General features: G+C 37.6%; 2 protein-coding genes and 1 long non-coding RNA gene across 3 annotated transcripts; 2 read left to right on the plus strand and 1 right to left on the minus strand.

The window, feature by feature from the left end:
• Positions 1-4,153: 4,153 nt before the first annotated feature.
• Positions 4,154-13,770, minus strand: LOC110804201 (protein ROOT INITIATION DEFECTIVE 3). Its single transcript, XM_022009763.2, has 8 exons — positions 13,447-13,770; positions 13,238-13,351; positions 12,477-12,610; positions 12,213-12,360; positions 11,904-12,106; positions 8,597-8,727; positions 4,734-4,960; positions 4,154-4,648 (listed from the first exon to the last, which is right to left on the minus strand). Exons 1-8 carry the CDS (start codon positions 13,669-13,671, stop codon positions 4,472-4,474), a joined length of 1,359 nt encoding a protein of 452 aa, XP_021865455.1. The 5' UTR covers positions 13,672-13,770; the 3' UTR covers positions 4,154-4,471.
• An 810-nt stretch (positions 13,771-14,580) lies between these two features.
• LOC130467886 (uncharacterized) lies at positions 14,581-19,797 on the plus strand. The gene is made up of 5 exons (XR_008927869.1): positions 14,581-15,101; positions 16,397-16,768; positions 17,049-17,142; positions 17,231-17,290; positions 19,549-19,797. It is a non-coding gene; the product is annotated as an uncharacterized lncRNA (long non-coding RNA).
• Positions 19,798-65,248: 45,451 nt separating this feature from the next.
• LOC130467455 (uncharacterized) lies at positions 65,249-66,214 on the plus strand. The gene is made up of 2 exons (XM_056835965.1): positions 65,249-65,570; positions 65,661-66,214. Exons 1-2 carry the CDS (start codon positions 65,249-65,251, stop codon positions 66,212-66,214), a joined length of 876 nt encoding a protein of 291 aa, XP_056691943.1.
• The last annotated feature ends 5,875 nt before the right edge of the window (positions 66,215-72,089 follow it).

The raw sequence follows: 72,089 nt of genomic DNA on the forward strand, positions 1-72,089 counted from the left end.
CAAGAATAATAGTATCGTCATCATCCCATAGGGGAGACACGATTTAGGTGTCTACACTACCTCCAGGAGGGATATGGAGTCCCGGGAGCTATGGGTACTTTCACGCCCACTAGCTACTACAGGCATATTGATTTTCCAGGGTACGGAGAGAGTCCTAGCGGTCATGGTGGCTATGGTGGCCAGTTCGGTGATGATATGGACCAGAGTGGCCCGGACCACCAAGGATGAGTTGGTGATGGTTCCATACCCCTTTGAGGTAATGAGGACATATTCGACTGTTTTGGTGCCTTAGCATGAGTAAACTTTGACCAACTATTTGTGGATTTTGTTCTTGACTAGTTGATTTGGTTAGTAATCTATGTGTGTAGTTTCCTAGTATGTCATTGCCTTTGAGTATTGGTTTGCAACTTCTATTAGTGCTTTATGGCTCGTATACATGCACATAGAGGAGGACGAAGGCAATTTTTCTATTTAGGTGGCCTTCAGATGATTGTAGATACATTTATTCCCTTCTTGCTACCCATGTTGTTGCTCGTGCCCTTTTATTACGTTACTAGACACATAACAAGCCTATTTAAGCCTCATTAGTTACTAGTCCCAAGCTTGGCTTGGGGGAGATATTAGTGAGTGAGGTGAGGGAGTTGTAGTGTGCTTCATTCGTGCACAATTTGGGTTGAGAAAAAAAAATTAAGGGAGTTCTTCTTGTTTTTGTATGGTGAGTTCAATGAAAAAAATGAGCAATTAGATGAGAAGAATTATGTGTGTTCAGTTGTTTTACAAATGAAGGTTCCTAAAGGGGAGAAAAAGAAAGAAATTGAGAGCAAGAAAAAATTTATTACTTTCGAAGAATTCAAAGCATAGTTTCACTCAAGTGTTTCAATTCTATATTCTTATGAGTGAACAGTTGTATGGATGAAAAAAATGAAAAAAGTTTGGTGTGGTTTGTTTGATGCATATTCATGTGTTGAGTGGGAGAGTTTGTGATCATTTTTCATTTTTTGATCACGAGATATATTAGGATTTTGGCTCCCCAAAGCTAAAGCTTTACGCTCACATTTTACCCAAATTTACCATACCCTTAACTAAGCCTTAAATTACAAGCATTGAAGACCTTCCAACGTTTCTGCATAAAGTCATATTAATATGAAAATAGTTGTTTATGAATGCAAGTTATGACGTGACATATTTCGAGTCGACTATTAGGTTGAGTGCAAGTCTTTTTAAACACACGGGTGTTGTAAGTTTGGGAGGGAATTGATCACATAAATAGTTGGAAGGAGAGCTATCGGGTACATCTTTTACCCGCCACATAAATGAGTGAAGAGTGTGTAAGCACTAGTCTTGAATTTCATGTGCACTTGTGGTTTTCTCTACATGACGATTGTTAGGGAAGATTGATGGTCGAATGGATTTGATTAGTTGACATTAATGCATATTTGTTGGATTTTTCCTTGAATCGTATCCGTTGTTTTGAAATGTGTTTGGCGTGAAGTTTTGATTTATGTATTCATCGATGATGTCTTTGTGTAGGGACAATCAAAGATCTAACTTGGGGGAGTTTGATATATGCATACTTTATAGTGATTTTACCCCCGTCCCTTAGTACTTTTCCATCTTAAATGAGCTCTTAGGAGCCTTTTTTGGTACTAATATGCGTTGTGCAGTGTGCCTTGAGGTTCAGGTTGTTTGAAGAGAAATGGCTTTTTTAGGGTCGTTTCATGATTTTACGGACCACTACACGATCCCGAGCATGTTCGGGATGACCATTGTCAACTCTTAGGAGCCTACGATGCTTATATTTGAGCCATAAGAATTAGACTCAGTGATTGGAAGAAAGAATGGCGTCCCAAGGCTTATACTGAAGGTCTCCCAACGATCTACGGGCGAAGGGAGACCAATTGGGAAACAGGAAAAAGCATAACTCAAATCTACATGCGCCTAATCGGGCACCATTCGCCAGGTGCCCATTTGGCGCTGGGCTCGTCAGCTTCTACAGGGTGAAGAGCCGCCCGTCGGGCGAGAATTAATGTTTCGGCACACGCTCGATCGGACGCCCGTCACCAGGTGCCCATCGGTCGCTTGCGTGCCTTGCCTGCTGCTGCTATTATTTGTCAAGTTGTTCGCACGATCGGGCGGCCCTTTGCCCGATCGGGCGACGACAACCTGAGCGCGCTTTTTAGCTTTAATGATCTATTTTTATTTAGATTTTTGGGTAAGACTATAAATACTAGGCCCTAAGTTATTTGTAAACATCTGATTTTCAAGCACTCTTACTTCATTCTACTTAGTTTTATTATCTCAACCTTTTGTTAAACACCTTTTAATCATTCAATCCAAGTTTCAAGCTTACAGTTAATTCTTCGTTCATCAATTCGGTATCGATTCATTCCTTTTTTTTTGTTTTATTTCAATTATGCTTTCATTAAATATATGTGCTTTGTTTACTTCAAATATGTGTGAGTAGTTTTAATCTAGGGTTTTGGGAATCCATAAATTAATATGAAGGGATGATTGGTTATTGTTGATTGTTGGTGTTGTTGATTAGTTTCCTATTGATTGATTTCATTTGCAATTAGATTTGCTCAGGTTTAATTGTTATAGTCCAGAAATATTGAGTTAATAATCGAGAGATGCGGTTTGATGTTTAGGTTAGTTTCGATAGGTAGAATTAGTTCTAATAAATTGCGAGAGCCTGTTATTACTAGTTCTATGACTGATATCGATTCGAGAGAGCATGTTAGTCTCACTAATCGTTTCATTGATTGTTAATTGTTGTGTTTCATCCCGGATTATTGTTCATTGGTGAACCTATACCCTAGGCCCTTTATTATTTGATTTCTCCTTGTTTAATTAGTGTCGTAGTTTATTTACTCAACCCAACCATTATTCCTGTTACCAATAGTCTAGATCTTTATTTAGTAGTGGAAAGAACACTTTTCATGTGGATTCGATCCCGACTTCCCTTGCTATTTAGCTAGTGATTTTAGGTTTATTTTTTATTAGGGGATACGACATTAGCCTGTCAAGCTTCATTTGCAAAATCCGATGCCATAATCAAACTCCAAGGCACGTTTCCACTCAAAATCATATAAAGGCTAGCAAAAATGGGAGTTGGACCAAAAATTGAGAAAGCCCGAGCCCTGGTTTCGAAAACCGAGTAAAAAGCAATCCCAAGCACCTTTTTCGAACCCGTGACACACTTCCCTAAAAATGTCACTTTTTTGAAAATAATTTATCTTGTCTTGCCAACCAAGAAAAGACACAAAGCTCAAACAACCAATCAAAAGCATGCTTAACAACCTAGCTTAAACTTGTTGATTTTATGTCGGAAAGTGTGCAGAACTTGCCCTGGCGCCCAAGGGGTGTTGCGCTAGGCACAAGCCCTGAACCTTCTAAACTCTATAAATAACCCCCCCCCCCCCCCCCCCACGCGTTTTCCACTTCAAAGGGGAGAAGTAAGAAACAAAACAAAGCGGCGAAACCCTGCTCATTTCCTAACACAAAACTCTTCAAAATTCAATCTTCAAATCTCTTCAAAATTCAATCATCCAAACTCTTCAAAATTCAATCATACAAACACTTTAAAATACAAAATGTAACTATCAATTTAGGAGTCCAAGCTTGGAGGTTAACCAACACCCAATTCTAGTTAAATTTCCCAGGATATTTCCAAATCTTCACTTCTACCTTTCTTTGCATTTCAATTACTGTTCAATTCCAAGGATGTTCATATGAGTTAACTCACATGAACTAAGAAAATATGCAATCTTAAGAGTAATCTTTGATGGAATTAAACTTTTGAAATTCCATTCTAATGATCTTCCATACCCTTCTTTCAATTTCAAGTTTTTATTTTTTAACCATTTCCAAAAATATGATTAGTAATTGAAATTTCACTCTTGAAAATTCTCTTTACAATCCAAAATACAATTTCCTAAACCCATTTATTCGTGGGAAATGTTCCCCAATAATTCTTGGATATTCCCTAAATTTGTCTAGGTTCTTGACTCTCATCCATGGATAAGGTTAGGATTTATCATCAATTCATCACAGTTACAAACGACTAATTAAAATGATGCAAAAACATAAAAAACCACTGCTCGTACAAGTTGTACTTTAGGACGCAGAATAGTAATTATTGTGATTGCAACAATTATGTATTTTCTCTAAATTTGTGGTATACTGATCTATTTTATCATTGCAGATGTTGTATAGCTGATAATTAGTAATGTTTATCCCTGTCAAATATTTTTTGAAAGATGATCAAAAACGAACCAAATGAGAACTACGGAGCCTCATAGCATACAAAACTTGAAAACTGTTACGACACTAGCAAAACCTGAATCGAATTTGGTATTACTATGTTTTGCCCGAGTGTCATCCACAGGCTCATGTGCACGAAACTGATGCAAATTATCACACTTCTTTTTCCATAGCTGGATAACTTGCATCACCCTTTGCAATAATATCTTCAAGCAGAATTAATTTTAATATGCTTAGCTTGACTATCATCAACAAGTTCATCAACACAAAACTGATGCAAATGATCGTACATATTTTTCCATTGTTGGACCATCTGCTTTGCTGTCATGCACTCCAGCTTTAGTCGCTCAACTTCCATTTCTGCCGCAGTAGTTGAACCTTGTTGCTGAAGGCCGAAAATGGTAAAATTAACCACCACAAATCACATTACACAAAAATAAAATAAGACAGGGTAAAGACTGATCATTAACCTGAAACTCTTTGATTTGGTTGTTCATCACATGTTCAATGAGGCAAGAACCACCAGCTTGATTAGAAGAGCTGTCACAACCAATAAAAGCCTTTGTGCCCACAGGTTCGTCACTAGAGTTTGCATATTTTTCAAGTGGAGGAGGTAATGAGGTCCTCTTTCCAAGAGAAGCTTGGGACTTCAATTCTCTCTCTGGAGACCTAGTAATCAGAATGTTGGTCACTGGACCTGTAAAGCATAACAGCTCAGGATTGCAGGAACACTATTAGGGGGTGTTTGGTATGAATGTTGGAAAGGGAGTGGAATGGAAACAAATAAGAAGGGGAAAGGGTAAGGTTAAGTATTACTATTATGGGTTGTTTGGTATATCGTAGGAAAGGAATCGCTTATATACATTTTCCTTACTTGATGTTTGGTAAGTAATAAGGAAAGGAATAAATTTTGTAGTGTTATGTTCTACATCATACATGTACAATAGAAAAGAATAAATCAAAAGAAACTACTGATGCTGGTTATAAAATCATGTTGTTTGGCATAAAAATACTACTCTTGCTGCTGTTATAAAATATCAACATTTCAAGGTAAAGGAATAACATACTTGAACTACTACCCAACAAATTAGCTAAAGATATCAACATTTCAAGGTCAAACAATAATCCCAGCAACTAAAAAACCCCAAATAAACTCAGCAACTAAAAAACCCAAAAATAATCCCAGCAACTAAAAAACCCCAAAATAATCCCAACAACTAAAAACTCCAAAATAACCGATTGATTATGTGTTTGATAAATGTAAGCCGATTGTGGGAGTATTAACAGTTGTAGTAGTTGAATTTGAGATTTTTGATTAATCGCCAAAATGAAGAAGATGAAGACAAAGGTGCACTCATCTTTAAAGATTAGTGTCAAAATGAAGAAGATGAAGACAAAGGTGCTGCACTCATCTTTAAAGATTAATCGCCAAAATCCAAAAAGTATGATTAATTTATCAAATCATAGCTCACAGCCCTAATAAATCAAAAAATGAAACAATAATCAACGAAATTGCGAAGAATAGTCGATAAATGCTACCGTTGTGAATGAAATTGCGAAGAACCCGATGTTAATTGATCCGAAAATCGATGAAGATGAAGCGAATCACTTGTGAGATCGGATCGAAATTCAACAGAGAGAGGGGGAGAGAAGGAGAGGGAGAGAAATGGAGGCGGCAAACAATTGTTTGAGGGGGAATGGAAATGGTTACTGTAAGGTTTACAGCAGAAACAAAGTAAGGGGATTAATTACTCTCCGAAAACGGTAACTGTTACCAACATCCCATACCAAACAAGTTGTAACGTAAACCATTACTTGATTCCGTTTCCGGCTCTAACATTCTTCACACCAAACACCTCCTTAATTCCTTTTCTTTCCAATTATTTTGGCAGGTAACAGAGGGTGTTTAAGGAGCACAAACTCGACATGATTTGCAACCAACATATCCATCCACTGACTTACTCCCATAAAACCTACCAACAGATAACAGACTACAGCTTACAATCATACTGAAATGAATTTCAACACGTCTCTTTATTAATTTTAATGATTTATGTCGGTATAGTTTTCACTCACTATCATCCCATGGATATTAATTTAATGTCCCTTTACATCAGCCTCCTAGAACTATTATGGAAGAGCTGTACAATTGATAAGGCAAATGACGGAGTATTATAGGCAAGGAAGAAGGATTTGCAGATTATTTTCATCGACTTGGAGAAGGCTTATGACAAGGTGCTGCGAGACGAGCTCTGGTACTGGTACGAAATACTAAGAAAGGTATTCCTCGTAAGTATATAGACCTACTTAAGGACATGTATCGGGACATAAAAACGAATGTAAGGGCTTTTGGTGGAGTCCGTGGACGACGGAAGGATTTTACTATTACGATTGGCCTACATTGAGTTTCCCCTCTTTGCAACAGTATCCAGGACGAGATACCCATGGAATATGTAGTTGCAGTCGATATTTTGAAGTGGGCGAGATTAGAGTTGGGGTTAATGATAATTAGAGAAATGGAGGCAACAAATAGAATTTCGGGGGTCAGACTAAGTCGAATGGAGTACATGGAATGTCGTTTTAGCTTGAAGAGGGAGTCAAGTGAGGATGCAGTAGAATTGGGTAGTAAGGAGTTTCCCAAGAGTGAGTGTTTTAAGTACTTTGGGTTGGTCGATCAAGATCAAATCCAGCGGCTCCAGCAATTGAGGTATTCTGTGAGCCGTAGTGGTCTTAAGGGAAAAATCTACCAGAATACCACCATCAGACCAGCGTAATTATGAAGGGCATTAGGAAATATTAAATTAGGAAAATTGGAGTAGCAATGAGCTACTGATGAGTGTGTTGAGATGGTTATGTCAGAACACCTCAAAAGATAGACTTACAAATGAAGATATTAGGAAGAAAGTTGAGTTGTCGATATTGAGGATAAAATAAGAACAAATTGCGCTAGTTTGGGCATGTGAGACAGAAATTAAAACATGCGCCAGAAAGGAAAGTAGAAAGTTGGGATAAGGAGATCTTAAGAGGAGCCAAGGGAGATCGGAGATGACTCGAATTAAAGAAGTTAAGAAGGATACGAAGAAGTTGGGTTTACAGGAGCATGGACCATACAACATTTGATAGAAGGGTATGGAGGGAGAGGATTATGCTTCGATATTGTTCTTGTTGTTGTTGTATCATCCCAAACAAGTTTTAAAAAAAACGATGAGAAACAAGCTTATTATTATTTTTATATATGAACATCTAGCAGAAAGTGCAAAAACGGAAGACAAGCTTGTTAGCACATATCAAAATTAAATCTCAAGAAGGCCAGATTTTAAATAACGTAATGGAATGCATTGATATCAAATACCATATAAGTATATAATAATAGTCCAGTTAAACTAAAATGATTATTAAAGCCAACAACTAAATTTGCTACATTACAGATAACTTTTTTTCCTTTTATTAATAGAAACCTTACCGATAATTGGCCATACAAATATGGAGACTAAAGATCACCTTGCCATATCCCTTGGGTGGTCTTTCTTTGTTATAAACAATTTCTGGCGTAAAAAGGATTTTCGTGTAAACAGTTCTTTCCACTGGTCTTTCTCCGTTATAAACAATTTCTGGCGTAAAAAGGATTTTCGTGTAAACAATTCTTTCCACTGGTCTTTCTCTCAAAGCTCTCCCACCTTTCTTAATGGGCATTCCAAGTTAGATTCTCGACGCAAGTGTATCAATTTCATTCCCTAGCGAGTTAAGTGCTTACGAGATGAGAAGGGAAAAGAATATAATCTAATGAATATGGAGTACGCCGAAAAAACCTAATTCAGCTCTACGTAAGATTGCCAACGTACGTTTGAGCAACCGACAGGCAGAGTGGCATACCGGAAAAAAGAAAAGAAAGGCAGCCACTTCTTTCTTCCGACCACTTTCCCAGGAAAATCCCCATTCTTCTTCATGATGGCATTCACTTATCTTCTAACTTAAGCTAATACTTCACTTAAGAAAGAAGAAGGTTCTGGAAATAATATTAAACCATTCCTTAGGTGCACGCAGACTCCACAAAACTTAAAACTTCCTCCATACCTTTATTTTAAGTGATGTAGTTTTTTTTCCTGATTCAAAGTGTTACACTTATTTTATAGACTAATTCAGAGGGTACCCTCCCAAGATATAGTGAGGATTTGTATCCTGTAACTCAGTTGCCAAAGGTGAATCAATTCCCACTACCTTTTTCTGCTCCTAACCATGGTAAACAAGGATATGACAAGGGACATGACAAAATAAGTGCATCAAACCAAAAAGTTCTAGATATTTATGAATATATTATCAGGCAAGTCATTACCTTTACCGTGTGGAAATAGGCGAACAATATCACGAGTTCTAGTATCCCATACGCGAATTTGTCCATCCTCTGATCCAGAAACCAACGAGAATCCATCAGCACGGAATGCTAGAGAGGTAACAGCCCTACAGCTGACCACAAGTGAAGAACAAGAGAAAGCACACAAGTAAATAAACATCTAGGAGAGTGGTGCCCAAAAAGGACAACAATAGATAAGTAATATACTATATTAAAAGACCATTTGCTAAAACGAAGAGTTTAAGCAATATAAATTGATATGCCAAGTATTCACCATTTCAAATATGAAATGCAACTGTAGATTACAGAAATCCAAATTAGCTAGAAAATAAAGAAAAAAGCAAATGGGGAAATATTAGCATATCCCGCCTCCAGATATTAATTTAAGTATATTTATTTCTTAGAGTACTAATACTAGTAACAAAAAGAATTAACAAGTTGTGAAGTTATAAATTTTCTATAACAAGGTGAGCTTATGTGATATGAAAAGATATGATCCTGCGGCTCTTGCCTAATGTTATATGAAACACTCCCGCTTTTCTTATTTGTTCTTCCAACTTTGGCTTTGTGGTTAAAGTGAAAAATATTTAAGTTCTTTTTTTCGTTCATATGCATCGTAAAACATTGACATGCTGTAATATTGGTTTTAATGAATATTTCAAAATAGGGTTTTTCTACATTATACCCTTGTGTTTCAATGACATTTTACGTTGTACACAAGCCTTGTAAATTTTCCAACTGTACCGTTGTAGTTGTAAAATTCAATCAACGTTATCCCTATCGCTGACTCAATGTTAACAAGTTCCGTTACTTTTTTCAAAAAATCAAAATTATTTTACGTTAATACTGGGTTAACAACAAAGGTAAGCTTGATTATGATATATGAAAACCTTGGTTTGTTTATAAAGTAACGGAATTTGTTAACATTGGGTTAGCAAACAGGAGAGAGCACACAAGTAAAAGGGTACTCCCTCCGTCCCGGAATACTTGACCTGTTTTCCTTATCGGGCCGTCCCTTAATACTTGACCTGTTTCTAAAAATGGAAATATTCTAACAATATTATATTATTTCTCACTCCACCCCTATTAACCCACCTACCCCTACTCCATACAAAAAATAATTAAAAATTCAACCCCTACTCTCCCCCAACCCCACCTCTTAACCCACCTCCCACTAACTACATTAAAATAATACCCCACTATCAACTACTACATATTAAATTAAATAAGTCAATTCAAGTCCCTTAAACTTTGTGCCGGTCAAACCGGGTCGAGTATTCCGGGACGGAGGGAGTAACAAACAAGAATAAGGTTGGTTATATTTTACAATTACATGGGTAAAATATGGACGATTTCAAATGCATGGGTACAACGTAGATTTCAAATGAACACAGGGGTATAAGAAAAACCAAAACATTAACTTCTTATAAGGAGTAAATTTATCTAACACTTAACTAACAAGGAGGGGACAAGGAAATTTTGAGCCCACATGTGCCATATCCATACCTAAATACAAGTGAAACCATAGACCTATGCAGATTAGTAGACCTTGTAAAGACAGAAAAGGGATTTAGCATTGATGCTTTAAAATTTCTCGGAAGTGCAGGTCTTTCTCGAGGTTATACCATAGCATTTACTCTAATAAGAGGCGGATAAAATAATCAAATTTCAACACATTTGAGTTATATAGGCGCTTTATTTGTCCCCTTTGCACGTTTACAATGAAAAGGGGAAACCTTTCTTCACATGTGTATATGGTTGGAATTTCTTGGGAACCCAACACCCAACTAAATCCATCCCTTCTTCTCAGAGTCAGTAACTCAGTTATAAGTCTTATTTTGATTGGATTAGTTAGTGTTAGACCCAGAGTTTCCAAACACTTTCTCAAGTCTCTTCAGGCTGTTTATATAATTATTTAATGTCCAGTGTAAACCACAATTACTCGCAAGGGTGATAAAGTCAGTCTACATGTTTATACAATTAATCTACATGCATTGAATATTCCTCTTGATGTTTAAGTAAAAACACCACAAAGTGAAGGGAGCTGGAGTACTTTACAAAGAATGGGGTCAAAAGCCAGGGAATAGAGACTAAAGCAAGGTCCACTAGTTAGACAATAAGACTCCAAACAACAAACAAGCTCAACTTGTATCTACGCCTGTACGGAGTATTAGACAGAATTCTGTTTTTATTGTTCGAAATATAAGATATTATAATAAATACATAAACCTTCGGAAGATTGTTTCTCTAATGGAGAACTTATCCTCAAGTCTCAAGGTATTTGCACTGTTCATAGAGTACAAAATAACATTACAATAAAAATAGAAGATGACAAACACAAAGCCCATAAATTAGAAACAGTTAGCTAGCAAATGATACTTTGTATTCACCCCCGGTGAGCAAAGAATGCCCCACATTCTATGCTTGTCAACCACATTTGATGTTGTTAGGGTGAATTTATCCCTCATACTACCTCAACCTTCGGGACTACAGACCCTGCCACATTATCTTCTCCACTAACTTTTACCTACTTTTTCATTAAGACTCACACAAGATTCTCCCTGTTTTTACACATTATCCTCAGACTCGCCTAATCTCCTGAAATAATATTTTATGATTATATATCTATTTTTTTGTACATTTTCTAAATAATATTGAAATGATATTTTTTTACATACAATAAAGTAATTTATAATTCGGAAAAAATGAAAAAAAAAAAAAAAACTTAAACGTTAATTTATAAATTGGCATATTTTCCGTACAAATTAGAAACAATAATACAAGACAATAAATTAAAAGATCTAGAACATGAATACATAAAGAAGCAATAATTTAGTTAGCGGCTCCTCCAAAACGTGACCAAACGTGTTCCATCAAGTCATGTTGAACTTGATGACATTGAGTTCGATTACGAATTCGAAAGTGCAGCAAAAATAATATAGTCGTTGAAGTGCAGCTAAAATAAATAAAAATATAGTTAACTTTTTCTTTCTTTTAGGGGGCAAAAAAATAATTAAGTTTGATGATGTGACATGATTTGATTTGGTGGGAGAAAAAGTGGAGTCTTGAGTGAGTATGGAATTTTCAAACTCACCTCTAAACTTGGTGTAGTCTTTTATCACATTATCCCAAAAGTCTGGACTTGGGATAAACTCACCCTTAGTTATTAAACAAACTTCACATAGTGAAGCACCACTCTCAAGATTTGTACATACTACATACATGGTGAATACATCAGAATGACTTATTCAAAAAAAATAAAGAATGTGTATAATAATAGGTATCAGACCTTGAGTTAGCTATAAAGCCAATGATATGCTTCCCATAGTCAGTACTACTGCTCGTAGTTAAAGCATTAAGTGCAGCTATGTATATTTTGCCATCTCTACCGCCAGCATAAAAAGCATACTCTCCCACATCAATGGCAATTGCATCAATAACAGACGGGAATATAATGTTCCGCAGCAATCTTCCTGTTGCCAAGCTCCACACCTACAAATGGAAAGACTCCACTTTTTCTTAGATCATTACTTATCTTACTTCTTTCCATTTTCTTTTTTAACATGTTATCATTGATGTCGGACAAAATATATCTAACCTTACAAGTTTGATCTTCAGAAGCAGAAATAATGACAGCATTAGATCCACCATGACCTGATTTGACATCTGTAACACGTAGAGTATGCTCCCGAAAATTATGTACATGGTCATGCCTCGCTTCCTTTCTTCTAGCATCGTCAAACATCCTGAAACCCACAAGAAAATGGGTAGCACTACTATCATCCTCAAGAACAGATCAATCCAACCAGAACAGTCACATATAAATTCGAAAACTTAAACTACGAGCAATTTCAGACAGTACATGAAGAGCGACCAAACTTTAACACGTCCATCTTCTGCACCAGATATTAGCAGGGATTCATCATCGGATAATGTCAAACATGAAACTGCCCCATAATGCGCACGCCATTTCTTGAGCAATCTACCAGTAAAAACCTAATTCACATACACAGAGAAAACAACAAAACGAATGTTTAATAAGTTGGCCAATACAGCCTAACTAATAAAGTTGCACCATCTGATTTAATTGGTGTCAATTAATTAAGCTACCACAGTCCTCCAGATTCAAATGTTAAAAAGTAAAAAGCTATATGCAACCCTATGTGTTAATATGAAAGTTAGAAACATCAATAACGCCGATTAACACGTAATTTTGTCATGAATTCATAAAACAACAATATATTCGGGAAAATTAGCTCTTATGACTGCATATAGCAAAACCGTAATTAAAACATAACAGAAATCCTGACAAGTTCCACAAAATCTCTATTCCTCATAAAAAAGTACTTCAAAACTCGAAAACCCCATTATGAAAAAAATAGAAACATCAGAAATATCAATAACACTGATTGACATGTGATTTTGTCATGAATTCATAAAATAACACTATCTTCGGAAGTATTAGCTAGTTACAACTCTTATAACAAAACTGTATTTAAAAACATAAACAATCCTTACAAAATTTAACAAAAGCTGCATTTGTCATACAAAATTACTTCAAAACACGAAAACTCCCACCCAAAAAGTTAGAAACATCAGAAAAACTATGGATGAAAAACCTACCTCCCAAACAAAAATATCGCCTGAAACGCCGCCACCAATTAGGTATGTACCTTCGCGATTCGACACCAAGGGTTTAATTGGCTCTGCCGGAAAACTCCTCACTTCCGGCTGAGGCTGCACAGTTCAAACAATTCAATTAGCAATTTAATAACTCGAAGGTGTCACATTTGAAGTAAATCAATTGAATTAAGTAAGAAGAGAGGGAAAACCTTGTTCCATGACCAGTAATGAATGAGGCCGGAAGTGGAGGACTCCCGGAGCTGAGAGGAGGCTAGGAAACGGCCGCCAACGGAAACGAGGCCGTGAGGAGGGGACAAGCATGTTTTGTAAGACGACGGCGCCCCCTCCTTACGGTATTTCTCGGGGATAACATCTAAGTCAAAGCGACCTACGCCGCCGTCCATGGAGGACGACGCCAAAATGACCTCCTCCATTTTTGAGTGACGAAGAGGTTTTCGAAGAGGGTTTTAGGTTGGACCGGGTGTTTTTACCAAACGGTTCTCTTTACGGCTTCACCTTATTCATATAAAAGTCTCGACTCTCGAGTAGAGGTTAGCAAATAAAACCATTATACGTAGTAACAACTTATCTGAATGTTACGAATTACGATCCGAACGTTTAGTGCTCTAAAAGGCAATTTCGCGCTAGCTCGATGCAGTAGAACACTTGCGGTTGTACTTCAGGATTAACACGACACCAGGATCGTGTGCACTCACAAGTCTCGATTGGAGACCATAATATTTGCCCAGAAGATGAGAGAATTTGAGAGAGTATGAGATTTCAGTTTTGTAGAATTGTGTTTATGAAAAAACGGACCCTTATAGCAAGAATTAACTAAACCGATGGCGACCAAAAATAATATACGGGCTCACAAAACCCACCTCACGCATAGGGATGTCAGTGGGGCGGATTATATGGGAGACCCGCCCCACATCCTCCCCAAATAGGCGGGGATGGGGGAAGGTTTGGTGGGTGATGGGACGGGGGTGGGTAAAGTCGTATCCGCCATGGGTGATGGGGCGGGTGTGGATTTTATGTTGGACCCGCCCCATTCCCGTCCGCCCCGCCCCATTTCATATTCGTCAACCTGACCCGGGTATATGGATTTAGTTATTGGAAACCTAGTAGAATTCTAACTCCGTTATTTCCACCCTATAAATATGTGGTTCATGATCACAATTTATAATGCAATTCAATAAGTATTCACATACATTAAGTTCAAGAGAGAATTTAATAATTTGCCTAAAATTAATAATCACTAGTAGAAAAAACCCCTGTTGCAGCCCCCTTGTTGCAGCGTACATGTATAAATACGCTTCAACAACCAGTCGGTCAACGCGGGTCAAACCCTTTAAAGGGTTATCGCAGCGTACATTTTAGTTGTTCGCAGCAAATGTGTTTGTTGCAGCGTACAAAATAAAAGCCCGCAGCAACAACCCGACTTTGTTGCAGCGTACATGTTATTGCCCGCTGCAACAAGTCCGCGTTTCAAAAAAATTTACTTTCCTATGCAACAAACCGCGCTCAAACGAGCGGGCTCAAACGTACGTTGTTCTTTCTCTGCTCCAAGATTTTTCCCTTAAACAAATATCCAAACAAACCGTCGAACTCAGCCGTCGAACTCAGCCCTGCGTCGCCGTCGAACTCAGCCCTACGTCGCCGTCGAACCCAAGCGTTGCTCAGCCCTGCGTCGCTGTCTTCGCCGGTGTGTGGTGTTCTAGCCTCATCTCCCCCATCCCGTTCAATTCTCGCGCGGCCTGTCACTGAAAGGTTATATTCTTGGTCGGCCGGGGGTTCAGCATTTCCCCGTCGCGTCGTGGTTCCGGTGGTTGCTCGGCGTCGTGGTTCCGGTGGTTTTGCTATGGTGTGTTCAATTTTTATTTTCGTTTTTTATTTTCGTTTTCAGATTAGGGTTCAATTTTAGTTTTTGATTTTCGTTTTGATTATTGTTTTTGATTTTCGTTTTTGATTTTCGTTTTGATTTTCGTTTTGATTTTCGTTTTTGATTTTTGTTTTGATTTTCGTTTTGATTTTCGTTTTGATTTTCGTTTAAGGGAAAAAGCTCTGAGCTTCTTAGTGTAATCCTTTTCTCTATCCTTCAATTTAATTACCATTATGTTTTATTATTAGGTTTAATTTAGGGTATTCCTAATATGATCGATTTCTGCTTCTATTTTTATAAATTTGCTTCAATTCATCATGTTGAATCGCATGTTTGACGCTCTAATTAAGCTAAAATCCATCTTGCTAATAATTTATGGTCTGTAAATATGACTATATTGGTTATTTGGGGATTACCCTTGAACATTTGTTTGCAATAGATGTTAGATGACCCTTTTTCTTGTTTTTTTTTTTTGGGATTAACCTAGAATTTTGTTTGTTTTGTCATAAACTATGCTCATTATGCAACATTAATCTGGAGACAAATGGGTTTTGTGAATACCAATTAGCTCACATTAGCTTTCGTTGTGTTTTCAATTGCATTCCGTTACTCTGTAGATTAATTGGTGTCAAGCTTCAAGCTTATGAAGTGATTTTTTAGCAGAAAACCTAAGGAATGTCATTGTGTAATTTTACGGTGTTGGTTGGTTGATTTCTTGTGGGTTTTTTGTACTTGTTCTACAATTGATTTGACGTTTTTAGGTTCCAAAGGCTCAGGTTTTTGAGAGGTTTGAGCTTGGGAATGGATATTTGGAGAATAATTTATGAGAGATTAAGAAAACAACAATCACCCTTCTAGCACGGTTCTGTGGTGAATAATAGGGTGAAAGGAGGCAGGTGCCATGTGTTATTTTATTCTTCTAGCCTTTGTTTTCAGGAAATAAACCACCAGGAGTTCAGGTCTAATCTCAGGCCTTAAGGAACATTTTGATATGTCGGTGATCAATGTATTTTACTCCGTACTTGTTACCTTTTTGTAATGTTCTTCGTAGGATATCTGTGTTTTTCTGTAATGTTCTTCGTGATAGCAGTTGTTCTCATAGAGTGATAAATACTGATAAAGATGCGAGTGTCCAGTTTCTTGCTTTATTCAGCATATCAGCTTCCTCTCCAACTTTTTTTCTTGTTCATACAAAAAGGGATAGCAGAAGTGAAATTGTATATGCATGCTCATTTGGCTGGTTTCTTGAATCAACACATTGCTGTATGTTGATGCAGGTCCAAGACGAGCTTGTTTCTTCCATTAAAGATGCAGCGGAAGGACTTTTTCACCTAAAACGTGCCCGGCTGTTACGTGAAGTTGATTCAGCTGTGCAGGACTCTATATATTCCCATAAAGACGCTGCGGTCGAGCTTATAAATCCAGCAAAGTTGGGTGGTTCCCAACTTCCGTGCGAAGACTTAGAGGTAGAACCATTAGATTCTACTAATGTTGAGGCAGAAATATTGGGAGACCCAAGTTATTTTATTGGATCAAAATGTAGATTCCGCCACACCGATGGGCGTTGGTATAATGGTCAAATTGTTCAGTTGGATGGTTCTTCTTCCGCCAGAGTTTCTTTCCTCAATCCAACGTCAGAGAAGATGATGGTGAGTTCCTTGTAATCTAAAGCTGGCCCCTGTTGTTATACTCCCCACCACCACAACATTATAGTTACTCAATACTTTGTAGGTCTGTATTTGTTGTTTTGTACTTGCTTGTCTTATTATAGCTATATATAGGTAATGGCAGAGTATTTAAATAAGATGCCTTGTAGGAGGTGCTGTCATTCTTTGGCAAGATGGTTTTTATCTGTTTGTTCTTCCTCGAAGTGGAAGGAAACCCTATCTGTGGTTTGAAACTTAAAGTAGTATTATTGTTCTGCTTTAGCAAAATGTAGACCCCTGAGTTCAAGCTAGTGGGGATAGGGCAGAAGCAATGTCATTATCATTCGAGTGACAGATCGAAGGAGACTGATCATAAGGTTAGAAGTTGTTCACTCTTCTCTTTTCATGCTATTTGACATCTTGTAGCTTCATTTTTGTAACATCTTTAAAGATTTATTATTATAGACTCTACGAAGGCTTGCTCAGAACTGTGAGGCAGCAAGGAAAAGCCGGTTGAGGAAAAAAGTAAGACATCTAATTTTGTTTCTTGCATGTACTTTGGTGTTGGTTAATTATTTAATTTGTTTTCTCATTTAATTAATTAATGGAATTAGCTGAAGAAGGATTCCATGTGGGGAAAAAATAAGTCATAAAGCTAATATGAAAATCGGCTAAGTTTCTACTTGTTTTTATTTTTTGGTCTTTAACATGCTCTTGTATTATCTTTCTTTTTCTTTCCCTCCCTTTTTCTTTTTTGGAAATAGGCATAGGTTGTTCTTGGATTTGGGTGGAAATAGGCATATGATTAGTTGTAACTTTCCAAGACTCAATCCAATCTATTTATGTACATTTGAGACTTGTTTGGCTATATAGGTCATATTTAGGCTAAAATGACATTTTCGCTCCCAACTTTGAACTAATGAACCTAAGAACTCATTTCAAACTTACTACATGATTTATATGATTAGCTTTAACTTTCCAAGACTCAATCCAATCTATTTATGCACATTTGAGACTTGTTTGGCCATTATAGGTCATAATTAGGCTAAAATGACATTTTTCGCTCCCAACTTTGAACTAACGAACCTAATGACTCATTTTATTCTTATTACATGATTAATATGCATAATATTAACTTTATAAAACTCATTCTAATCTATGTATGCACATTTGAGACTTTGGTCGTTATAGGTCATAGTTAGGCTAAAATAAGTCATTTTCGCTCCCAATTCATAACTAGATAACCTAAGGATTCATTTCAAACTTATTACATGATTAATATGATTAGTTTTAAATTTCCAACACTCGTTCCAATCTATCTCTGCACATTCGAGACTTCTTTTTCCGTTATAGGTCATATATAGGCTAAAATGTCACTAACGAACCTAAGGACTCATTTTAAACTTACTAAATGTTTTATATGCTTAGTTTTGACTTTCTAGAACTCATTCCAATCCATTTACGCATATTTAAGGCTCATTGTGTCGTTATAGGTCATATTTAGGCTAAAGTGCCATTTTCGCTCCCAACTTTGAACTTAAGAACCTAATGACTCATTTTAAACTTATTATATGATTAATATGTTTAGTTTTAAGTTTCTAAGACTTATTCTAATCTGTTTATGCACATTTAATGCTTGTTTGATAGTTATAGGTCATATTTAGGCTAAAATGAGGCATTTTCGCTCATAACTTTAAAATAAAGAACATAAGCACTCATTTTTAACTTAATACATGTTTAATATGCATAATTATAACTTTATAAGACTCGTTCCAATCTATTTATGCACCTTTAAGGCTCATTAGGTCGTTGTAGGTCATATTTAGGCTAAAATGACATTTTCGCTCCCAACTATGAACCAAAGAACCTAAGGACTCATTTTAAACTTACTAAATGTTTTATATGCTTATTTTTAACTTTCTAGTACTCATTCCAATCCATTTATGCACATTTAAGGCTCATTGTGTCGTTATAGGTCATATTTAGGCTAAAATGACATTTTCGCTCCCAACTTTGAACTTAAGAACCTAATGACTCATTTTAAACTTATTATATGATAAATATGCTTAGTTTAAGTTTCTAAGACTTATTCTAATATGTTTATGCACATTTAATGCTTGTTTGATAGTTATAGGTCATATTTAGGCTAAAATGAGGCATTTTCGCTCCTAACTTTAAAATAAAGAACCTAAGCACGCATTTTAAACTTAATACATGTTTAATATGCATAATTTTAACTTTATAAGACTCGTTCCATTCCATTTATGCATATTTAAGGCTCATTGTGTCGTTTTAGGTCATATTTAGGCTAAAATGACATTTTCGCTCCCAACTTTGAACTTAAGAACCTAAGGACTCATTTTTAAATTATTATATGATTAATAAGCTTAGTTTTGAGTTTCTAGCACTTATTCTAATCTACTTATACCCATTTAATGCTTGTTTGATCGTTATAGGTCATATCTAGGCTAAAATAAGGCATTTTCGCTCCCAACTTTAAAATAAAGAACCTAAGGACTCATTTAAAACTTATTACATGTTTAATATGCATAATTTTAACGATCTAAGACTCGTTCCAATCTATTTATGCACCTATAGACTCATTGGGTCGTTATAGGTCATATTTAGGCTAAAATGACATTTTCGCTCCCAACTTTGAACTAAAGAACCTAAGGACTCATTTTAGACTATTAGGACATTGTCATTAGTTTCTTGAATGTTAAAATGTGATATTTAATTTGTATTTAATCTAATGTTTAATTTAAATTTCTGTTTTTGTAAAGGTCTACACTCCGAGGATTGCGCCTTATGCGAGGAATTTGATGTGGTTCGTGAGCAATGGGCTAAGTTTTTTACCAACAAGTATTTATTATTGGCTTTAGCGCGCTTGATCGAGTTGGTTTAGTTGTTATAGAATAAATTTTATATTAAAATGTATGTTTATGTTGAAATTGGAACATATATTTAAATGTAATATGTGCACTTTGGTTTTGGGATATATAGTATACAAAACTCCAGTTGTTGTTTTTATATTTGTTATACAGGTTGCGTTATTCTATTATTGTTTTGACAGGTTTCTATATTTAGTGCAAGGCACTCTAGGTATCCCTAAACAAAATTAGAATTTTCCCGCCAAAAGTGCTTTTTTGCAGCGTACATATATGTTGTACGCTGCAACAAGGGAAAAAAATTTCGCAAAAATTCAGACTTGTTGCAGCGTACAAATAAATGTACGCTGCAAAAAATTGAGTAATTCAGACTTGTTGCAGCGTACAAATAAATGTACGCTGCAAAAAGTTGGGTCTGTTGCAGCGGGCTTTTATATGTACGCTGCAACAAGTCCAAAATTTTGCCAATTTTTTGGCACTTGTTGCAGCGTACATCTAAAAGCCCGCTGCAACAAATCACTTTTTGCAGCGAACATGTACGCTGCAACAAGTTCAGACTTGTTGCAGGCCCCCCAGTTGCAGCATACGATGTACGCTGCAACAGGGGTCTAAAAGCCCGCTGCAATAAGGGTTTTTTCTACTAGTGAATAAGCTTTCCGAGTGCACATAAAACCTTAGATAATATTCTAGTTAATTGAATCTGAGGCGGATCCGAACGTGCTGTGGACTAACTATGGAGGGGCGACATTTGGAGTCCTAAACTTGTTCTTGTTCGGTTCGGGAGCATCTAGGGAAGGCACGCATCACATTGTATGTATCCTAATTATGCTAATTGACTATGTGACAATTAATTTTGATTCCTGCTTTATGGTTTTTCCGCATGAAATATATTGTTTATATTTGTCATAACCTAACAATGAACCCTAATGATAACATCATAGGATTTTGGATTTAGAAAGGCATAAGAGTAGAAAACATTATAGGTTTAAGTAGGGATCCGGAATTACCTAGTTAGGATTGGGTTGGATTTCCGATTAGTGCTCCCAATTGTTTAAATACTTGAAATTGTATAGTAATTTGTAGTTTAGAATTGGATTTTGTATTTTGATTTTGAGAGCAAATTTTGAAATTACGATGCTGTGTTTATGATTTTCTGCCCCAAATGCTTAGGAAATGAGGGCTTAAATAGAGAATTAGCCGGCTAAAATCCAAAAGCCATCTGCGCCGGCGCAGGGCCCTACGCCTGGCACAGGTGACGTGGATCAGAATCCGCCAAAGCAAGGACGATGATGTCGTCCTTTCCTTTGTCTCTTATGGATGTACCTTTGTACGAATTGTACGAAGTAGGCACGTCGTGAATTCTTAAGGATTAAGGCTTGATTTGCGTCTAAAAACAAGTCGTTTCGAATTTGAAATTGTGTTTGGACTCGGTTTTACGGGACGGGGGCCGACATGCTCGATTTTGTGGGTCGGCGCCCAAATTTGGATTGCTTAGTGTCATTTTGACTGGAAAAGGCCTTGTAAATCCAATGGATAGGTCCATTGGGTGAGATTATGTTGGGATTTTGAAATTGATTTTCGGAAATTGAATTTTGTATCGAGTTTCGTAATGGGAACGATCTCGGGAATTGGACTTTGGATTTTTGACTTTGGAATATATTTTAGCAATGGGACTTCCGCACGGAGTTGCACCAACCACCTAGAAAGGATAATAGTATCGTCATCATTTCATTAGGGGAGACACGATTTAGGTGTCTACAGGCCTGTTCTGGAAATTGCGCTGATTGGCATTGCATTTGAAGTTGCTTGATTTCGGATCTTGAGGAGCCTCTAGAGCGTTGACCTCATGGACCTTGTGTGTCGCCTCGGCCTTCTTGCCTTTCCACTTTTCATCTTGTGGAACCGGTGTCGAGGGTGCTTTCATGAGGTCATCTTCTATGTCGACCCCGATATCATATGTTCTCTTTAAACTCTCTAGGCCCAGATATTTCATATGAGTGTTGTGCTTTGGTAAGAGGCCGGCAATGAATATCTTGACTAGTTCTCTTTCGAACGGTCGAGTCACCATTTGGGAGGCCATCTCTCTCCATCGGTTGAGGTAATTGGTGAAGTCTTCTTGGTGCCCTTGCCTAAGCACCTCCAACTCTCAAGAGTCGTTTGCAGTTTTATATTTGGTTGGTATTGCTCCATGAATGCTTGACCTACCGCATCCCTAGTACTGGTTTGATGATCCTTGAGAGAATTGTACCATTTTTTACAGACCGGTTGCAAAGGCATAGGGAACACTATGGCGTATAAATCAGGGTCAACCCCCTTGATAGCCATGGTGGCTCTGAAATTCTTGAGATGGTACTTAGGATTGTTTGTTGATTTGAACTTTGGGATGTCATCATCAGAGAATTTATCGGGTAAATTGGCCTTCCCCTTAAGTTCATCCTCCACTGAGGTGTCGAAGTAATTCTCCCGGTTGGTTACTTTGTTGACCATGCTCTCAATTTTCTTGGTAAGATTGACCGGGGTTGAAGTTTGCTCCACTACACCCAAACAGTTACTCACATTTTCCAAATTGGTGTTGAGGTTGGCTACGAAATCCATGAGCTGGGTAATCTGATCAGCAGTTGCCATTGGTTCTTGAATTGTTGTTGGAAAGGGGTTTTTAGTTTGATTAGTTGAAGGCGGACTTGCTGCTTGTTCGATATCGGATATAAGAGAGGCTAGGATTGATGGAGCTCTCTTCAGTCTCTCTCCTTTACGACGAACCTGATATGTGTGTTTTATATAGAGTTTTACCCCCGTCCCTTAGTACTTTTATGCATCAAATGAGCTCTTAGGAGCCGTTTTTAGTACTAATCTGTGTTATTAAGTGTGCCTTAAGTTTCAGGATTGATTAGTGAGAAATTGGTCCTTTTAGACCCGTTTCATGATGATTTAGGCCACTATACGAGCCCGAGGAAGTTCGGGACAACTAGCGTCGACTTTCGGGAGCCTTAGATGCTTACGGTTGAGCCCCGGGAGTTAGACTCGGTGATATGGGTGAAGGATGATGACTTTTGCAAATCGCCCTTTGAGCTGAGGGCAAAGTGAGAAGATCGGGCGAAATAAAAGAGCCTGGAATTCGTCAACGCGCCCTCGATCGGGCGGGCTTCGCCCGGTCCGGATCGGGCGGTCATTCTGGAGCTGCTGTGAGCTTTTCGCGAACCGCCCGATCGGGCGGAGTTCGGCCCGATCGTTCCGACTATCGAGCATTTCACCCGATCGGGCGAAGCGCCGCCCGATCGGGCGACGCCAACCCCTGCTGCTTATGCACGTGTTTTCTTTTCGTTTTTTGGCTTGTATTTTGGGCAAACTATAAATACTATCCCTTTTATTTTTAGTAGACATCTTTCATTCTAGTATTAATCACTTAGTTTATTTTCCTAAGCTTAGTTATTCTCTCTAAATTTGTTCAAACACTTAGTTTTATTTCCAATCAAAAATTCAAGCTTTCTTATTCTATTGTTCTTCAATTAGGTATTGCTTCTTACTTTAATTTATTGTTTTGCTTTAATCATGTCTTCAATCATATTAATTGCTTTGTTTATTGGTAATATGAGTGAGTAGTTTAATTTCTAGGGTTTGGGGATCCATGAATAATTATGAAGGGATAACTGAACATTGTTGATTGTTGGTATTGTAATTGATTCCTATTGATTGGTTTATTCTACTATGCGATTAGATTTGCGCAGGTTTAATTGTGATAGTCTAGAAATATCAAGTTAAGATTCGAGAGATGCAATTTGATGTTTAGGCTTGTGTCAATAGGTGGAATTAGGATTAATACGTAGCGAGAGTCTGTTAATTCTAAGTCTATAATTAGTATCGATTCGAGAGAGCATGCTAGTCTAATTAATTGTTTTATTGATTATTGTCGATTGATTATCATCCTGGATTGCTATTTGTTGGTGAACATATGCCCTAGATCCTTTAATATCTGAATTCTTAATTGTTTAATTATCGCCGTAGTCTTAGTATACAAACCAACCAACTCTTGTTTCCCAATAGTCTAGATTAGTTGATTAGTAGTAGAAAGAACACTGTTTCCCTGTGGATTCGATCCTGACTTCCCTTGCTACCTAGCTAGTGGACTTAGGTTTATTTTTGATAAGGTGATACGACTTTAGCCTGTCAGAACCCACGAGACCCTTTGATTCCTTCACATGACACGACACGACTTTAGAACTTGGACTTCCCTACACATGATATGATATGCATGCGGATGAATAAGACCTAGACCGACTCTAGGTGCCACTCCGAAGATTTGAGGTATTGGATATTGTACTTGTATTGGGATTTGCAACCCATGGGAAATATTTCAAAAGAGTTTCAACCTATTGAATTATTGTGGTTTGCAACCCGTTGGAAATATTTGTATAGGAGCTTCATTCTTTTGTATTGAGTGAAGACTACCTAGGAGTTTTTGAAATGTTCAGGAGGGAGTTTCAACCCGATATTAGAACTTGGACTATTTTAGGGGATTTTCAACCCGATATTAGAACTTGAACTATATTAGTGTATTTTCAACCCGATATTAGAACTTGAACTATTTTAGGGGGATTTCAACCCGACAATATGACTTGGAATATTTTAGGGGGATTTCAACCCAACATTAGGACTTGGAATATTTTAGGGGGATTTCAGGAAATTGAATTTGGATTATTTTTAGGGGTTTTCAACCCATTGGAAATGTTCTTGGAATTTGTATGGGGCTTATAATATTTCTAGGGATTTTCAACCCATGAAGAATTGGATTTTGTACTATTTCTAGGGATTTTCAACCCGTTGGAAATGTCCTTGGATTTTGTATTATTTCAAGGGATTCTCGACCCATTGGAAATGTCCTTGGATTTTGTATTATTTCTAGGGATTTTCAACCCATTGGAAATTGAACTTGTAATTATTTCAAGGGATTTTCAACCCGTGAAGAGTTTTTTTTTTTGGATTTGTATTATTTCTAGGAATTTTCAACCCATTGGAATTATATTTGGAATTTGTATTCGAGAGTAAAGAAGGGCAAATATCTTTGTAATTCGAAATTATAGTTGAAATTTTGAGTTTGGTTTGACACTTGAATTTGGACTTCGAAAAGGGAAGCATAGAAGATGAGACCTTGAAGATTTGAACATGAAATTTGAAGGTTTAGGAATTTTTGAATTTTAAAATCCGGTATCATGCCGCCATGGGCTTAGGTCATTTGATTTTGGGATTGGAACGTGATTTTTGAATTTGGAATTTGAAATTTGAAAATTCGGCATTACACTATCATGGATGTAGACATTTGAACATTGGATTTTGAATATAGGACTTGGACTTGAAAGTTTGATTTGAAAATCCGGCATTATAAAGCCGTTGGATTGAAATTTGGATTTGGAAATTCGACTCGAAAATCCGGCATTATAACATCGTTGGATTGGAATGTTGAAGTTTGGAATTTTGACTCGAAAATCCGGCTTTATAACACCGTTGGATTGGAATTTTAAAATTGGCATTTGTGCGTGAGGCGTATTTAGGGATTTTGAATCATATGGAGTGGCACTCCTAGAAGACCCTAAATCGACGATTTTGGATGCATGAGGTTTGAATGATGCTCATAGGGGTTGGGTTTCCTAGTCGGAGGCTAATGGTTTTTGCAAAGCTAGAACTCGGGGTTAGCCATTCACGCGTGCAAAGACGCCCACACAATGCACATATAGCACGTTGTCACACTAACATGAATATGAATGCGACATGCAAAGTTCTCAACCTAAGGTCGGTCTAAGTTTTGTATGATGCAAGTGGTGACTTAGGAGGCAAAAGGGTCCTTGACTGGGAGGCGGGTCCGACAACAAGGCACCTCCACCCAAGGGGCGTGTATGTTGGCAGACGACCTCCATGAAAGATGTCAGGAACATCAAACAAATCTCAAGGTTCGGTGGGCTAGGAAGTGGTCAACCACTTTGGTCAGGAACCGTATGGAGAGTGACCACTCCTTTACCCCCGGGCCTAGCCCGAATGTAGATCACATTCATATGGGCGAAGGTAGAATTTCATTTTGCACAAATAGTATTTTCGAAAACATGCATGAGATGCCTAGAATCACAATTGTATTTGAATTTTGTATTTGAAAAGCCTACATTTCAGCATTCGTTCTCGAAGTTTAGGAGCGCTCTTTCGAAGTTCAGTACTTGAGCTAAACTCACATTCGAATTGTTGGGCAGAATGGGCAAACAACCACTAGAAGCCACTGCGCCTAGAGCAGACAGCAGTGCCAGCCGCTTGTGTAGCGCCCAACACCTCTACCTGCGCCCAGCGCTTGAGCGTAGCAGTGGCCGTTTGCTCGAAACTTGCTTAATGTCCGAATTTGAAGTTTAGGACTCCCCAGTGGAATCGCCAGATTGTAGGGGTTTTTTTTTTGTATCTCTTGTACCTCATTGCTCTTTGTAGTGGTATTTTTCGTATTTCGTATAGTTTATATACTTGAATTTTGTATGTAAGTTATGCGAGCTTGATGAGTCTTGTTTAAGACTCACCAAAGTCCCTAACTTGTTCAATTTTTCAAGTGTGTGATCAACTAGATTTGACTTGATCTTCTCAATCCCACCCCTAAAAGGGGAGCCAAATTCTAGGTTCACACAAGTGATGTAATTGAATTTTGAACTAAGAAAAATCAAAGCCCAAAATATATGAAAGTGCGCAAAATACCCCTACGACTTTCAAATATTGAACTTTGACAGAGTCTCCACCAAACAATATTAAGGGTCCCGTTTGGAAGGACCAGAGTTTACTCTTTTGGACAAGGCATTGAATCTTGAAACCGAACGGGTGAGATTCGGTTACGGGAATGAAGTGCTTATTTTGGTAGGCTTTAGAAACACATTCAAACACAAGACAAAGATCGTTTTGAGAAATCCTAATCATGGCACTAGGTTGGTTGAATCATGCGTTTTAGAACATTGTATTTGCTACTTGTACGTGGTCACTTTGCTTTAAAGTTGATTTAAATAACCTAAGGTCGGTTTGTCCAAAAATTATCTTTGTTAAGCGTGATGTAACCTTTTGTGTATTGTTGTTAGACCTGATCAAACAGCGGGCCGGGCCGGGTCGCAACAGTTTTTCAATCCCATTTCAGCGAGCCTGGCTGGGCCAGACAGCGGGCCAAAATAGTCTGCCCAAAGCCCACCTTAGTTGGGTTGTACGGGCTGTTCGGGCCTACTAGTTTTTAATATAGTTCAATTTTTTTTCCTGTGGTGCATACTAATTATGTAACTCCCTTGAATCATTATAAAACAATAAAGTAGATTTATACTCCAACATACTTAAATTTTAATTAAGAAAATCATAAAGTCATAAACAAACAAGAAATATAAACTTAGAAAGTTGTGTTGTTACATCTCGTCATCTCCCAATTAAGCCGAAAAGGGAGGAACACAAAGTACAAAACAAGTAAACAAACCAATACAAGTCTTGGCAAAGTTCAAGTCCATTAAGGAGATACAAAAATACAAATTAGAAATAAACCACATCATTAACCAACTATTTGGCAATCTTCATCATTAGATCCTTCTTCATCCTTAGAGTCATCTTCATCTTGTGGCGGCGAAAATATGTTTGATCGACCTTTAACACAATAAAATAGAATATTAAATTAACTAAAAATACAAGTATTCAAGTATATGTGTGAATGAAGTGAAAATGAGATATAAGGCTATGAGCTCACCTAAAGAGAAACCTTTAGCAGGAAGCCAATCCTCATAAGAGATTTAATTGTCATTGATGTAAGAGAAGCCCTCCAAGGATTAATCACTTACCCATACTAAAAGCGGACTCGGATGGAACGGAAGATATAGGAATAGCTAAAATATCACGAGCCAATGCCGCAAGTTGTGGATGTCGAGGTGCACCATTACTTTTCCACCACACCAACACATAAATTTTAGAATTGTGATCAACATTTTTTTCTTCCAAGTAAAGATCAAGTTGAGTTTTATCTGAGACATTTTATTGTTGACTACTCACCCAAGTGTCATAGTTTGCCATCCTATCACTACCCTTAGAAAGTGTAGCTTGAATTAATGTTACTTCATTAACCTCATCACTATCACCAAGACCCCCTCCATTCGCATCCCTATACTACTTAAGCAAATTGCACAAAGCGGTTCTTACCTCCTCCACTTTCCTTGTAGCATGTACTTCTCCATAAAGTGTAGTGTAACAATACTCAACAAACTTAAGCTTAAACCTCGGGTCCAAAACACAAGCACAAGACAACAACAAATGATATTCAGACCAATACTTGTCAAACTTTTTTTGCATTTCTCTTACCGTATCATCTAAAAATGAATGTGGCCCACTTACAGCTTCAAGTAACATGCATTGAATATCCCAAGCACCCTTAAAATAAATATTTGCAGTTGGAGTATTATAAGATGAGAAATCATTTGTGACATCATAAAAGACCTTCAATAACTCATGAATCACCGACACCTTTTTCCACTCATCATCATCAAGAAGATACATCTTTATTTCAATATCCTTTTCCACTTCATGATCAATGGCCGGACTAAAATAAAGAGACGCTCAAGCATCAAGTAAGTTGAGTTCCACCTAACACAACAATCACCTCTAATTCTTTTCTTAACATTCAAGTGATAAGTTTGTTGAGAAATTTCATAGAACTTCTTCTTCTTTAGAATAGAGTATCTAAATGCTTACCAATTTCTCTAATCTTATTCACAACATTATCAATGAGCTTAAGACCAACTTACACAACCAAGTTTATGATATGACAACAACAATGAATTTGAAAAAATCACCAGAAAACAAAAGCTCCTTTCCATTGCTCACAAGTTGTCTCTTAATTTGGCTACTCATTGTATTATTGTAGGTTGCATTATCCAATGTAAATGATCCTACCTTTCCATCAATTTTCCATTTAGCCAAACAAAGGGACACATCCTTTGCAATACTAACCCCATCCAAAGGAGGAGTCAATGCCCCAAATCTAATAATTCTCTTTTGCAACTTCCAATTACTATCAATCCAATGGGAAGTTATACAAATATACTCATCTTGTGTACTATCATTTCTCCAATTATCAGAAGTGAAACTAATCCTACCAGGTGCATTTTGCATGTCAAATTCAACTATTTTTCTCTCTTCATCATAATGCTTTAATGCATCCCTCCTAAGTGGATGCCTACTCAAGACTTTATAGGTGGGACAAGCAACAGCAAACATGTTTTTAAAACCAGGTTCTTCAACCACTGAAAAAGAATAAGCTCTAGCAACAACAAACATACAAATGGCTTTCCTAACAGCTTCTGGATCAATTTTATGATGTTTTAAGGTCATTGATTGTCCTTCAGATGTACATTCAGTCCCAATCAAAAAGCTTTTAATTGAAGCATTATGTTTCACAATACACTTATCAAGATGTCTTTTCAAATGAGAAGTACCATTTTTTGATTTTGCAGTAAAGATTTGCTCACAGTGCATACACTTGGCTTTTGTTTCATTCTTGTCACCAGATTCAAGTTTCTCAATCTCCTTCCATACCATTGATCTACGATCATGAACAACATCAACATCTTCTCCATCTTCATCTTGGTTTTCTAGTATAGCAACGTCATCATCGGGCAAGCTTGACAATGGACGCTTTTTACTTGCGGCAGACTTGATCATAATGTACAAAATGTAGCGTGTAAAAATTGTAACATAACAATTAATATAAAAATTAAATTTATAAACTAATTAAGAGAAATCCTATTGTAATATAATTCTAAAACGCATTATACTACTTTATAATTTGAATAATTGAATAATAGTACTAGCAGAGTTTTTCAACAGCAAGTCATCAACTTAACAATAACATAATAAAATAAATTGAGTTAATGATATTCTTTTTTTGATAGTAGAGTTAATGATATTACAATTCAGTATCAACTTGAAAATATACAAATAAAATCTAAAAATCAATAGACTATTAGTACATTACCGAATAATCGAATATATATTACAGATTATGAGATTATCATATTACAAAATTAAATCTACCAAAGATTAGTGATTTAGTGTATTAACCAACTTTGCAGTTTGCAATTACTCAAATAGGCGTTTACTCCATTTAGGAGGATGAACCCAAAGTTAGGTCAAAACATTTTTTTTTGTCAAATTCAACATATATATGGCGTTATATTAGAAATTTATAATCCAAGATATTAGATACTAGATAGTAGTACTAGGTTCTTGTACCTAATCTGGTTTTAATGGCGTTAGATTTGATTATTGAAATATAAAAATTTAAGAGAAAAATAATGTTCAATTAAAAGAACTCAACTACTCAAGACTGAAGAGAGAAGAGAAACGTGATTACCATCAAATTTCTCGGTCTGTAATGGCAGGAGTGCTACAGTGATAAGTGAAATTAGGAGAGAGAAAGTAAGTAAGGGAATACAGAGAAGAGGGAGGCGGAAATGAGCAGAGAGCTAGAAAAGCTGGAGCAGGGTTTTTTTATCTTTGGCTTGCGTTTTTTTAAAATCGCAGGCTCCATTTAAGTTCGGGCCAGCGGGTCGGGCCGCGGCTGAACACCTAACCCGTAACCCGGACCGAAATATATCGGGCCTGATTTTCTCTACCAAAACCCGGACTTCGGGCCTGTTTCTATGACCAAAACCCGGTGTTTTTAGGGCCGGGTCCATCATGATCAGGTCTAATTGTCGTATTTAGCATGCTAGGTAATGAAAGAAATAAACACGTAAAGCATCATCGCAAATAGGAATTATTGAAATGCGTAGAACATTGTTTAGGTGCAAAATCACATCACCTTAAAAAAGGTGAGTAAAGGGTGCAGAATTTAAATGGCAAGCGTAGGAATTAAAGGTGCGATATTGAAAGTGCGTTATTGAAATTGCGATATTGAAAGTACGCTATTGAAATTGCGTTATTGAAAGTGCGGTATTGAAATGACGATATTGAAATTGTATTATTGTATTTGAAATCCGAACGCCAAACAACAACTTAATAATAAGTGTGCCCGACATGGATTCAATTTGACTTGACCGATTACTTCACGGCGTTCTTGGATTCTTTTTTTTTTAAATGGCCCTTCTTACTTGAATATTTCCTTTTTCCAGGTACGCATCTTCTGGTCCGTACTGTTGTCATATTGCATTCCTATCCTCGGGTTCAGATCAGTGCAAGTTGAATAAAAAGGATCCTTTAGACGAGGTTCAACATGGCTAACAATAAAGTGGATTAATTGTTTCATGGTCAAGGAAAATGATATTTTTAAAGGTTGCAAGTTGCTTCTTGTGTTGGTGGATTATATCTTTCAGAAATCGTTAAGGTGGGCCGAGTGAGCCCCCAGTTGTTGGTCTTGTATGTGGATCTTTTCTTCCCAAAGTTAGTGGGCTATGTTAGGCCTAGGTGAGTGACTGATTGCGAACTCTTTTATGTAAAGTGCAAAATAAGTTTTGCCATCTGTTTCCTGTATCAAATAATTTTCCTTTTTGTTCGTTCATTGCTTTTAAAACAATTATGGTAAGACAATCAAGGATATAATTTAAAGATGATTTTTTTTATTGAACTTGGATAAAAGTACATGATAAGAAGGCTTGACAACAATTTTAGCCTCTTATCTACTGGGGAACGTATCCACTGGGGAAAGAGTTTTTTACTGACTCTTGGATTTTGAATTTCTTTGATTTTCCCGGAGCTTGAGTCCATTGTGGGTACGAGGCTTGATAAGGCTTTGCACTTTTGAACTTCCTGGAGCTTGGGTCCGCTGGGATTGTTGTATTGAAGATTGTACGGTAGCCCTTTTGAGATTTGAACTATTGAAGCTTGTATACCTTTTTAGAACTTAAACCTTTGAAGTTTGTGTAAGGTTATGACAAATATAAAACATATATTTCATGCGGAAAAACCATAAAGCCAGGAATCCAAATTAATTGCCACATAATAAATTAGACTAATTTAGTATACATACATGTGACGCGTGCCTTCCCTAGCTGCTCCCGAACCGAACAAGAACAAGTTTAGGACTCCAAGTGTCGTCCCTCCGTAGATAGTCCACAACACGTCCGGATCCGCCTTAGATTCAATTAACTAGAATATAGTCTAAGGTTTTATGTTATTCGAACTTAATTATTTGGCAAATTATTAAGCTTAGTTTAATCTTAAAACTATATGAATACTTATGAATATGTTCTTTAAATTGTGATTATGTATCACCTATTTATAGGGAGGACTTTATCGGACTTAGATATCCACTAGGATTCAATTTACTAATTCAATTAGAATTCAATTAAGATTAATCCTTTGTGTTTTAGTGTTTAATCAAACGACTAACTCTAGTGGATTTAGGAAAACAACTAACCGGACAAATCCTAAGCGTCTAAGGATTCGTAGCATGCACGAACACAATACACACACACGAGCAGCCCACGAGGGGCACTGTGCGCGCTCGCGGCTCGGCCCAGTAGGCAGTCACGCGGCCCACAACGTGGGCGCTGCTGCTGCTGGCCTTGCCTTGCTCGGCTGGGCCTGGCCTTGCCTTGCGCTTGGCTGGGCCTGCCTTGCTAGGCGGGCTGCTGATGTTGCTGCTCGCTTTGTGCGGGCTTCGCTAGGCGCGAGCCTAGCTTCGTGCTGGCCCTTGCGTCTAGCAAGCTCGTCCGATGTTTATTTTGTACGCCGCGTTTCCGATTCGTTTTTCGATTCCGGAATTCATTTCCGATTCGAACAATATTTAATATTTCCGATTCCGTAATTAATTTCCATTTCGAAAAAATATTTAATATTTCCGTTTCTGGAATTTATTTCCGATCCCGATAATATTTCCGATTCCGGCAATATTTCCGTTTCCGGCAATATCCATTTCCGATAATATTTTCCGATACGTACCATGTTTCCGTTTCCGGCAACATCTACGACTTGGATATATTTAAGTTTTCGATACGATCCATATTTCCGTTTCCGGCAATATCATCATTTCCGGAGTATTCATAATTTGCCTTATGACGATTTCAGCTCCCACTGGAACCGGGATTCGTCGATTCCGAATATCCATAAATGGAGTATTTAATTCACTTAAATACTTGATCCGTTCACGTACTATTTGTGTGACCCTACGGGTTCAGTCAAGAGTAAGCTGTGGATTAATATTATTAAATCCACTTTAACTGAAGTGGCCTCTAGCTAGGCATACAGTTCACTTGATCTCACTGAATTATTAACTTGCATAATTAATTAATACTGAACCGCATTTATTAGACTTAGTATTTAATGCATACTTGGACCAAGGGCATTATTTCCTAATTCCTTAGGCACAAGTTTGCATTGCCTAATTCCTTTGTCGCTTGATGCTTGCTCATGAATATAAGGTAAGAGTTGTCATCCTTATTATGTCCATGGGTATTTCTCGGTTTCAGAGTTCAACTGATCAAATAAACAGATAATCATAGCCTATGATTCATCTGAGCACGGCCATGCATTTTACAGTTTCTAGCTCTCCGAGTGGCCTTGTACAACTTTCAGCATCTCGTCCCGATTTATGGGAGGACAATCCCAATCTTGCGATCTTGAGGTTAGACTTCGTTTGATAGGTGATTCCCCGAGCGTTGCCCTTATGGCCTCCTTTTACGGTGGGACGGATGACAACAAAGTAACTAGTTCTCAAACAAGTAATCTCAAATCACTCAGGTATTGAGGATTAGTGTCTAATAATTTTAATGAAATTTACTTATGACAGATTTTCATCTCTTACAGTAAAGTTTCATAGGTATGTCCGATACTAGTCTTCTCAAAGTAAGTATCTACGCAAATGATTGCGACATTTCCATGTCCACATAGCTCAAGAAACAGAACTACTAGTCATCTTGCATTCTAGTCGTCTAGCGTTTTCTATGCGTCCAGCTTTATAGAAAACTCCGACCAGGGACCTTTTTCAACCTTTGACATTCAATTTCACTTGATAGACATTTCTTAGTCACAGGACTGGTCCTGACAGTCTATCTTGAATATATCGTCAAATTGAAGGGACTCATCATTTAATAAACCACAAATTAAATGGAAAATGAATTCTATTCATTTATATGAATGGTTAACCAATAACTTTTTACAAAGTATTAAACTCTAAAAATTTAAAACATTAAATAAGGACATCAAAGCCATTCTCCAACATGCTTGATTCCCATAGCTGCAGTGTGCGAGTTGTGCTTCGCTTGCGGTAGAGGTTTAGTTAATGGATCTGAGATGTTGTCGTCAGTTCCAATCTTGCTTATCTCGAATGCTTTTCTTTCAACGAACTCTCGTAGAAGGTGAAATCTACGAAGTACATGCTTGACTCTCTGGTGGTGTCTAGGCTCCTTTGCATGTGCAGTAGCTCCGTTATTATCACAATATAGAGCTATTAGTCCTTTAATGGAGGGGACTACACCAAGTTCACCTATGAACTTCCTTAGCCAAATAGCTTCCTTTGCTGCTTCATGAGCAGCAATGTACTCCGCTTCAGTTGTAGAATCCACAATGGTGCTTTGCTTAGCACTTTTCCTGCTTACTGCACCTCCGTTGAGGCAGAAGACAAACCTAGATTGTGATCTGAAATCATCCTTGTCGGTTTGGAAACTTGCGTCCGTATAGCCTTTAAAAATTAATTCATCATCTCCACCATAGACCAGGAAATCATCTTTGTGCCTTTTCAAGTACTTCAGAATATTCTTAGCAGCAGTCCAATGTGCCTCTCCTGGTTTTGACTGGTATCTTCTCGTGGCACTGAGTGCATACGCAACATTCGAACGTGTACATATCATAGCATACATTATTGAATCATTCGTCTATGCTCATCTAGTGTTTTTGGGCACTAAGTCTTGCTTAGAGTCATTCCATGAGACATGGGTAGGTAGCCTCGCTTGGAGTCTGCCATATTACCTTTCAAGCACCTTATTGATATAAGTTCTTTGACTAAGTCCAATCATCTTTTTAGATCTATCTCTGTAAATCTTGATGCCCAGTATGTACTGTGCTTCTCCTAGATCCTTCATCGAAAAACATTTCCCAAGCCAAATCCTGACAGAGTTCAACATAGGAATGTCATTTCCGATAAGTAATATCTCGTCGACATATAATACTAGAAAAGCAAATTTGCTCCCACTAACCTTCTTGTATACACAAGATTCGTCTGCGTTCTTGCGAAGCCAAAGTCACTAACTGCTTCATCAAAACGTATATTCCATCTCCTAGATGCTTTCTTCAATCCGTAAATGGATTTCTTAAGCTTGCATACCTTATTAGCATTCTTTGGATCCTCAAAACCCTCAGGCTGTGTCATAAACACAGTTTCTGTTAAAACGTCGTTTAAGAAAGCGGTTTTGACATCCATCTACGCGGGGTTACATTTCTAGATGGTTCTCGATTCTCACCAGATACTTCTAAAGATCTCTGAGTTTCAACCTGAATGTCATCTTGAGCATTCTCTAGAGTTTGTTGTTCGACTTGAATTTCTTCGAGGTCTACTTTTCTCCCACTTGTCATTTTGGAAATCTGATCTCTTTCCAAAAAGATACCATCTCGAGCAACAAACACCTTGTTCTCAGATGTAGTGTAGAAGTAATACCCCTTTGTTTCCTTTGGATAGCCCACAAGGATACATTTGTCAGATTTTGGTTGAAGCTTGTCTGAAATTAATCGTTTGACGTATACTTCACAGCCCCAAATCTTAAGAAAAGATACATTTGGAGGCTTTCCAAACCATAACTCATATGGAGTCTTTTCGACAGCTATAGACGGAGCTCTATTTATTGTGAGTGCAGCTGTGTTTAGAGCATGTCCCCAAAATTCTATTGGAAGTTCGGCCCGACCCATCATTGATCTAACCATGTCTAGCAAGGTTCTATTCCTTCGTTCTGACACACCGTTCCATTGAGGTGTTCCAAGAGGAGTCAATTCTGATAGAATTCCACATTCTTTCAGATGTTCATCAATTTCATAGCTCAGATATTCACCGCCACTATCAGACCGCAGTGTCTTAATCTTCTTGCCTAACTAATTCTCTACTTCACTATGAAATTCCTTGAATTTGTCAAAGGATTCAGACTTATGCTTCATTAGGTAGACATAACCATATCTACAGAAGTCATCAGTGAAAGTGATAAAGTAGCTGAAACCACCTCTAGCATTTGTACTCATTGGTCCACATACATCTGTATGGATTAAACCCAATAGTTCAGTTACTCTTTCTCCAACTTTAGAGAAAGGCTGCTTTGTCATTTTGCCAAGTAAACATGACTCGCACTTACCATAATCCTCTAAGTCAAATGGTTCTAGAATTCCTTCCTTTTGAAGTCTTTCTATGCGCTTCATGTTAATATGGCCTAATCGACAATGCCACAGATAGGTGAGATCTGAATCATTCTTTTTGGACTTTTTGGTATTTATGTTATAAACTTGTTTGTCGTGATCTAATAAATAAAGTCCATTGACTAATCTAGCAGATCCATAAAACATCTCTTTAAAATAAAACGAGCAACTATTGTATTTTATTAAAAATGAAAATCCCTTAGCATCTAAGCAAGAAACAGAAATGATGTTTTTAGTAAGACTTGGAACATGGAAACACTCTTCCAGTTCCAAAACTAGCCCAAAGGGCAACGACAAATACTAAATTCCTACAGCTAATGCAGCAATTCGTGCTCCATTTCCCACTCGTAGGTCGACTTCACCCTTGCTTAACCTTCTACTTCTTCTTAGTCCATGCGAATTGGAACATAAGTGTGAGCCACAACCTGTATCTAATACCCAAGAAGTTGAATTAGTAAGTATACAGTCTATAATGAAAATACTTGAAGATGGAACGACTGTTCCGTTCTTCTGATCTTCCTTAAGCTTTGGACATTCTCTCTTGTAATGGCCAATTCTATCATAATAAAGACAACTTGATGTGGACTTGTTCTGCTTTGTCTTCTTTCTGGGAACTAACTCAGCAATGCCCTTGGACTTTACACCTTTCTTGAAGGGTCTCCCTTTAGCCTTGAGTAAATCCTTGGCTTCACAGTCGAGTATTATCTCAGCCTTTTTGACCAGGTGAAGAAACTCTGCAACTGTTTCTTCTCTTGGTTCACTCAGGTATAGTTGCTTAAAGCAACCAAACCCACTGTGGAGTGAGTTGAGCAAGATAGAGACTGCCATCCTTTCGCTTATTGGTGTTCCTAATAGACTTAGGCGATCAAAATATGAAAGCATAAGGTCTACATGGAACCTTTGTGGAACACCAACCCTTTGTTTAGTGCGAAGGACCTGAACATGAGTTTCTTGGACTTCCATCCTAAAACATCTGTTATGAGAACTAACCTTCAGACCTGACATTGATTCGATCAACTCATGGACATTTAGGTCTCTGTCCTCCGTATTTCCACGACAGATATCCCTCAGATTCTTGATGAGCATAAAAGGTTCGTAAGCTACAAACCTCCTAGCCCATTCATCAAGGATGTTGTTCAGCATGAGACTCATAACCTTCTTGAGATCCGCATCCCAGGCGGCATGTCTTTCAGGGGTTATGTCTCTGGCATAGTAGCTTGGCATGGGATTGAACAGTACATACTCAAATCCATTGAGTCTTACTACTTCAACCAGCTTAGCTTCCCATTCAAGAAAATTTGTTAGGTTCAGCTTGATTATAAGCTCAGAACCCATGATGATGTTTTGATTGTTGTTTGCCATAGTTAAAACTACAATTGAAAAAGAATAAACAAATAAATAACCATTCACAGTTTCTTTTAATAAACTTAATTCTAGCATACATGCATAATTAATTATTTATTAAGCATTTTATTCAAGTTATGTGTTCCGGCAGGTGTGAATAAAATGATTCCAAGACCCTTAAATCATTGAAGAATTAAGCACGTTATGTATTTAGACTCAATTCTAAAATATTTTAGGTAAGCAAAGCCTTTGCTAATAGTCTAGAAACTACTCTTGGTTGATAGGTACGTCTAAGAACTTATTAGGTAAACCTATCTCATTTGCCACGACATAAAAGGACTCCTTACTTATATCGTTGAGTTTTACCAAAACTAACATGTACTCACAATTATTTGTGTACCTTACCCCTTTAGGATCAATAAGTAACACCTCGCTATGGCGGAAAACTATTACTAAGATTGATGTAAAGGTTATCCAAGTAAGTGTTATTTTGGCATGGCACCTTTTAACTCAATTTTTAAAGTTTGGAACTTATGTCTCTTACAATGTTGGTTAGATTTTAAGTGAACTAAAATTCTTAATCATACAACATAATTAAGCCACAATCTCATGCATAATTAAGACATATTTAAAGCAATAAACAACTTAAAACATGCATAAGATATAAATGTGATCTAGTATGGCCCGACTTCATCTTGAAGCTTCAACTTCAAACTCCATCTTGAAAATGGATTGGAAACTCCGTATCGAATTTCACCATGGGAGGCGCCATTTTCTTCAAATAGGATAAGCTATAATTGAAACTACTTACAACTATTTGATGGTACGCAGACCAAATTTAAATTAAAAACTTTGGTGCATTAGACCAATTTTACATTCAAATTAATGGTACGCAGACCATATTTTCTATCCTATTTGGGCCATACTAGTCACTTTCCATAACCTGCAAAACAGTACATTTACAATATAACATTCACCCATTCATTTATCAATGAATGGCCCACATAGCTAGTTAGTAGAACATATTATGCATCACATAAATATTTGCATCAATTAATCAAGACTTCCAATAATCTACAAATTATTCAATCCTTATTAATTCTAATCGAGTTGTTTTAACCTTAAAGGAATGTATACCTAATCAAGAGTTTATGACTAAAACGCTCCCACTAAAACCAAGAATTTTACATGCTTTACGAATTTTAAACATAAAATTGTATTTCCTAGTCCAACCGGAAACTTATAAATTTAATTAAAATTTAAAGCTCATATATATTATTATTTATATCCTTTAATTTATTTTCAGTTGATTAAATTAATTAATTTAAATTTTATCAAGGTTTTAATCTTAGTAAAATAATTAGTATAAATAAATTTATAATAATTAAATTATTCAAAATTAAATTTCGAGAAAAAATTAAATTACGAATTTAAATTTAATTAAAATCGTTTTCAACCGAAAAATTAAAATTAAAAACGAACCAATCGGGCCAAGACAAGGCCATGGGCTCGCGCCCATGCCTCGTCGAGCCCACGTAGCAGCAACGCCCAATGTGCTGCCACTTGATTGATCGTACCGCAAGACCCGAGCAGCCACGCGCAGACGCAGCAAGCCAAGCAAGCAACGCCTGCGCGCAGCACGCTCGCTCGCTGTGGCGAGGCATCCCTCGCTGGGCTGGGCAGCGCTCGCTAGTCGAGCCAGCTCTCGCTGCCCGCACGCGTGGCCATGTGTGCCCGTTGCCTTGCTTCTCGCCCATCCGCCCACGTGCACATAGCACACAGCGCACAACAGGGCTGCTGCCTTGCGTGCATGTGCCACGACCTTGCTCGTTGCATCATACCGCATGGGCGACGAGCTCCCTTGCTCGTCATCGCATGCCCGCACTATACAACATCCCTTAAGGGTAACACTTAGCGTCCATTGCTTTGTGCGTGCAAGATTCGTGAACGGATTTCATAAAAATTAAAACTTTTATTATTTAAATTTATTGACGAATTACTAAATCATATTAATTTCATAAATTTCTGCGAAAAATCGAAAATTTATTATTCAAATTAATTTCCGATTATATTTATTTTCATGGATTCAAATCTAGGTCATAAAATTTTAAAACTTTTCAATTTTAACAAAATTTATGGTGGTTTTTAATCATAGGTTCCTAATTAAATTGCTAATTAATTATGAAAAACAAATCAAATTCTAAATTATTCGAATTTCAACAAATTAATTACATTACAAATTAGGTTGTATAATGACAGGCTAAAGTCGTATCACCTTATCAAAAATAAACCTAAGTTCACTAGCTAGGTAGCAAGGGAAGTCAGGATCGAATCCACAGGGAAACAATGTTCTTTCTACTACTAATCAACTAATCTAGACTATTGGGAAACAAGAGTTGGTTGGTTTGTATACTAAGACTACGACAATAATTAAACAATTAAGAATTCATATATTAAAGGATCTAGGGCATAGGTTCACCAACAAATAAAAATCCAGGATGATAATCAATCGACAATAATCAATAAAGTAATTAATTAGACTAGCATGCTCTCTCGAATCGATACTAATCATAGACTTAGAATTAACGGGCTCTCGCTGCGTATTAATCCTAATTCCACCTATTGACACAAGCCTAAACATCAAATTGCATCTCTCGAATCTTAACTTGATATTGCTACACTATCACAATTAAACCTGCGCAAATCTAATCGCATAGTAGAATAAACCAATCAATAGGAATCAATTACAATACCAACAATCAACAATGTTCAATCATCCCTTCATAATTATTCATGGATCCCCAAACCCTAGAAATTAAACTACTCACACATATTGCCAATAAACAAAGCAATTAATATGATTGAAGACATGATTAAAGCAAAACAATAAATTAAAGTAAGAAGCAATACCTAATTGAAGAACAATGGAATATGAAAGCTTGAATTTTTATAGAAATTGAAACTAAGTGTTTTGAACAAATTTAGAGAGAAAACGCAGCTTAGGAAAATAAACTAAGTGCTTAATACTAGAATGAAAGATGTCTACTAAAAATAAAAGGGATAGTATTTATAGTTTGCCCAAAATACAAGCCAAAAACGGAAATAAAACTCGCGAAATACACTGGAGGTTGGCGTCGCCCGATCGGGCGACGCTTCACCCGATCGGGCGAAGTGCTCGATAGTTGGCCTGGTCGGGAAAAAATCCGCCCGATCGGGCGGTTACGAAAATCCACAGCAGGTACCAAAACGACCGCCCCATCCGGATCGGGCGAAGCCCGCCCAATCGGGCGCGCAGCGATGACTTCAAGGTTATTTTATTTCGCCCGATCTTCTCACTTTGCCCTCAGCTCAAAGGGCGATTTGCAAAAGTCATCATCCATCGCCCATATCACCGAGTCTAACTCCCGGGGCTCAACCGTAAGCATCTAAGGCTCCCGAAAGTCGAAGATAATGGTCCCGAACTTCTTCGGGCTTATATAGTGGCCTAAATCACCATGAAACGGGTCTAAAAAGACCAATTTCTCAATAATCAATCCTGAAACTCAAGGCACACTCAACAACACAGATTAGTACTAAAAACGGCTCCTAAGAGCTCATTTGATGCATAAAAGTACTAAGGGACGGGGGTAAAACTCTATATAAAACACACATATCATATAATTAACAAGTTTAGGCATTAAAATTGTTAAGCATATACAGTAGGTCAATCATAGATTCAAGATTTACATACAAGATTCGCAAATATTTAATTTAACATCATAAAAATTATAAATTTTGCGTTCGAAAAACTAAAACCTCTGAAAAGTCATAGTTAGGATTCGAATTTGGGAATTCTGGGTTCGGCATCAAATCTTGGATTTTTGTCAAAATTTTAAAACGTCGTTTACATGCGAAATTCACTATAAAATTATACGATTCCGATCATTATTGACTAAACTGCCGAAAATCCTACGAACATATAATTAAATAATCGCACGAATTTGCAATTAATTATAATCAACGAAATTAATCACCCCTTTAATTCGTTGCAAATTTATAAAATTTAACCATGTTAACTATAATTGATTATGGAATTAATTAGAGGCTCGTGATACCACTGTAAGGTTATGACAAATATAAAACATATATTTCATGCGGAAAACTCATAAAGCCGGGCAAATTAATTGTCACATAATTAATTAGCATAATTTAGTATACATACATGTGACGCGTGCCTTCCCTAGATTCTCCCGAACTGAACAAGAACAAGTTTATGACTCCAAGTGTCGTCCCTCCGTAGATAGTCCACAGCACGTGTAACACCATAATAATTCCTTGCTTTTATAAAATCATTTTCCAACTTAAAATAAAGGAATTACTAAAGTATTACCGCCAGCGTGATAACGGTTAAGGCTATTACCAGAATTACGCAACGGAATTTAATGCCAACTAACTTTCCAAAACATAATTAATAAACTATCGAGGCCTCCTACAAATTTGAACCATGACGACCCAAAACCAAAGTATAAAAGTTCAACAAATTCAAACATAATTAAAGTATAATTAAAATAGTTCAAGTACGAAAGCATGCAACTCTCTCAATCATCCCAAGCCACATGATTTTGATCTACCAACCTGCTATATTATTCTACTCCCCATCACTGCAAGTGCAAATGATAGATCATCATAGGTTCATTAAGGCAAAGGCCATAAGATACAAAGCACGTAGTCAGCAAAAGCTGAGTACTTACAAGAATAGAGTGAAATAAAACTATAAACATGCATCACTCCCTAAGTACTAATCAACATGCAAAAGCCATTTAATAATTAACAAACAAACCATGAATTCAAGACTCGACTCTTGACTCGACTCTTGACTCACAATTTAATTAGAATAAGCTTCGAACGGGCCAAAAGAATATTCCATAAAGGAAGGGTGATGGGAGCCAACCATACACCAAATAATAAATAATAATATCGGACCATACCGAGTGTCGGGCCATACCGACGGAATTCCTGCGCATAATATAAATGAAACAACGTCTTGTATCATTAGTAGGAGATCAAGCTTTCCGGCAAGTCCCCCCCCCCCATTGTTCATACTCAAGGAATATACGTTCCAAGAGTTTTGAAGCTTGTTCTGGTTGCACTTTACGTTTATTAATATTTTATTAAAGGCAGACTCAAGAATCAACAACATACACATGTACAATTAATAAACAACAACCAAAACAATCTTATTTTAATGCTTTAGGACTTGTGATCAACAAAGCAAGACACTTGTGAAATTACTACCAGGTTCCTCCTCACAAAAGTGAGATTCCACATCATGCCCATTAACATGAGGGTTGTGCCCTTGCACGACAAATCCTAATTCATTTCATATAATATTCCCAACTGAACCCTACATGTGCGGTGGCTTACGTGAGCTAACCCTTCACACGTGGTAAAATAAATAGTACAACGAGGTACGAATAATTGGCTCAAAAGTATGCTAGACATCCCGTACAATAGCATAATAATAAATAATCCATCCCTTGCATGTAAAACCAACCATACATGCATAAACACTGAACAACATGATTGACAATGAAATCCATACTCATAATAATCCCAACATGCTTGTTCAACAAATAATCCAATAAATCCAACATCATAATTCACATGATCTTTCACCAAAATAAACATGAATCCACATAATATAATTCACACCAACAACAATCATGTAATTCTCTTGACAAATGGTGTGGACGCCCTAGACTTGTACGTACCTTGAATACCTAAGCGTAGGGGCCACTTTGCAATACGGGCACTCACTTAGAAATCACCTCCTATCACCAAAATAATGAAACTTAAATTATTTCCATGTTCATTAAATTTCCAGAAACTTTATAAAATCTTAAACCTTTTTTAAACATTAGAATTCAATTGTTCTTCAATAAAATAATCGTCTCAATTTGCAAAACTAATCCCTAGTATGAAAACATACTTTTTCCGCCTCTAAAATCAATAAAAATCAACACTTTAAGCCTTTATATAAATCTGAAAATATAATTGATTATCATAATTAAAATCATCACCTAATTATGCTAATCAATTGACTCATTAGGTCTAGGTTAAAACCCTAACTTGAAAATCCCAATAACACCAATTTAACGTCATAAAAATCAATTCTTTATTAAATAAACGAATCTCAAAATTCATGCTTTAATAATTAAAACAAGCTTAAAGATTCACAACACATAAATCCTCAAAGTACAGTGTTCATAACCGATTCCCAGCATTATAATTAATCAAAACAATAATAATAATATAATTTAAAATACGGAATTGAAATAGAATAGGCAAGGAAGAAGAGAATTATACCAATCCGGCCTATAGCACGGAACAACCACGGATTTAAGTGATTGGGCGAAAAAAATTGAATCAACGAACAAAAACAAAACACACACACACACACACGCGTTACTTGTGTGCGCGCGGCAGGGGACGAGGCACAGCAGCGCTGGCGCGAGGGACAAGGCAGGCACAACACGCTGGGCGCGCGCGGGACATGGGCAGGCACAGCACGCTGAGCGCCGGGCGCTGTGCGCGAGGAAAGGGCGAGAGAGCAGGGGCGCGCGCGTTGGGGCGCGAGGGTGAGCAGCAAGGCTGAGCGACAGAGAGGGAGTGTGGGCGAGGGAAGGCAGCACCACACAACAACAACGACGACACACAAGGGGGGAAGGGGTGCCGTGCCGTGCAAGGGGCACGAGCAGCAGCGGGCACTCGTGTGCGGGACGAGGGTCGGACGAGCAAGGAGAGAGGAAGAGGAGTGTGGGGCAAGAAAAGCAAAAGAAGGTTTATTACAAAATAGGGGGATCATTTAATGAGCGGAGTCCTATTTATAGGCTCCCAATTTCTAATGGGCTAGGCTTAGGAAATTAGAATTGGGCTTAGGGAATTAAATGATTGGGCTAGCTTAGCGCTTGAATTAAATTCTTTTGATTGGGCTCGTTTAATAAAACGAATTGGACTTTTCATTTAAAACCCAAACCTTTTTAAATTACTTGCGACCCATTAAATTTCCCGACTCGAAAATTAAATTCGTTTCGTAATTAATTAAAATAATAAATATTCTAATTAATTAAAATACATTTAAATAATATTTAAATGCGAAATAAATTCTAAAAATCATAAAATGCTTTATAAATATAATAAAATATATTTATAATTATTATAAAAATACGAGGTATTACAGTCTACCCTCCTTAAAATAAGTTTCTTCCCGAAACTTGGGTTCGGAAATCAAAATTCAAACTCAAAACTTGAGACTTTATGAGACTTTAATGCGTTCACTTGCAAAAATTTTAAGTTGATGTACTCTTTACATGATTAAACAGGACAATAATAAGTGCGAATTCAATAGAAAGCACTAAATTGAGCATAAAATAGGGGAAAACAAGGTAAAAAGCGCGAAATTCTACCGCACTCTACCCCCCTTAAAAGACACGAGTTACGACCCCGTAACTCAACTAACCTCGGGAAAAAGCTCAGGAAATTTCTTTCTCATTTTGTCCTCCGCTTCCCAAGTTGCTTCCTCAGATTCTTGATTACACCATAACACTTTGACAATTATCACATCCTTAGTACGTGTACTACGCACTTTACTATCCAGGATTTTGACAGGTCTTTCCTCGAAAGTTAAACTTTGGTCTAATTCTATGGTCTCCGGTTGCAACACATGCGACTTATCCTGAACATATTTCCTTAACTGAGATATGTGGAACACATTATGCACTCTATGCAACTCCATATGCAAGGCTAGTTTATAAGCTACCTTTCCAATCCATTCTAAGATTTCACATGGGCCTATGTACTTAGGGATCAACTTTCCTTTCTTCCCAAATCTCATGACACCTTTCATTGGTGACACTTTGAGCAACACCTTATCACCTATGTTGAACTCTTCATCCCTACGTTTCAAGTCTGCATAACTCTTTTGGCGATCCTGCGCCGCTTGAATCTTTGATTGGATGGTTCGGATTTGGTTCATGGTGTCCTCTATCATTTGAGGTCCCAACACTACTGTTTCACTAATGTCATTCCAACAAAGGGGACTCCTACATTTTCGTCCATACAGGGCCTCAAATGGTGCCATCCCAATACTAGCATGATAACTATTGTTATATGAAAACTCAATCAAATCCAGGCTATCTTCCCAACTTCCTTGGAAATCGATGACGCATGCTCGAAGCATGTCCTCAAGGGTTTGGATGGTTCTCTCAGTTTGTCCATCTGTGGCGGGGTGGAAGGCTATACTCATTTTCAATGTCGTACCAAAGCTCTTCTGCACACTCTTCCAGAAATTCGAAAGAAACCTTGAATCCCTATCTGATACGATATCCTTAGGAACTCCATGTAACCTCACAACATTCTTAATGTAATCTTTAGCAAGTTGTTCCATTTTCCATGTTTCCTTCATTGGTATAAACACTGCTGACTTGGTCAACCTATCTACCACAACCCAAATTGTATCATTTTCGGTTTTCGACTTAGGCAAACAAGTGACGAAGTCCATAGAAATACAGTCCCATTTCCAGCTTGGAATCTCTAAAGGTTGGACCTTTCCTTGAGGTCTCCTGTGCTCTATTTTGACCTTCCGACAAGTCAGGCATCTAGCCACAAACTCAGCCACTTCGTTCTTCATCCTGGGCCACCAATAGATCTTTTTCAAATCCTTATACAACTTGTCACCACCCGGGTGCACAGAATATGGCGTTTTTTGCCCTTCCTTCATCAAATTTTCCTTCAATTCTCCACACTTTTGAGGCACGCACCACCTGCCTTTGTACCTCAAACTTCCATCATCATGGATTCGGAAATCTAACTCCTTACCTTGCGAAATCTTTTCCTTGATTCGCTCCAACTTTACATCACCCGCTTGATTCTCCCTAATCTCATCAAATATTGACGGATGGATGGTTAAGGCATTCATTATTCCCTCAAGGTTTTCACCACTTACTATTTCAAGGTTCAAACGCTGCATGTCCTTACACAGCTCGTTAGCAACTACTAACGCATTAACACTATGACTTGATTTCCTACTCAAGGCATCTGCAACTACATTGGCTTTTCCTTCATGGTCCTGAATATCCAAATCATAGTCCTTGATTAACTCCAACCACCTCCGTTGGCGCATATTCAGATCCTTCTGTGTGAAAATGTACTTTAAACTCTTATGATCCGTGGATATTCTACACTTCACACCATATAGATAGTGTCTCCATGTCTTCAATGCAAACACTATAGCAGCTAGCTCTAAATCATGGGTAGGGTAATTGGATTCATATGGCTTCAACTGCCTCGACGCATACGCAATAACCTTCCCGTTCTGCATCAACACACACCCTAAACCATTCTTAGAGGCATCACTATACACATCATAGGCACCACTCTCATCTGGCAAGGTTAACATTGGCGCGGTTGTCAATCGCGTCTTCAAGGCTTGGAACGCCTCCTCACACTGGTCATTCCATTCAAACTTTGTTTCCTTCTTCATCAAGGTTGTTATTGGCTTGGCTATCCTAGAAAAGTCTTGCGCAAAGCGTCTATAGTAGCTAGCTAATCCCAGAAAACTTCGAATGTCAGTCACACTCTTGGGTGTAGGCCATTCACTAACAACTTTGATCTTAGCAGGGTCTACTGCCACTCCTTCCTTAGACACAAAATGTCCCAAAAATGCAACTCTTTCCAACCAAAACTCACACTTTGAGAACTTGGCATACAACTGGTTATCTCTCAAGGTACTCAACACAGATCTCAAGTGTTCAGTGTGATTCTCTTCACTCTTCGAATACACTAGGATGTCATCTATGGAAACCACTACAAACTTGTCCAAATAGGCATGGAACACACGGTTCATTAAGTCCATAAATATTGCAGGTGCATTGGTTAACCCAAAAGGCATAACAGTAAACTCATAATGTCCGTATCTAGTCCTGAATGCGGTCTTTGGTATGTCATGATCAGCGATTCTCAATTGATGATAACCCGAACGCAGATCGATCTTTGAAAAGATTCCTGCTCCTTTCAATTGGTCAAATAGGTCCTCTATCCCAGGTAAAGGATACTTATTCTTGATCGTGACCTTATTGAGCTCCCCGTAGTCTATACAGAGCCTCATACTTCCATCCTTTTCTTCACAAACAACAATGGTGCTCCCCAAGGCGATGCACTTGGCCTAATGTAACCTTTCTCCAATAGATCCTCCAACTGGCCTTTCAACTCGTTCATTTCTGCTGGAGCCATTCGATATGGTGCTTTTGAAATAGTCTATGGTAAAGTCAATAGGTCGATTGGGAGGCATCCCCGGGATCTCTTCCGGAAACACATCGAGGAATTCATTAACTACTGCAATGTCTTCAGGTTGATCTTTGATTACATGCTCTAGGTTTCTCACATTGCATAAGAAAACTGGGTTCCCTTTACTGACTAGCTTCACGAGCTCCATTGCCGTGATAATCCTTATGTTCTTAGGCTTACCAAAACGACGATATGACACTACTTTGCCTAGGCTAGACCTCAAGTGAACCTTCTGCTTCTCACAATCTATTTTGGCTTTGAACATGGCCAACCAGTCCTTACCTAGAATTACATCTAGCTCTCCTAACTCAAACTCGATTAGGTTAGATAAGAACACGGTTTTGGCTATGGTCAAAGGCACATCTCTATGGATTTTGGTACACTTCACTATGCTACCAGTAGGTATGACTATAGGTACTTCAATTGTTTCATGCTCTTTCAACCCTAATTTCCCCAAAGCGTCTACTGAGATAAAAGAATATGTCGCACCAGAATCAAATAGAACTTTAACTAAAACGGAATTAATAGAAAAAGTACCCGCTATGACGTCAGAGGAAGTCTCCGCTTCTTGCCTAGATATCACATTCAGCTTCCCTTGGGCAACTCCTTTGTTATAGTCACCTCCATTGGTGTTTCCATTGTTGTTTCGGTTCCCATTCTGCTGTTGGTTTCCTCCAGGCTTTCCATGGTTCTGGTGATTGCCATTGCTGTTACCATTGTTACCACCTTGGTAATTCCTTTGGTTTCCACCTCCATTTCCCCCATTTCGGTTCTGATTATTCCGATTATTGATCTGGTGGTTACCTTGGTTAGGCTTTCCATTCTTAGAATAGCATTCATACTCCCTATGGCCTAACTTCTGACAGAATCTACAAGTCACTAAGTTTCCGTCACAATCCTTTCCAGGGTGATTCATGTTACAACGCCTACAGTCGTAGGTCCTTACTCCATTCCTTCCAGAATGATTTCCACCACCTTGGTTGTTGCGATTGCCACCATTGTTAGCTCTAAACTGGAAGTTCCCATTCCCTTTGTGCTTCTTAAAATTCCCCTGATTCTGATGGTTATTCCCTTGATTCGAGTTTCCACTGTCCTTTCTCTTTTCAATACTTCCATTCTTCCTTTGTTGTAACCCATACATGTGAGCAGCTTTTCCGTACAGGGTGTCTAACGAGGTAAAGGTCTCTCCAGACAACAACAATTGCAAGTCCATGGTCAATCCATTCTCAAATCTTTGAGCCCTGAGCTCTTCCGTTGCCACCACTTCAGGTGCAAACCTAGACAGCTCTATAAACTTAGAATAGTATTCCGTTACAGACAGACCCTCCATTTTGAGTTCGATGAACTCCTGCGCCTTTTGCTTCTTCAGATAAGGTGGTTAAAACTTGTTCCTTAATGCGGTTTTGAATGCTTCCCACCCAAAGTTAGGTGTGGCTCTAAGGGTATTCTCACATCGTTGCCACCATAAATCAGCTTCACCTCTCAGGTAGTACACAGCACTGTTCACCCTAAGGTTTTCGGGGCAATTCACAGCTACAATGAGCTTATCAAATTCTCTCAACCAGTTTTCAAGAACACTTGGTTCAATCTCTCCTCTATACAGTGGAGGCTTACTTTGAGCTATTTTCTTAAACATTTCCCTTGCCGGATCATGCACTGGGTTGGCTCTAGTTTGAGCTAAGTCTCGAACTACCTCAGCTAGTTGTCTAATCACTTTAGAAATCTCTTGGTTAGCCATATCCCCTCTCCTGAATAAAATAGAAGACTAACTTTAATATTGGTTGGACATGACATTACTAAGGCACTAGTTTGACAACGAACCCACTCACACAACAAGAACACAATCACACGTGCCCTAGGGGGAGTTGGCGCCACTTTTGGGCCTTCTCACCCAACTATTCGATGCATGTATTTTAGATGGTTGCTACTTGACCACCTTGCACATAAGATTTCATTGAAGAAATAAAAATTAATCCCTTTACGATACCCACGAAACTTAGAATTGAAAATTGAACTTAAGAGATAACGAAAAGGAAATTCTATGCTTTTTTTAATGCTTCAATAAATATGTCTTACATCCACCAATGATATAACTTTTATTTCTCCAACTATAATAGAACTAACAACCATAAGTAGTAGCTTTTCCACTTTATTATTCAACGAAAAATAAATAACTAAGGATTACATTTCTCTAAAGACTAATGTCATCACGACGATCATTTCTTTCCTTGTACTGCTCTGGAGTAAAGTCTTGATCATTAGGATCATCCAAGTCTTCTTCCGGATCAAAGTCTTCATCCATAGCCTCATCATCATGTTGTGGCTCACTATCAACCACATTATTCTCTTCAAGCTCATCCTCAGATCCACTAGATATCTCAATTGTTGGTTCAGGAACTATAGGATTAAGATTTTCAATCTCCACTACATCATCATCATCATCATCGTCCTCCTCAACATCATTAGCTTGCTCATCATGGATCATGCCATCCTCACCATCACTTTCTACTCCTCCATAGCCCATACCTAGACCCGCAGAGTACTTCCCATCCTCATAGCTATTCTCCGCAACCTCTAAGATAGTAGTGAGAACCTCAGTATCATACTTCCACCTACCATCTCCAGTCCCATATTTGTACCAATTAGGGGTACCATCATTAAAATGCATGTCACTGAACTTGTTCTTAAGGTCTATGTAAGGGTTCTTATGGGGCAAACAATGAATAACCATACTAGCCATCATATCTTTGTGCCTAAGGTGGGGCATATCCTTGGTCGAAGCAAAATAGTTGCAAGCAAACACGATCTTCTGGACATACATGTGCGGAGTCTCGTTATCCATCTTCTCTAAGTATCCTAGACTGGTGAACTTAGAAGGTAGCATCCTTAATTCCTGAAAATTCACAACTAGAAAGTCTTACTAACGCGTTCCCATAGAAATTCCAACCCAAAAAGGATACAATAAGTAGTTCGTGGAGCCATACAATTTCAATGCACAAGTATATGCTCAGCATGAAATATGATGCAATTAATCACATAAAGCAAGATAAAACATGTTAAAACACATACATGGCAATTAATTAACCACATTGTCACATAATATGCATTCTTAAACTAATATGCCCTTCTTAATCTACCCATTCCTCACTTGAAAATAATATTAATTTTCGAAATTAATTAAGAAATAACTCCTAACTTAGTTGAAATTATTAAAATTAAAATCGAAAATTAATAAGAATTATTAATTAATTAAACAAATTAATTTCGGATAATTTAAAAAAAAGGAAAAAGAATCGGAAAAAAATAGATAAATTCGAAAAAAAATTCGAATAAATAAATAATAAATAAATAAATAAAATAATTCGGATATTTAAGAAAATCCGAAAATAATAAAATTAATTCGAATTTAATTCGAAATTTTTGAATAAATAAAAAAAATTCGAAAAATTTAATTAAATTAAATAATAATCCAAACTTTTCAACTCATTTCAAACGACCCAAAATAATTGATATTTGACCTTTAAAATATTGAATACTCAAAATAATACGTTTTAACTTTAGAAAAACAATATTTAAAAAGTCCTAAAGCCGCATTAGTCTCCGATTACCACTTTGTAGTATTGATTACTACAAAGAAGGAATGAAACTAAGCTCTAGTATACCACTTTGTAACACCCTAATAATTCCTTGCTTTTATAAAATCATTTTCCAACTTAAAATAAAGGAATTACTAAAGTATTACCGCCACCGTGATAACGGTTGAGGCTATTACCAGAATTACGCAGCGGAAATTAATGCCAACTAACTTTTCAAAACATAATTAATAAACTATCGAGGCCTCCTACAAATTGGAACCATGACGGCCCAAAACCTAAGTATAAAAGCTCAACGAATTCAAACATAATTAAAGTATAATTAAAATAGTTCAAGTACGAAAGCATGCAACTCTCTCAATCATCCCAAGCCACATGATTTCGATCTACCAACCTGCTATATTATTCTACTCCCCACCAATGCAAGTGCAAATGATAGATCATCATAGGGTCATTAAGGCAAAGGCCATGACCAAAAAACACAAAGCACGTATTCAGCAAAAGCTGAGTACTTACAAGAATAGAGTGAAATAAAACTATAAACATGCATCACTCCCTAAGTACTAATCAACATGCAAAAGCCATTTAATAATTAACAAACAACCCATGAATTCAAGACTCGATTCTTGACTCGACTCTTGACTCACAATTTAATTAGAATAAGCTTCGAACGGGCCAAAAGAATATTCCATAAAGGAAGGGTGATGGGAGCCAACCATACACCAAATAATAAATAATAAATATCGGACCATACCGAGTATCGGCCCATACCGACGGAATTCCTGCGCATGTATAAATGAAATAACGTCTTGTATCATTAGTAGGAGATCAAGCTTTCCGGCAAGTCCTCCCCCCCCCCCCATTGTTCATACTCAAGGTATATACGTTCCAAGAGTTTTGAAGTTTGTTCTGGTTGCACTTTACGTTAATTAATATTTTATTAAAGGAGAACTCAAGACTCAACAACATACACACGTACAATTAATAAACAACAACCAAAACAATCTTATTTTAATGCTTTAGGACTTGTGATCAACAAAGCAAGACACTTGTGAAATTACTACCAGGTTCCTCCTCACAAAAGTGAGATTCCACATCATGCCCATTAACATGAGGGTTGTGCCCTTGCACGACAATTCCTAATTCATTTCATATAATATTCCCAACTGAACCCTACATGTGCGGTGGCTTACGTGAGCTAACCCTTCACATGTGGTAAAATAAATAGTACAACGGAGTACGAATAATTGGCTCAAAAGTATGCTAGACATCCCGTACAATAGCATAATAATAAATAATTCATCCCTTGCATGTGAAACCAACCATACATGCATAAACATTGAACAACATGATTGACAATGAAATCCATACTCATAATAATCCCAACATGCTTGTTCAACAAATAATCCAATAAATCCAACATCATAATTCACATGATCGTTCACAAAAGTAAACATGAATCCAAGTAATATAATTCACACCAACATCATAATCATAATGGTGTGGTCGCCCTAGACTTGTACGTACCTTGAATACCTAAGCGCAGGGGCCACTTTGCAATACGAGCACTCACTTAGAAATCACCTCCTATCACCAAAATAATGAAACTTAAATTATTTCCATGTTCATTAAATTTCGAGCAACTTTATAAAATCTTAAACCTTGTTTAAACATTAGAATTCAATCATTCTTCAATAAAATAATCGTCTCATTTTGCAAAACTAATCCCTAGTATGAAAACATACTTTTTCTGCCTCTAAAATCAATGAAAATCAACACTTTAAGCCTTTATATAAATCTTAAAATATAATTGATTATCATAATTAAAATCATCACCTAATTATGCTAATCAATTGACTCATTGGGTCTAGGTTAAAACTCTAACTTGAAAATCCCAATAACACCAATTTAACGTCATAAAAATCAATTCTTTATTAAATAAACGAATCTGAAAATTCATGCTTTAATAATTAAAACAAGCTTAAAGAATCACAACACATAAATCCTCAAAGTACGGTGTTCATAACCGATTCCTAGCATCTTAATTAATCAAAACAATAATAATAATATAATTTAAAATACGGAATTGAAATAGAATAGGCAAGGAAGAAGAGAATTATACCAATCCGGCCTATAGCACGGAACAACCACAGATTTTAGTTGATTGGGCGAAAAATATTGAATCAACGAACAAAAACGACACACACACACACACATGTGTTACGTGTGTGCGCGCGGCATGGGACGAGGCACAGCAGCGCTGGCGCGCGGGACAAGGCAGACACAACAAGCTGGCCGCGCGCGGGACAAGGGAAGGCACAACACGCTGGGCGCTATGCGTTGTGCGCGAGGAAGGGCGAGAGAGCAGGGGTGAGCGAGCTGGGGCGCGAGGGTGAGCAGCAAGGCAGAGCGACAGAGAGGGAGTGTGGGCGAGGGAAGGCAGCACCACACAACAACAACGACGACACACAAGGGGGGAAGGTGTGCCGTGCCGTGCAAGGGGCACGAGCAGCAGCGGGCACTCGTGTGCGGGGCGAGGGCCGGACGAGAAAGGAGAGAGGAAGAGGAGTGTGGGGCAAGAAAAGCAAAAGAGGGTTTATGACAAAATAGGGGGATCATTTAATGAGGGGAGTCCTATTTATTGGCTCCCAATTTCTAATGGGCTAGGCTTAGGAAATTAGAATTGGGCTTAGGGAATTAAATGATTGGGCAGCGCTTGAATTAAATTATTTTGATTGGGCTCGTTTAATAAAACGAATAGGACCTTTCATTTAAAACCCAAACCTTTTTAAATTACTTGCGACCCATTAAATTTCCCGACTCGAAAATTAAATTCGTTTCGTAATTAATTAAAATAATAAATATTCTAATTAATTAAAATACATTTAAATAATATTTAAATGCGAAATAAATTCCAAAAATCGTAAAATGCTTTATAGATATAATAAAATATATTTATAAATATTATAAAAATACGAGGTATTACAGCACGTTCGGATCCGCCTTAGATTCAATTAACTAGAATATAGTCTAAGGTTTTATGTTATTCGAACTTAATTATTTGGCAAATTATTAAGCTTAGTTTAATCTTAAAACTATATGAATACTTATGAATATGTTCTTTGAATTGTGATTATGTATCACGTATTTATTTAGAGAGGAATTTATCGGACTTAGATATCCACTAGGATTCAATTTACTAATTCAATTAGAATTCAATTAAAATTAATCCTTTGTGTATTAGTGTTTAATCAAACGACTATCTCTAGTGGATTTAGGAAAACAACTAACCGAACAAATCCTAAGCGTCTAAGGATTCGTAGCATGCACGAACACAACACACACACACACGAGCAGCCCACGAGGGGTGCTGTGCGCGCGCGCTGCTCGGCCCAGCAGGTAGTCACGCGACCCACAGCTTGGGCGCTGCTGCTGCTGACCTTGCCTTGCTCGGTTGGGCCTGGCCTTGCCTTGCGCTTGGCTAGCCCTGCCTTGCTAGGCGGGCTGCTGCCGTTGCTGCTCGCTTTGCGCGGGCTTCGCTAGGCGCAGGCCTAGTCGTATCACCTTATCAAAAATAAACCTAAGTCCACTAGCTGGGTAGCAAGGGAAGTCAGGATCGAATCCACAGGGAAACAGTGTTCTTTCTACTATTAATTAACTAATCTAGACTACTGGTAACAAAAGGTTTGGATTGGTTTGTAGGTTAAACTAAAGCAATAATCAGAATGAAATATAACAATATTAAGGGAATCTAGGGCAGCGGTTCACCATAAATGCAGACGGGATTGGACAACGGACAACAACAGTCAATTAACAATCATAACTAGGAAAACATGCACGCATCTCTCGAATCTTATGAATTCCTTAGGATAAAATAACTAGCAGGATCTCGCTATGTGAAGGAAATAGTGCCCTTGGTCCAAGTATGCATATAATATTAAGTCTAATAAATGCGGTTCAGTATTAATTAACAAGTTAATAATTCAGTGAGATCAAGTGAGCTGAATGCCTAGCTAGAGGCCGCTTCAGTTCAAGTGGAATTAATTATATTAATCCACAGCTTACTCTTGACTGAACCCGTAGGGTCACACAAATAGTACGTAAACGGATCAAGTATTTAATGACATTAAATACTTCATCTATGGATATTCGGAATCGACGGATCTTGGTTTCAGTGGGAGCTGATATCGTCACAAGCAAGAAATGAATACTCCGGAAACGATGATATTGCCGGAAACGGAAATATGGATTGTATCGGAAATATAAATATTATCCGAGTCGTAGATGTTGCCGGAAACGGAAACATGGTACGTATAGGAAAATATTGATGGAAATGGAAATATTGCCGGAATCGGAAATATTGCCGGAATCGGAAATATTGTCTGAATCGGAAATATTATCGGAATCGGAAAATAATTCCGGAAACGGAAATATTAAATATTTGTTCGAAACGGAAATTAATTCCGGAATCGGAAATATTAAATATTGTTCGTATCGGAAATGAATTCCGGAATCGGGAAATTAATCGGAAGCGTATCGTACGAATTAGCATCGGACGAGGCCTGCCAGACGAAGGCCCAGCACGAAGTCGGGCCATCGCCCAGCAAGCCAGCGCGCCACAACGCACCAACCAAGGCTGCGCCAGGCCCACCGCAAGGCAGGCCCATCGCGCGCCAAGGCTGCGGCAGCGTGTGGGCCTCGTGGCAATGGGTTGCGAGCTCGCGGGCTGCGCGCGCGCGCATGGCGCCCCTCGTGGGCTGCTGTGCGTGCGTGTGTGTGTTTGTGTGCTATACGAATCCTAAAGCTATCAGGTTTCGATATATGATTAGATTCCTAATCCTAAAAGGATAAATTAATTAAATAAGAGTTCTATTAGGATTCTAGTTTAATTAATTCGTATCCTAATAGGATTCCAGTTCCTTTTCAATACCTCTATAAATAGGTGCCTAGGGTCATAGTTTATAGACATAATTGAAGTATTCTAAAGGTAAGATTTTGAAGAAAAATCAGCCACTCTCTTGCCCCTAATCAGCCGAAATCTATACTACCTTAAGGGCGATTCTAGTTGGTCAAGCTTAAGGCGGATCCGGACGTGTTGTGGACTATCTACGGAGGGACGACACTTGGAGTCCTAAAGACTTGTTCTTGTTCGGTTCGGGCGCAGCTAGGGAGGGCACGCAACAAAGTGTATGCATCTGAACTATGCTAAATGATTATGTGTAAATAATATGCTTTCCTGGCTTTATGGTTTTTCCGCATGATTTATGTTTTGTCATATGTATCATAACCTATCAGTGGTATCACGAGCCTTTTATTATTTTCATAATCTAAATTGCATAAACATGGTTAAATATTACAAATTTGCAAGGAATCAAAAGGGGTGATTACTTTTCGTAATTGTTAATTAATTGCAAATTGCGTTTATTTAATTATATGTACGCAGTTTTTCGGCAGTTTCTTCGTTACTCATCCAAATCGAGTGATTTTTGTGTCAATTCCGCATGTAAAAGGCATTCTAAAATTTTGACAAAAACAATCTTTTTCGGCCGAACCCAGAATTCCCAAATTCGAAGCCTAACTATGACTTTTCGGAGGTTTTAGTTTTTCGAACGTAAAAGTTTGTAAATTTAAGATGTTAAATTAAATATTTGCGATTCTTGTTGATAAATCTTGAATTTTTGATTAACCTACTGTATATGTTTAACAAGTTTGAATGCCTAGCCTTGTTAATTATACAATATAATTTGTAATTATGATTAATTTGTTGAAATTCGAATAATTTAGAATTAATTAATAATTTAATTAGATACCTATGATTAAAAACCACCATAAAAATTGTTAATTTGTGTTAAATTTTAAATTTTTATGACCTAGATTTGAATCCATGATTAATCGGAAATTAATTGATTAATAAATTTTCGATTTTTCGCCCTAAAATTATGAAATTAATATGTTTTATTAATTTGTCATTAATTTTGAATTAAAAATTTTAAATTTTTATGCAGTCGCTCATAAAACTTGCACGCACAAAGCAATGGACGCTACGTGTTACCCTTAAGGGGTGTTGTATAGTGCGGGCATGCGACGACGAGCAAGGGAGCTCGTCGCCCATGCGGTACGAATGCAGCGAGCAAGGAGAGTGGCGCGCGAGCACAAGGCAGCAACCCTGCCTTGTGTCGATTGCTGTGCGCATGTGGGCGATGGGCGAAGAGCGATGTGCCATGGGCCGAGCGATGGGTCGTGCACTCAACGGGGCTTGGGCGCAAGCCCAAGTGCTCGTCATGTTACGATTGTCGAGTTTTAAATTTTAATTTGAGATATTTAGTTCATCTAATTTTAATTAATTTTAAAATTAATAATTTAAATTGTTTTCTTGGATTTTAATTTTGAATATTATAATTATTATAAATTTTATTTATTCTAATTATTTTACTAAAATTAAAAACCTTAAATTAATTTAAATTCGACTGAAAATAAATTAAATAAGTGGATTCAATTATAAGTTTATATGAGCTTTAAATTTTAATTAAATTTGTATGTTTCCGGTTAGACTAGAAATACATTTTTATGTTTAAAATTAGTAAAGCATATGAATTTATTGGTTTAAGTGGGAGCCCTTTTTAGTCATAAACTCTTGATTAGGTCTACAAATCCTTTAAGGTTAAACAACTTGATTAGAATTAATAAGGACTGAATAATTGGTAGATTATTGGTGCCCTTGATTAATTGCTGCAAATGTTTATATGATGCATACAATGTGTTTTAACTAACCAATTATGTGGGCCATTCATGATAATGAATGGATGAATGGTATATATATTGTATATGTACTGTTTTGCAGGTTATGAAGTGACTAGTATGGCCCAAATAGGATAGAAAATATGGTCTGCATACCATTAATTTGAATGTAATTGGTCTAACGCACCAAATTTGTTTTTCAGTTTAAATATGGTATGCGTACCATCAAATAGTTATAATTAGTTTTAATTATAGCTTATCCTATTTGGAGAAAATGGCGCCTCCCACGGTGAAATTCAAGACGAATTTTCCATTTTCGAGACGGACTTTGAAGTTGAAGCTTCAAGATGAAGTCGGGCCATACTAGATCACATTTATCTTATGCATGCTTTAAGTTATTTATTGTTTTAAATATGTCTTAGATATGCATGAGATTGTGGCTTGATTATGTTGCATGATTAAGGATTTTAGTTCACTTAAAATCTAACCAACATAGTAAGAGCCTTAAGTTCCAAACTTAAAAATTGAGTTAAAAGGTGCCATGCCAAAATAACACTTACTTGGATATCCTTTACATCGATCTTAGTAATAGTTTTCCGCCATAGCGAGGTGTTACTTATCGATACTAAAGGGGTAAGGTACACAAATAATTGTGAGTACATGTTAGTTTTGGTGAAACTCAACGATATAAGTAAGGAGTCCTTTTATGTCGTGGCAAAATCGATAGGTTTACCTAATAAATTCTTAGACGTACCTATCAACCAAGAGTAGTTTCTATACTATTAGCAAAAGGCTTTTGCTTACCTAAAATATTTTAGAATTGAGTCAAACATAATGTGCTTAATTCTTCAATGATTTTAGGGTCTTGGAATCATTTTATTCACACCTGTCGGAACAATAAATTCGAATAAAATGCTAATGACTTGTTTAAATTGCATGATTGCTTTAATTTTCAAGTTATTACTCATGATAAATCTTTAGACTTTGCATGCTTCAATGTATGTTTTAATTATTGTTTATAATTAAATATCTTGCACTGCAGTAAATCCTTTTAGAAAGGTAACAGTAAATTTCCTCGATTGGTAGTGAATCCAAGAACGATTCACGGAAATGAGAGAAAATGAACAATTTAACATGTACGTTTCTTTTAGCGACTTTTATGGTTGTTTTCGAGTATCAAAGTCGAATGGCGAACCGATTGGTGCTTGTGAATTCAAAATACAATGTAGTTTTGAGATCATAAAGAATTGAGTTTAAACGCTCAGCTTTACCAATGGTTAACAACCTAAAATCTTTTTTTCCATTTAATTCTCAAATGAGTCTAGTCCTTAGACATTCGAATAGATCGATGCTTAGAGAACTTTAGAAGCTTCTGGTAAGATCATCTAGTTGAAACAAAATATTCAACATAAATTAAATGGTAAGAACCTTGTTGGAGTGACATTGGACATGTCTAACAAAGTATAAAAGTCAACACTAAAGAATTCAATTCTTAAGACTATAAGAAAGGGTACAAGAAATAGGAAAACAATGAACAAATGAAAGGAATTTACGATTCCGTTTCTACCTATAAGTTTATGTTTAAAGAGAAGTGACCTAGAAATCAAACTTCCTTGGTATCATATACCGCTTGAGGTTCTTACTTCGGTAATAACTCAAACAATGGAAGCTAAGCTACACTAATGGCCTACAAATGGGAAATGAAGCATGGCAATGCTACATTAGTTGTAGGGTCATCTAGTTTGTTTTAAGTCCTTTCAAAGGCTGGAACTTAATGGCTATTTTGTTCCATAATCAGCATACCTAAATTTCTGTTTTCAAACACAGAAAGACTCACATTCAAGAAAAACAAAAACAATGTTTGTTTGTTTATTTGAATTAAATGGTTAATTACGGATTGAGTCAATATGCTTGATTAAAACAAACAACTCTTTAACAATAAAAACTTTACTAGGTTCAAATCAAACCCTTGATTTGAGTTCCACTAATCTTTGGCATTGTTGCTTAGACCATATCAACAAGTTAACGTTCATAAGCTCTATTTTGATGGACTTTTGAAAGTTCATTGATTTCTAGATCAATTTAAGACAACTAGTCTTACTTGTTGAAAGTAACAAAAGATATGAACTATTGTTAGAACGCCTAGACAATAGAGTTCAAAGCTAAAGAAAGGTTTTATGACTTTATTATTTCACACAGATTTGAGTGAATATAGGTTTATTTACTCAATGTGATATAAGTTTGAATCTGTTTGGCTAGTTCAAAGATTCAGAAGTATAAATCCCACTTGGTAAGAAATCATAAAGATCTAGGATAGATCATGTTAATGATTGCTTGAGACCAAAAATGATCATCAATGATTATGTGTTGTAATTTCACAATCTAGCTTCATGAGATATGGCATATCTAAGTGGAATGATCGAAGTCAATTAGTACTTGATTCGATCAATGATGAATCATAAAGACTTTTCCTATAATTTCTAAAACAAAATGCTCAACTACCACCAAACTAAACCAAATTTGTCAAAGCTATTGAAAAGTAATTTCAGAATATCTTTTCATAATTATATATCTAAAGAGTTGCTAAACTCAGTGGGAGCTTAGTGTTTGTTATTCAACAAACTAAGGCCCAAATATAGATATATGCTTCATTGTGATTTATTCAAATGAGACACAAGGGTATTGTTTCTACCACGAATTTTTGAGAACATAATGTTTGTTTGCTCGAAATGATGTCTTTTTGGAGATTCGTTTCCAAAATGACAAGTGGGAGAAAATAGACCTCGAAAGTCTTCGAGGCGAACAACAAACATAAACGGACATTCCGGAGGCTTTTCGAAGTTCTTCAGAAAATCCAAACACGTATTCTTTAAGGACTTTAGAAGTGGCTTTAAGAATAGACATCTCTTAGAAGACTTTACAAGTGCTTCAAGGAGAACAGAATATTCAAAGGACTTTCAAAGTATCTGTTCATATTCTATTGTTTGATGTTCTATACCCAAGTAGGCATAGAGTTCAAGTCACTGAAACTATGAGATTCTTCTATTAGATAGTGAAGAAACATGGAGTTCAGGTCACTAAAGCTATGCAATTCTTCTATTAGATAGTAAAGAAACCTACAACTTGCAGTCAAACTATTATCATATAGATTAATGAGTTTGTGACCTGTAAGAAAGCTATGACGAAACCCAGATTCCCTAAAATGGTTAGAGGCCATATACAGACTCAAATGTTTTAAATGGTTAGATGCCTTAAAACATACTAAATTTTTTTAACAAAATTGAAATTTTGTTGATTTGCAAGAATAGTTTCACACCTATTGGTTGCAAGTTTGTTTTAAGGATAAAAACCATCAAACATGGAATTGTGTTCACACACAAAGCTAGATTAGTTGACGGAGTAAGGTTCGCGCGTTTCTCTCTCTAGTTTTTCTCTCCTGCTCTGCAGTGACGCCATGGCTAGAAAAGCTAAAGCTCGGACGAAAGCAACAACATCGAACCAGGAACACACTAATAATCAATCAAAGGGACCTTCTGCGAAGATACTGGATGATCTTAGCCATGAAATGGAAGCTCTGGACCCCTTGATTATCGATACCCAGATTGTTGGAGATGGAGGTTTTGGTGAAATTCTATCACCAAATGCTGCGCTGAATGATCTACAACTTCAATCAGCGACGAGGAGGTCGTTCTCGGAGTGGTTGTCCTCCATTCATTCGCGTTCGACCCCAATCCCTTGGATGGATGAGATTGAAGGTAACGCTACGAACTTGAAATTCGGGGAAATTAGGGGGGATTTGAATGCTGATTTTGAGAATGTAGCTAATAACAATCAACCTAGTACAATCAATTCTTCTGTTAATGCGAATGATTCTTCAATTCCATTGAACCCGATAAACTCAGAAACAGAGGATTGTGTTACGATTGAGATGGAGGATATACAGGAGGAGGTCGATTATTGGAATTCGGCTGTCATGCTGTATGTGGTAGGTGCTAATCCACCAAGTCATGTCATGGAGGGATTCGTTCGAAGAATTTGGAGGAATAAGGGGGTGGATAAGGTGGTGTTGGCTGCGAAAGGGGTTTACCTGGTTCGATTCACCACCATGGATAGGAGGGATGAAGTGTTGGCTTCTACCAGACCATTTTTTGATAGTAAACCTGTAGTGCTGAAACCTTGGACTCAGGATATGGATTTCACCAAAGAAGATCTGCGTTCTGTTCCCATCTGGGTAAAGCTGCATCAATTGGCATTCAAGTACTGGGGTGAGAAGAGTTTGAGAAAGATTGTTGGGCAACTGGGGGTGATGAAACATGTGGATAGTGCCACTGCTAAGAGAGATAAACTTCAATTTGCAAGGGTTCAGATTGAAGTCATGGTGGAGCAATCTTTCCCTGATGTAATTAAGTTCATTAATGAAAGGAGGGAACAAATGGAGGTGAGAGTGGAGTATGAATGGAGACCTGTTGTGTGTGCTCATTGTAAAGGTGTTGGCCATGAAGTAGCTAAGTGCAAGAAAATCACTGGTAGGAGGGTGTGGGTTCCAAGGCAGATTGTATCTACAACCATACCTAGTGGGAGCACTGGGCTGGTGAAGGATAACACACCTGATAATGCTTCTAATAATGATAGTGATACTACTGAGACATTCACTACTGTGTCTAATCCAAGTAGGAGAGTCTTGGCAAGACCTGTGGGGGTCAATACTGTTAACCAATTCCAAGCTTTAGATGATGATCTGAGTGTGAGGAGTGTTATGGGGGATATCAACCAAGTTCATGCAGCTGGAGGAGGGAACTCTTCTGGATGCAATGGATAGGGTCTTTTGCTGGAATCTGAGGGGGATCAACACCACCAAAAAGCAGAATGAGGTGAAAGCTATGTTTAACTCTCATGGTGCTGGTGTTGTTGGCCTCCTGGAAACCAAGGTACCCAGTGCTAAACTTGGGGCCTTGTATGTGAATATGTTTAGTGGATGGTGTTTCACTTCTAATAGTAGTATGTGTAAAGGGGGGAGGGTTATTGTGGCCTGGAATCCCAATTCTTTCAATCTGTCTGTGTTGGGTATGTCTAGCCAAATGATCCATTGTAGGGTGTGTCCAAGGGGAACAAATACTGAATTTCTGTGTTCTTTCATTTATGCTTTTAACCAGAATTCTGGGAGAGAGGTGCTATGGAAGGATTTGTGTGATATTGGTGCAAAGTGTGATAAGCCTTGGGTCATCATGGGGGATTTTAACTGTGTGTTGAATGTGGATGAGAGAGTGGGTTCCCCTGTGAGACATCAGGAGATGGTGGACTTTAGGAATTGTGTGAATGCTTGTGGAGTGGAGGACATCAAAGCTGCAGGGCATTTTTTTACATGGAGTAATAAGCAGGCTGGTGATGCTAGGGTGTTTTCCAAAATTGATAGAGTAATGGCAAATGACTTGTGGATTCAATTGTTTCCAAGTGCAGTAGCTGAGTTCTTATCTGAAGGACTCTTTGACCATTGCCCTATGGTGATTTCTGTTTATCCTACTCAAAATGCCAAGAAGCCATTTAGATATTTTGATATGTGGAAAATGGCTGATGGATATGCAAATCTGGTGGAACAAAATTGGAGAGTAGCTGATGCTGGCACTTTGATGTACAAAGTGGTTCTGAAGCTGAAAAGAATGAAAGGTGTCTTTAGGAAATTGAACAAGGATGGCTTCAATAACATCCATGTGGCAGACCTGAGAGCTCTCACTGAGTTACAGCAGATTCAAAAAGAGTTACATGATCACCCAGGTGATAATGATCTTGCTGATAAGGAAATTGATGCAGCAAATAAGTACAGAATCACACATGCGGCATATCTGTCTTACTTGAGACAAAAAGCAAAGGAGAAGTGGATTAAAGAAGGGGATGAAAACAGTGCCTATTTTCATAAAAGTATTCGAGCTAGAGCAATGCACAATACTGTCTACTCTATCCATGATATGCATGGTAATTGGGTGAATCAAGCTGATGCAGTTAACAATGCTTTCCTTGAGTACTATCAAGTGTTACTGGGGTCTGTTAGCTCTCACAGAAGCAAGATTTTATCTGATGTAGTCAGTGTTGGCCCTGTATTGGATCAGCTTCAAGGGCAAAGCTTAACTCTGGCCTTCACTGGGGATGATGTAAAGAATGCCATGTTTTCTATTGATTGTGATAAAGCTCCTGGACCTGATGGTTTTGACAGCCACTTTTTCAAAGAAAATTGGCACATTGTTGGTGGAGATATTACTGCTGCTGTGCTTGGCTTTTTCAGAACTGGTAAGTTATTAAAGGAAATGAATGCTACTACCATAACTTTGATTCCCAAAACCAAGTGTCCATCTAGTGTAACTGAATTCAGACCCATCTCTTGTTGTAATGCTATATACAAATGCATCACCAAAATGATTTGTGAGAGAATGAGAGGTGTTCTTCCTGGGTTAATTGCTGAAAACCAGGGAGCCTTTGTCCATGGGAGGTTCATTATGCATAACATCATGATGTGCCAGGAAATAGTTAGACAGTATGGTAGGAAGAATGCTACTCCCAGCTGCCTAATTAAGTTGGATATGCAGAAGGCCTATGATACCATAGAATGGGATTTTCTACAAGAAATGCTCACTGGTTTGGGTTTCCCTAAGCAGTTTGTTGATTGGATTATGACTTGTGTTACTACACCCAAGTTCTCTCTTATGCTGAATGGCTCATCCCATGGGTTCTTTGCTTCAAGAAGGGGGCTTAGACAGGGTGACCCACTGTCACCCTTACTATTTGTAGTTTGTATGGAATACCTTTCCAGAATTCTGTTAAAACTGGGACAGGAGAGTGACTTCAAGTTTCATCCTAGGTGCAAATCAACAAAACTCACCCATTTGTGTTTTGTTGATGACCTTATTCTCTGTTGCAAGGGGGAGCTAGCTTCCATTTCTATGCTTCTGCAGTGTTTCAAATTGTTCTCAGACACTTCTGGTTTGAAGGCTAATGTTCAAAAATCAGCTATTTATTGTGCTGGTATGCAGCAAGGGGTGATAGACCAAGTTGTTGAGCTGTCTGGTTTCACAATTGGTTCTTTTCCTTTCAGATACTTAGGTGTCCCAATCTACTTCAAGAGAATAACTAATGCTGATTGTGAATGCCTTGTGGACAAAATGCTGGCCAGAATCAAAATCTAGAGTTCTAGAAATCTCTCTTTTGCTGGAAGGATTACTCTGATTAATGCTGTGCTTATGAGCATTCACTCTTACTGGGCTCAGGTGTTTGTGTTGCCTAAACATGTGTTACACACAGTGGAGTCAATCTGTAGAGCCTTTCTATGGCAAGGTACCTATTTTAGCTCTAAACCAGGATATGTAGCTTGGGGAAGAGTGTGTTCTGCGAAGAAAGAAGGGGGGTTAGGGATCAGAAATGTTCAGATATGGAATATTGCTGCACTGGGGAAGTATGTCTGGGCTATTGCTAAAAAACAGGATTCCTTGTGGGTGAGATGGGTGAATGCCATCTATATTAAAGGGGGGAATTGGTGGGAGTATCAGCCAAGGGCTGATAGTGGTTAGTATTGGAGAAAGATTTGTGAAGTTAAGGACACTTTAAAACTGCATTATGATGAGAGTGCTATATGTGCTATGCCTTTTTACTCAGTAAAAAAGGTCTATCAGCAATTACTTCAGCACACTCAGCATGTATCTTGGTGTAGTGCAGTCTGGAATAGATCATCTATTCTAAAAACCAGAGTCATTTGCTGGTTGATGTTACAAGGTAGACTTCAGACAAGAACCAGATTGTGTAAGTTTGGGGTGTGTGATACTACAAGTTGCCTTTTCTGTGACAGTCATGAGGAGACTCATGTGCATCTGTTTTTTGACTGTCTATACAGTAGGAAGTGTCTTTTGGAGGTTAAGCAATGGCTGGGAATACCAGTGAACATTGTTAGATATATGGCTTTGATGAGATGGATACACTGGAAGAGTAGAGGATGCAAATTTCAGAAGCATGTCATGTATGCTGCTATTAATGCAACAGTTTACACAATATGGAGAGCTAGAAATGAGGTTCTTTGGAACCAAAAGCTTCCTACTGTGACTCATACAGTTAGATTTGTACAGCAAAGTGTAATAGATAGAATGCAGCAATTAGGGATTCCCAGAATCAGTAGTAGAGTCCAGGATTGGTGGCAGAGTAAAATGCTTGTATAGCTTGGGTCTTTCACATGACTGCTGTCATGTTTTTTGGTAGGGGATGAGCTCTCTGAAAGCTTATCCTAGGTTGTAAATTGGTTCAACTTTTTTGCTAATGAAGCTAATCTTACTTATCAAAAAAAAAAAAAAAAAGCTAGATTAGTTGCTAAAGGTTACAAGCAAATTCACGGCGTGGATTGTGTTGAAGCCTCATGCAAAATCGTAATGCATAAGTCTATAATTCAAGCAATGATTGCATATTGGTACATATGGCAATTGGATGACAAAACGTATTCCTCAATCAAATGTTGGAAGAAAACTATGTACATGGCATGTCATAGGATTTGTGGATCCAAATAATGCTTGAAATGAATGCTAGCTTATGAAATCTAAGTACAGATTTAAGCAAGAAATTGGGAAATGGAATTGTATTTTAGTGAAGCTAATAAGTATTTTAGTTTCATAAAATGTACATGATTCTTATAGATATATAAGAAGTTTAGTGGGAGTACATAAAACTTAATTGGTCCTATGTGTGTCATACACATATCTCTCTATTGTGAAATAACATTCAAATGCTAATGACTTAGATTTGAAATTATTCATCAATGATGGACCAAGGCGAAACTTAGTACATACTGGGTATTAAGATCTATTTACAAAGATCTTATGATATTGTTTTGGATTAAGTAATGGCATTTACTGAATCAAACACGAAAGACTCCATTGGAGATATTCGACCCATATGAATAAATCTAAGTAAAGAATGTTTGAACTATGTATAAGCATTTACTAAGTTAAACATCAAAGGATCTAGATTAGATTCTTCACCTATATTATATGTCAAAGAATTTAGCTGGAATTAGTATCTACTGAAACTAGATGAGCTAAAGTTACATGAATAGAATTCAATTGGGAATTATTCTGCAAAAGAATTTATCATGTATGATATATTATGAGGATCGCCAAAAACGTATCGTATGGCTTTAGGCATGACGAACATATACCAGTCTCTATTGATCTAAGTGAAGATCAACTAGATTGAGATCAAGAAAAACTTATGGTACTTGAAAAGGTACATAGGAATAGTTCTTGATTCAAGGAAATAAAGATATGCTAAATATTGATGCTACACGCATAAACACTGGAAACGGATCAAGCAAGATTCCCTTGGAGTTAACCATTGGCAAGGACGAGCTATAGAGCATCGTGTTTTGAAAATGGCAACATGGGTTGGAGACCATGAGTTGTTGCATGGGAAATTAAAATATTAATTTCTATGTTCCAAAGATACAGCTGGAAAGTCTTCCACATATCTGTGAACTGCTTGGATAAGTAAATCAAAACAAAGCATCACTAGCAACCTAAACAGTTGAAGTAAAAGTACTTATTACCTAAGAAGCAATAAAACAGAGTTGTTTATATTAATGAGTTCTTCATTGAACTTGGGAAGATCACATGTCTGTTGACTTGATGGTTCTTCATTGCAAAATGCGTAGAACCACTAATGTAGGAAGAAAGACTAGATCACAAAATAAACATACTCAAAAGATCTTATCATCATATCTCGAAGAACATTCGATGAAAAGGATATTAAGATTGGCAAAGCATGATAACTAAACCTATGCAACAACTGAGAAGCAACACTCACATTGTAGCACTGGAAATCAAGCATAGCTTTGAATTCCATGAACTGTTTTAAAGATGGGTTTGAGGCCCATGGTTTTAAAACATAAGGGTTGAACATTTATCATATATGAAATGAATTCTCATATTCCATTTAATCTTGGTTTAGTATTAAATGATGAGTCCCTTCAATTTGACAAAATATTCAAGATCGACTGTCAGGATCAGTCCTGTGACTAAGAAATGTCTATCAAGTGAACTTGAATGTCAAAAGTTGAAAATGGTCCCTGGTCGGAGTTTTCTATAAAGACGGACGCATAGAAAACGTTAGACGACTAGAATGCAAGATGACTAGTAGTTCTGTTTCTTGAACTATGTGGACATGGCAATGTCGTAATCATTTGCATAGATACTTACTTTGGGAAGACTAGTATCGGACAGACCTATGAAACTTTACTGTAAGAGATGAAAATCTGTCATAAGTAAATTTCATTCAAATTATTAGACATTAAATCCTCAATACCTGAGTGATTTGAGATTACTTGTTTGAGAACTGGTTACTTTGACGTTGACCAACCGTCGCACCATAAAATGAGGCTATAAAGGCAACGCTCAGGTAATCACCTATCAAACGAAGTCTAATCTCAAGATCGCAAGATTGGGATTGTCCTCCCATAAATCGGGATGAGATGCTTAATAGTTGTACAAAGCCACTCGGAGAGCTAGAAACTGTAAAATGCATGGCCGTGCTCGGATGAATCATAGGCTATGATTATCTGTTTATTTGATCAGTTGAACTCTGAAACCGAGAAACACCTCTGGACATAATAAGGATGACAACTCTTACCTTATGTTCAAGAGAAAGCATCGAGCGACAAAGGAATTAGGAAATGCACACTTGTCCCTAAGGACAAGTGGGAGACTGAGAAAATAGTGCCCTTGGTCCAGTATGAATATAATATTAAGTCTAATAAATGCGGTTCAGTATTAATTAACAAGTTAATAATTCAGTGAGATCAAGTGAGCTGAATGCCTAGCTAGAGGCCGCTTCAGTTCAAGTGGAATTAATTATATTAATCCACAGCTTACTCTTGACTGAACCCGTAGGGTCACACAAATAGTACGTAAACGGATCAAGTATTTAATGACATTAAATACTCCATCTATGGATATTCGAAATCGACGGATCTTGGTTTCAGTGGGAGCTGATATCGTCACAAGCAAGAAATGAATACTCCGGAAACGATGATATTGCCGGAAACGGAAATATGGATCGTATCGGAAATATAAATATTATCCAAGTCGTAGATGTTGCCGGAAACGGAAACATGGTACGTATCGGAAAATATTGATGGAAATGGAAATATTGCCGGAATCGGAAATATTGCCGGAAACGGAAATATTGTCTGAATCGGAAATATTATCGGAATCGGAAAATAATTCCGGAAACGGAAATATTAAATATTTGTTTCGAAACGGAAATTAATTCCGGAATCGGAAATATTAAATATTGTTCGTATCGGAAATGAATTCCGGAATCGGGAAATTAATCGGACGCGTATCGTACGAATTAGCATCGGACGAGGCCTGCCAGACGAAGGCCCAGCACGAAGCCGGGCCATCGCCCAGCAAGCCAGCGCGACACAACGCACCAGCCAAGGCTGCGCCAGGCCCACCGCAAGGCAGGCCCAGCGCGCGCCAAGGCTGCGGCAGAGTGTGGGCCTCGTGGCAATGGGCTGCGAGCTCGCGGGCTGCGCGCGCGCGCATGGCGCCCCTCGTGGGCTGCTGTGCGTGCGTGTGTGTGTTTGTGTGCTATACGAATCCTAAAGCTATCAGGTTTCGATATATGATTAGATTCCTAATCCTAAAAGGATAAATTAATTAAATAAGAGTTCTATTAGGATTCTAGTTTAATTAATTCGTATCCTAATAGGATTCCAGTTCCTTTTCCATACCTCTATAAATAGGTGCCTAGGGTCATAATTTATAGACATAATTGAAGTATTCTAAAGGTAAGAATTGACGAGCAATAATAATAAGCTATAGAAATTACAATTAATAAATCAACTAATCAAGTCCATAATTAATCCCAATCATGCATTCATGGATCCCCTAAACCCTAGAAATTAAACTACTCACTCATGATAACAAATAACAAAGCAATCAATATGATGTAAAACATGATCAAAAGCGATTAATAAAGCAAAATAGAAATCAATACCTAAATGAAGAACGAAAGGATGAACGAAAAATGAAAGCTTTGATTGAAATTAAAACTAAGTGTTTGGAACAATTTAGAGAGAAAACTAAAATAAAACTAAGTAACAATACTAGCATAAGAGGTGTCTACTAAAAATAAAAGGGCTAGTATTTATAGTTTGCCCAAAATACAAGCAAAAAACCGGAAATAAACACGCGCATAAGTGCAGGAGGTTGGCGACGCTGTAGACACCTACATTTGTCCCCATTCCCGAAAGGGAAGGTTCGATGATGAAAACATAAATCTCCACTTGACAACGCATCTCCTATAAAATAAACGAATCTCAATTCCCCTTTTCATTTCACCCGAAACCTGCTATTTATAGAAACCTGCTAAAAATAGTAACTGTCGTAAAAGGTAGCTTCTAAAAGTGGCAAGTCATAAAAGATAGAAACCTGTCAGAATTAGGTGTTGCACTCCAACATAAATCCTAAATGAGATAGAAAACTGCGAGAATCCTATTCCTAATATGATTCGGAAATAAGAGTTACGTATTAATTAAAATCCTAACGAGCCTGGGCGCTGAAAATACCTGGGTACGTGTTTTTTCCTAATTCTTTGTGGATTAGAACTCTGCAATTCTATCTTTCCACGAACTCTCCCCTATAAATACAGCCCCAAATTCGACGTGAAAAGGACACAACACACAATTCATATTCTGAGTATTGACTCCAACCCCTAGCCTAAGCCTCACGCTACGAAATTGTTCACGCCTTCTGTCGCAATCGATCCATAAATCGAACAGACCGTATCCTGTCCCATAATTTGAGATTCGTTAAATAAAAAGGAGAAATTGCAAAGTCAAAGTGGTTAGTTTTCTGAGAACCGTGAAGCACCTCTCAAGGGTGCGTCGTAATGTGTCCCTTCTCGATGATTTAATTGCTTTCCTCGCCCTTTTTATGAACTGTTAAACTAACTAAATCTGATTGTTCTACCACGCCTAACAAATATAATATTTTTGGGAAATTGGATTATCATGCTAGGTCCCTTAATACTATTTAAATCAGATAATCACGATCGATCTAGTATTATATGTTGCATATTGCTAAAATCAACTCAGATTAGTTTAATAGTTAACGCATGTCCCTTCAATTATTTATGCTGAGCTAGTAAGGATATCCTGCCTCTGGAGTTATCGACGAGCGAAGTACTCCTCTCGGTAGTTACAGTCCCCCGAACCCTCAATCTCTACCTTGCGGGTGTATGTTGAGAGATCCCCACACCAGGGATCACAAGGGAACCTACGGCCGTCGTGGTCAAACATAATTGCACTCCCTTTATGTCACGATAACCGGGTTTTGTCAGTTTTTCTCATTGTCGTTAAAAACTGAATGGCGACTCCTATATTACTAGTCAATTGGGTGTAAACTCACAAGAAATCCAATTACACTTGATTGAATAAAAAGAATCGTCACACCAACGAGGGACGAGGTCACGCATTAGCCTCGTGCTTTTTCGACCCCCTCACAGTGGCGACTCCACTAGGGATAGTGAAGGAGATACTCGTGCTTGTCGGTAATCAAAATAGCCGAAGGGTGAAACGATCCTACCCCGCGTTTATTTCCCCATCAAGTTGGGACGACCTGAAAATCAGCATATTAATGTGAACGGGCAGAACTGCATAATGAATCTCGGCTCCCTCGGGAGTTGGGACTAAGGATACCTTTTTTCGCCAATAGGGGGGTGTATACGCCGCGCATGTTGCCCACTCGGTACTTGTGCAGGTAGTACACCTATCCCGAACCCAATCGCTCGCTCATTAGGTCCCTCTCGCCTGCATGCCCCCTTGGCTTGCACTTGCGGGTTGGCCTCTTGGGCGAAATTCGTCTGTTGAAGACACTACCTCGACCGGGGCATGTGTTGGATCTATGATAGAAGCGGTACCAAGCCAGGCGCAAATAACTACCCATAGAAGCCTATCATAAACTACATGACATGTTATTATCGCCTCATGATGAATGTTAGTTATGTGTAGCGAAATATGTGATTGTGTGTGACAAACTATCC

The sequence above is a fragment of the Spinacia oleracea genome, chromosome 2, assembly GCF_020520425.1.
Source record: "Spinacia oleracea cultivar Varoflay chromosome 2, BTI_SOV_V1, whole genome shotgun sequence".
NCBI lineage: Eukaryota > Viridiplantae > Streptophyta > Magnoliopsida > Caryophyllales > Amaranthaceae > Spinacia > Spinacia oleracea.

What these genes read in the sequence shown, in the direction of transcription:
- LOC130467455 (XM_056835965.1), top strand. Translation starts at nt 65,249, where the DNA reads ATGAGCATTCACTCTTACTGGGCTCAGGTGTTTGTGTTGCCTAAACAT. An exon ending in TCAGCCAAGGGCTGATAGTG is followed by an intron (nt 65,571 to 65,660) that starts GTTAGTATTGGA and finishes CTTTTTACTCAG; the next exon opens with TAAAAAAGGTCTATCAGCAA.
- LOC110804201 (XM_022009763.2), bottom strand. Translation starts at nt 13,671, where the DNA reads ATGGAGGAGGTCATTTTGGCGTCGTCCTCCATGGACGGCGGCGTAGGT. An exon ending in AAAGTTTGGTCGCTCTTCAT is followed by an intron (nt 12,361 to 12,476) that starts GTACTGTCTGAA and finishes TGTGGGTTTCAG; the next exon opens with GATGTTTGACGATGCTAGAA. An exon ending in CCTATTTCCACACGGTAAAG is followed by an intron (nt 4,961 to 8,596) that starts GTAATGACTTGC and finishes TATGCTTTACAG; the next exon opens with GTCCAGTGACCAACATTCTG.